Below are 72,089 nucleotides of genomic sequence, written 5' to 3' on the forward strand. Positions count from 1 at the left end.
AATTTTTCTCCAAGTGGTTTGTCAGTTGACATATGCCACAAGGAGGAAATTTCCCTTTCTTGTCTCCATCTTTGGATCTCCAATTGTTTCCCGAATTTTGGCCACCTTTTCCTTCATATTTATTTTTTGATCTGAAAGAAGAGGATTTATTTTTGTGTCTAGACTACAAAGCTCCCTCGGAATAAATTTCTGCTCGTCTGGAAATTCTTTCTTCATGAGCTTATAGAGTGCCTAGTACTTCGGTGACTGATGTCTGAGAAAGATCATTGGATTCGATAACTCTGATGACTGAATCAAATTTTTCAGTCAGTGTAATCAAGAGTTTTTGAATAACTCTTTAATCACTAATATCTTCTCCATAAGCTCGTAGCTGGTTCACAACTTCATTAACTCTTGACGAGTAGATTTTGATACCTTCGCCATCTTTCATTTTAAGGTTCTCGAAATCTCTCCGAAGAGTTTGGAGCTTGATGTTGCGAACTTTGGCAGTCTTTTAAAATTCATCTCTCAATATTTTCCAAACTTGTTTAGCCGTGGTGGCATTCATGATTCTTGGGAAAATTGAGTCTGCAACAGCATTGTGAATTTTTGCTAGTGCATCTGCATCCTTTCAGGTCAATTCCTTTTGCTGATCTGGAACCACCTTGGTGGTGCTGGCTGATTTTGGAGTTGGTTCTGCTTCTGCTGATGGAGAATTTTGTGGAATTCCTTGTTCTACAATATCCCACAAATTCGAAGCACGCAGTTGTTGAAACACCTTTCCACATGATTTTGATTTAACAAAATTATTTAAGTTAATCCCATGATTAAGACAATTAAATTTAAGTGCTTTGATTTAATTGTACTAATGTGTTTTTTCAATGTTGAGTATATCAATAAATGAGAACATGAATAAAAAGTAAGACAAAATGAAGTCAGCATGAGCCACAGAAGCTGAGTAGAACACAACTCAGCATCATAAAAGAAAAGTCTTCTTCAGAACAAACGCTTGAAGGCGAAGCCGACCAAAGAAGTTGAGTAGAATGTAACTCAGCCTTGACAAAGGAAATCTCCAAGGCAAAGCCGAACAATCAAGCTGAGTGTTTCGTTAGGACAACACCAATGATCCGTTGACTAGAAGACAAAGTCCGACAAAGGTCTGCACCAACTCAGAAGCCTCTGAATTACGCTAAGGAACCTTTTCGAGATGCATGGATCAACTGGCGTTTGGCAAGAAGACAAACCTGGCGCTAGAAGACGAAACCTGGCGCAAGAAGATGAAACTGGCAAGCCTGACGCCTGCTAAATTCAGACGACAGGATTGGCCTGCAAATCTGAATGCTGACCTATCAATGACGAAAGAAGACCGTTTGAATTCAACGGATATGTCCGAATTCAAATCATTGGAGCTTCAGAATTTGCTATAAAAGGACAAGTTCATCACTTGGATCCTTTGCCGAATTACAAAAGAGAAAAGATAAGCAAGATCTTCACTAAGTTAAAAGATCCAAAAGAGAAGCTGTCTGATTAAGAAAAAGCAAGTTCTTACACCCAATTCCAATCTCTGTGTAAAAGTCTAGAGTGAATTTGTATTCATCTAAAGTGTTCTTCATTTAGAGAGAACAATCTTGTATCAACTGTAAAGGTTAGAAGAGTGGTGCTGAGTACTCGGTTTTAGTACTCAGTGGTAGAGAAAATCTGAGTGTTCGGTTATAACGCTCAATAGGGTTGAGTAGACGAATAGAGGACGATACTTTTGCATACTCAATTGCTTTGTAAACGGTTTGTGCTTTACCTTTAAAGAGCTCAGTAGTGGATTGAAAAAGCCCGGAGGGATTCTGGGGACTGGACGTAGGCGGTGAGGCCGAACCAGGATAAGTCTGCTGAGTAATCTCTAACCCTTCTCTTGATATATATATATATATATATATATATATATATATATATATATATATATATATGTATGTGTTGCTTGCTTAAACTACTCAGTACATAATCTGTAAAAGCAGACCCTGAGTAATCAGAGTGCTGAGTTGGAAACTGACCCAAGTGTTATTTCCCAACTCATAAGTGAAACAGTTCTAGTCAGCTTCTGACTAAAGCTGTCTTACATCGCGCTCAGCCTTACTGACCTGAAACTGAGTGAAGTTATTTAAAGGATTAAATTTAGTCAGCATAATTAAGCGAAAAGGTTATATTAGTTCCTAACCCCCCTTGGAACTAATCCTATAATATTACACGGGACCAACAAGTGGTATCAGAGCAGGTTGCTCACTATTCAGGATAAAACTATCTTGAGCTGATCCCTATAAATAGCTGAGAACAACATTTGTTTCCTTCCAGGAAATCAAACAACACAGATACTCCCTGAGGGATTATCAATTAGTCGGCCTCCTCTGTTTTTCGGGTCAAACTATACATTTTGGAAAAACAGAATGAAAAACTTCATTCAGGCAACAAACAAGAGTGCATGGTTGGCAATAGTCAAAGGCCCGTTTGTTCCCTATGAAATTGTTGACAGAGTAAAATCTATCAAGAGTGAGTCTAAGTGGTCAGAGGATGACCTTAAAAAATTGCAAAATAATGCTTCGGCTATCAATATGTTTCATTGTGCGTTAGATGCTGCAAAGTACAACAAAATTTCAGGTTGTGAGTCAGCACAGGAAATCTGGAAGAAGCTGGAGGTGACCTATGAAGGAACAAGCAAGGTCAAGGAGTCCAAGGTGAATCAACACATGAGACTATACGAGCTGTTTGAGATGAATGAAAACGAAGACATCTCTAAGATGAACTCAAGGTTCACCAATATAATAAATGAGCTTAAAAGACTCGGCAAGAACTTCACAGAAGAAGAACAAGTGAAGAAAATCTTAAGAAGTCTCCCCAAGAGCTGGCAAGCTAAGAAGACAACTGTGGAAGAAGCTCAGGACCTGACCACGTACAAATATGATGAGCCGATTGGATCTCTGCTGACCCACGAGATCTCCCCGAAGAACTTTGAGGCTAAAGAGAAGTCTGAGGACAAGAAACAAAAAATCTCTTGTCATGAAAGCTGACTCGACGGAAGCTGACTCATCAGATGATGAGGAGATGGCAATGTTCACCAGAAAGATGAAGAAGCTGTTTAGAAAGAGTGACAAGAACAGCAAAAGGCCATTCAAAAGAAGCGATAAATACAAAGCCGAGTCCAGCGACAGCAGATACAAGAAGGACAACTCAAAGCCTGTCACTTGCTTCGAATGCCATCAAACTGGGCATATTAAATCAAGCTATCCCGCTCTGAAGCAAGAAAAGAAAGGAAGCAGAAAAGCAATGGTGGCAACATGGAGTGATAGTGATGAGTCAACCTCATCAGAAGCTGATGCCACGGAGTCAGCAAACATATGTTTCATGGCTGACAAATCTGTTGACCACTGCCGATCTGAGCAAGCTGACCTCTCAGATGGATCTGACCAAGAGGAACACTCTAATAAGGTAACATCTCTTCTTTTGCTCAGAAATGAAATGGTTAATGCCCTGAGTGATCTCTATACACTGACCAAAAAGTGCAATAAGAAAATACGAGCACTCAGCAGGCGATGTGATGAGATTGAAGAGGTCAAACTCAGTGACCTCCGACATCTACTCCAAGACAACACTAGGCAATATGAAAATCTAAAAATCATCCATCGGTTTGTCTCGGAAGTCCAATCAGATTCTAAGAAACTGAGAAATGACATCACTTTAATATAGAACCAGCTGAGTACATCGGTTAAGAAAAGGTTCTATCCAAATGCTAAGTATCAAGGTACTGGTCAGCACAGACAGTACACTCAGCATAACAGTCAGTATGACTGTTGTGGAAAAAGAGGACACACCATAAATGTGTGTTGGTATGCTCAGCACCATCGTGCTGACCAAAAGAGGAAATACCCTCAAAGGGTAGTTTTTTGTGACTATTGTGGTAAAGATGGCCACACCATAAATGTATGCCGTCACAAAATAAAATATGATGCATCACCTGTTCACGCTAACAAAAAAGGACCTAAAAAGAATTGGGTACCTAAAAATGACTAGTTTAAATTGTAGGTGAGCTTGAGGTGCACGGAGAATTCAAAGCTATGGTACATTGACAGCGCATGCTCGAGGCATATGACTGGTGATGAAACTCAGTTCATCACACTTGTGCGTAAACAAGGTGGAAGTGTAAGTTTCGGAGACAACAAAAAGGGTAAGATAGTAGGATCAGGTACTATTGGAGGAAATCCTACTATTGAGTCAGTCTCCCTAGTAAGAGGTCTCAAATATAACCTATTGAGCGTTGCTCAGCTGTGTGATAGCGGTAGAAAGGTTGTATTTGATGCCACTGAGTGTCGGATACTCGAGGGAAAAACAAATGATTTAATTTTAACTGCCCCTTGTGTTGACAATGTTTTCATGTTGAGTTTAGAAAAGAAGTTTTCGAAAAACATATGCTTAGTGTCAAAGGAAGATAATTCCTGGCTATGGCATAGGAGACTTGGTCATGTAAGCATGGACCTCCTTGCCAAATTAGCAAGAAAGCAATTAGTTGAGGGTTTGCCCAAACTTAGATTTGAGAAGGATCAATTATGCAATGCTTGTCAGCAAGGTAAACAAACCAAAAATTCTTTTCAAAGTAAAAATATTGTCTCAACCAAGCATCCATTGGAATTACTACACTTGGATCTTTTCGGACCAGTTGAGCCACTCAGCTTGGGTGGTAAGAGATTTTCCTTGGTCATTGTAGATGATTTCTCTCGGTATACTTGAGTCATCTTGTTGAGTAGCAAGGATGAAGCCTTCAAGATGTTTTCAACACTGATTAGAAAACTTGAAAATGACAAAGACTTAAAATTAGCTCACATCCATAGTGATAATGGCAGAGAATTCAAAAACCAACAGTTTGATGAATTCTGTGAAGTCAGCGACATTGACCATAATTTTTCTGCTCCTAGAACTCCTCAACAGAATGGGGTAATTGAGAGGAAGAACATAACCTTAGTTGAAATAGCTAGGACAGTGCTGAGTGAGAATAGGCTTCCAAAGTATTTCTAGGGTGAGGTTGTCAACACAGCATGCTATATACTCAATAGGGCTTTAGTTAGACATATACTTAAGAAAACACCCTATGAACTTTGGAAAGGACGAAAACCCAACATTGGATATTTTCGTGCCTTTGGTTGTAAATGTTTTATACTCAACACAAAAGACAACCTTGCTAAGTTTGACTCTAAAGCTGACGAAGCGATCTTTCTAGGGTACTCAACTAACAGTAAAGCATATAGGGTGTTCAATAAACGAACTCAGGTTCTAGAAGAGTCGGTACATATTGAGTTCGATGAAACTAACCCTGTAGGAAAGTCAAGTCAGTCTACCGAAGATGACCCATGTTCTGCTTTCACTGACCAAAATGGAGCCGCTGAGTCATTACCACACGGGCTGACCAAAGGTAAAAACGAACCTGAAATTACCTTTGCTATCCAATCTAAAACTGCAGAGATTGTTGAAACACCTACTCCTGAAAACTCAACACTACCCAAAGAGATCAAGATTCCAAGAGGACACTCAGAAAAGTCCATTCTTGATGCTGCTGAGAACACCCTGATGACCAGAAATCAACTCATAAGATATCTCAGTAATGTTGCGTTCGTCTCAGTCCATGAACCAAAGAATTTCACCGAAGCTGAGCATGACGAATTCTGGATCAATGCGATGAAGGAAGAGCTTGATCAATTCAAGAGAAATGAGGTATGGGATTTAGTGACAAAACCTAGGAATCAAAAGACCATAGGAACAAAGTGGGTATTTCGAAATAAGCTAGATGAACAAGGAAACGTAGTCAGGAACAAAGTGAGACTTGTAGCTCAAGGTTATAGTCAGCAGGAAGGCATAGATTATGGTGAAACCTTTGCACCCGTAGCTATATTAGAGGTAATAAGAATATTATGTGCATATGTTAGCTTCATGAACTTTAAGTTGTTCCAAATGGATGTTAAAAGTGCATTTCTTAATGGAGTAATAAACGAAGAGGTTTATGTTAGTCAACCTCCAGGGTTTGAAGATCCAAAATTTTCAAACCATGTTTATAAACTTAAAAAGGCCCTGTATGGCCTGAAATAAGCACCGCGTGCTTGGTATGAAAGGTTTACTAGTTTCCTGCTGACCAGGAACTATGTCAGAGGTAAAGCTGGCACAACCTTATTCATTAAGAAAAAGGGTAAAGATACCCTGTTGGCACAAATATACGTAGTTGATATTATCTTTGGTGCTACTAACGAATCTATGTGTAAGGAGTTTAGCAAACAGATGCAAACTGAGTTTGAAATGTCAATGATGGGAGAACTCAACTTCTTCCTTGGACTTCAAATCAAACAAGGTAAGAGCGGCATCTTCATTAGTCAGACCAAGTATGCCAAAGAAATATTGAAGAAATTTGATATGGAAGAATGTAAGCCCACATCTACCCCAATGGGTACTAACACTGTGCTATGTGCTGATGAGAAAGGTAAGTCAGTAGACAGTAAGTTATATCGAGGTATGATTGGCTCTCTACTTTATCTAACTGCTAGTAGGCCAGACATTCAGTACTCAGTATGTTACTGTGCGAGATATCAAGCTGACCCCAGGGAATCTCACTATATAGTTGTGAAAAGAATTTTTAGATATTTGCAGAGCTGAGTTAATGCAGAATTATGGTATCCAAACACAAATGACTTCACACTCATTGGATACACTGACGCTGACTATGGACGAGACAAGCTGGAGCGTAAAAGCACCTCAGGAGGATGTCACTTCCTTGGAAGCTGTCTAGTGTTTTGGTTCAGTAAGAAGCAATCGTCAGTGGCCCTGTCAACTACTGAAGCTGAGTACATTGTTGCTGGAAGCTGTGTGGCATAAGTCCAATGGATAAAGCAACAGCTGGAGGATTATGGAGTACAAACAAAAATAATCGAAGTCAAATGCGACAATAAGAGTGCCATTGACTTATCCAAAAATCCAATCCAACACAGCAGGATGAAGTATGTCAGCATTAGGCATCACTTCATCAGAGACCATGTGCTTAAGGGTGAGATCAAGCTGACCTATGTTCCAACAGATGAACAGCTTGCGGATATCTTCACGAAGCCCTTGGCTCGTGAGTAGTTTAACATACTAAGGGAAGCTATCGGTATGTCTAATCCTCTTTAATAAGTTTTCTACGCTAAATGAATGTTGAGTGATTATAATATGCCGAGTGATTATTGCTTAATAAGTAACTATCGTATGTTGAGCTAACATGAATGATATAAAATCACCTTATCGAAAAAGAAGAAGGAGAAAACTAAGGAAAGGACGTTCCTTCCGGTTTACAAAAACGTCAAAAGTCTTAAAGTCTTCCATTCCCGTTGGTTCTCCAAAGGATTCGTCGAAGCTGAGAAACCCTTCTGTGAGTGGATCTCTAAAAATGGCTAGACGGACCTCTTCTCTCTCCCTGGTACCACTTACCCACAGTTGGTAAGAGAATTTTACACAAATCTAAGGGTTGCTGACGATGATGTTGACCACTTGATCACCAAGGTCAAGAACAAAGACATCACCATTACTCCGTCCTATCTTGCAAAATTGCTAAAGTTGAAGACAAAAGGATCAGAACTCAGGTGCACGAACGACTACACGCGCATTGATTACCCTGTTGAGTTCTGTAAACCAAAGAACCATAAAGGCGAAATCACCAGTACTTGCATGGGTCAGCCTCAGAAAATGGCTCACTATATCCTAACCAACTTCCTATTCCCAAAGATCAACGCCTCCTCCTCAGCTTCCAATTTTGAGCAACGTTTTATCTGGCACATGCTGAACTATAAGCTGCTCAACATGCCCGTCTTTCTCATCGGTGCTTTCCAATGCAGTACCGGGACTCTCAGGATGGGTTCTCTCATCACAAAGATACTTCAAGATCACCAGGTCAGCCTGGTAGAGGAAATTGAGATTTCGAGTACAGAGATAACCTCGGCAGTGATGTTCGGCTTAGCCTACAACCAACCTATAAAACCTAAGAAATGAAAGGGGACAATGGTTGATGAAGAACCTGTTGAGGAAGATATGGAAGGGGATAATATGGTTGAAGGGGATAATATGGTTGAAGCAGCACAGGATGCGCTGACCAAGAAAGGGAAGAAAGTTGTGGTTGAAAAGGAACCTCCTGAGCGCACTAGGTATGACAAAAAGAGGAAAGATGACTAAACCTCATCCAAAGACATAAACACAGCTCCGAGGAAGCTCAGGATAATATCTAGTGTGAAGAAAGCTGCTCTTGCTGAGCAAGCTCAAGGGGAACCTAAGTCAGCCGAGAAATAGAAAAGGCAAGATGAGCCTGAGGAAGAAAGTGAGGAAACACCTGATCAGCCTCTAAAGAGGAAGAAAACATCTGGGTTGAAGCCACTAGATGCTAACCCACTTGACTTTGTGATTACAAAGGAATCACACTTCGTGAGGAGTCAAGAAATTGATCTGGAGAAGACTCCATGTGATCAGGAGGACGAACTGGGTGATACTGAGGGTCAGCCTCAAGCTGACAAGATGGGTTCTACTGAGCCAAGTAACATAGGTGTTGCTAAGCAATCTACTAAAAACCAAGCTGAGTCACTAGTGAAGGACAAGGTGGTGGAAGGCCTTGATGCTGACCTTGGCCTCAACTCTTCCTCTGAGTCCATTGACTCTATTGCAGCTGATCCCTCACTGCAAACCAATAAGGACAACACAAGAAAGCGGTTCAAATGCAAAGCTTTAAAACCCCCAGTCATAGATATATTGGATGAATCCCCGTTAAGAGATCCAATCACAGACTTGACCGAGCTTCAGTTCCAGTTCTTCACCACCATCGTTGAACCCTCTCTTGACCAAGTGAAGGAAAAACAAGCCTCTGTTTCTCAAGCTGAGGAACAAGCCGACCCAACAATCACTAAGGGTCCAATTTCTGCCGACACTTCTGCTCATCCTTCCACTGAGCAAGTGCTCGAAGTCCATGATGCTCAACCCAACGAGTTAGCAAAGGAAACTCCTCCTGCTCAAGCCAGCTCTGAGTTGCCTCAACCTCCAAATTCTACTTAGCCTCAGACTGACACTGAGCAGGTCAAAAACTCTACTGATCCACCTCTTCACACTTCTACTAAGCAGAATGAAAACCAGTCAACACCAGCTGCTGACCTGAACAACTACTGACCAAGCTGACACCTCCGTTTCTGGACAGCACCAAACACCCCCTCCATCTGGTGCTAACAACATTCCGGCCCCTGAGCCTAACATTGATGATTCCTACGCTTATCTGAATGCTTCTGAGTCTGGAAGGAAAATCATTAACTCAGCTCAAGCTCTACTTCAAGATATTCATCAGTCTCATACCGATGCTGCTGGGTCTGTTCCTGCTGAGCCAACCCAAATATCCTCTGTCACTCAACTTCTGACCGAAATTAAGGGTCTCAAAGATTTGATGAGTGTCATGACATCTTTTGTATCTCAACAGCCCAAGCAAGAGTCCATAGTGAAGCTGGCTGAACTCCAGCTGATGATGGTGAATCACATGAACGCCATCCAAGGTCAGCTTAATGCCTTATCAGCTGCGAACTCAACATCTGCAACCTCTGTTGAGGTCAATCATCTATTCTCCCAGCTGACCTCTGAACTGACTGGAGCCCATGACCTTATCTCCTCCTCTTCTTAATGCTCAATAGAATAGATTGGTGAAGCCATTCGCCTACTCAACTTAAGCAAAGAAGAGATGGACACTGACCAGGTCAAGACCAATGAGATTCTACAGTGCACTCAATCCACACTTGCGCATGTCCGGCACACAAATCTTCAACGTCAGTCCTATGACACTGCAATGCTCAGGATGTACCATCAATCCTATACCCGGATGACGGAATCAATTACTTGGATCGGGAAATCTCAAGAGTATTTACTCAGTATGCTCAGTGCCAACATAAAAATCCCCACTTCAAGTATGGCCGGTGGCATGCAGGTCTTTCAAGGTCTAAGAGAGAGTACGAGTCAAATGCAACTGTATTCCTCGAAACTGACTCGTGCTGTTCTTCAAGAGACTTTCTATCCTCCTCCTCCTTTTCATGATGCTGGCAAAACGGGGGAGAAAGATCAAACAAAGCAAGCTGCTGGAACTCAGCAGAAAATGAGGGAGTCAGCCACACAGCCAGCTGCCAGAACTCAGCAGAAGCCTGGTTCAACTTCTGTTGTCCCGAGCAATCCAAGTTGGCAACAAAGAACTGCCAAGGTCAAAGGCAAATCTAACCAAGTTCAAGTCAACATGAAGAAATAGATTAGCAATAGTCCTAATTTTTGACTTGTAACTTTATATATGGCATGTTCTATTTTGTTGAGCTGACTATCAATATATATGCATACTTTATCCAAAACTGACTATTTTTAAGCGATGCTTACTTGTGCTTATATATGTTGATCTGTCATAATTAACTATTCATTGAACAACAAATTAAAACTTGTAAACATAAGGAATATACAAGTAAATCATACTCAACATAAACTCTGATATCTATATTTGACACTGAGTAATAACTATATGTTTCAAGTAGTGACCTACTTCTGAAAACTGACCTTAGGCTCATCTGAATTAGATCTTGGAAGGTCTAGAATTGAACTAAGTCAGTAAAGGCATGTCTTAATTTTACTCGATTAGATCTTAGAAGGTTTAGAGTTGAATTAAGTCAATAGATGCAACCCTTACGAGGGAGTAATTTCAGAAGAATAAAAGGTAAAACAATCATGGGGAACTTCAATGCTGAGTTCCATAATTAAATACTTTTGCCAACATCAAAATGGGGGAGTTGGTTGAAACACCTTTCCACATGATTTTGATTTGCAAAATTATTTAAGTTAATCTCATGATTAAGACAATTAAATTTAAGTGCTTTGATTTAATTGTACTAATGTGTTTGTTCAATGTTGAGTATATTACTAAATAAGAAGAGGAATAAAAAGTAAGACAGAATGAAGTCAGCATGAGCCACAGAAGCTGAGTAGAACACAACTCAGCATCATAAAAGAAAAGTCTTCTTCAGAACAAACGCTTGAAGGCGAAGCCGACCAAAGAAGCTGAGTAGAACGTAACTCAGCCTCGACAAAGGAAATCTCCAAGGCAAAGCTGAACAATCAAGCTGAGTGTTTCATCAGGACAGCACCAATGATCCGTTGACTAGAAGACAAAGTCCGACAAAAGGTCTGCACCAATTCAGAAGCCTCGGAATTACGCTAAGGGGCCTTTTCGAGACGCATGGATCAACTGGCGTTTGGCAAGAAGACAAACCTGGCGCAAGAAGATGAAACTGGCAAGCCTGACGCCTGCTAAATTCAGACGACAGGATTGGCCTGCAAATCTGAATGCTAACCTATCAATGACGAAAGAAGACCGTTTGAATTCAACGGATATGTCCGAATTCAAATCATTGGAGCTTCAGAATTTGCTATAAAAGGACAAGTTCATCACTTGGATCCTTTGCCGAATTACAAAAGAGAAAAGACAAGCAAGATCTTCACTAAGTTAAAAGATCCAAAAGAGAAGCTGTCTGATTAAGAAAAAGCAAGTTCTTACACCCAATTCCAATCTCTGTGTAAAAGTCTAAAGTGAATTTGTATTCATCTAAAGTGTTCTTCATTTAGAGAGAACAATCTTGTATCAACTGTAAAGGTTAGAAGAGTGGTGCTGAGTACTCGGTTTTAGTACTCAGTGGTAGAGAAAATCTGAGTGTTCGGTTATAACGCTCAGTAGGGTTGAGTAGACGAATAGAGGACAGTACTCTTGCATACTCAATTGCTTTGTAAACGGTTTGTGCTCTACCTTTAAAGAGCTCAATAGTGGATTGAAAAAGCCTGGAGGGATTCTGGGGACTGGACGTAGGCGGTGAGGCCGAACCAGGATAAGTCTGCTGAGTAATCTCTAACCCTTCTCTTTATATATATATATATATATATATATATATATATATATATATATATATATATATATGTGTGTGTGTGTGTGTGTGTTGCTTGCTTAAACTACTCAGTACATAATCTGTAAAAGCCGACGCTGAGTAATCAGAGTGCTGAGTTGGAAACTGACCCAAGTGTTATTTCCCAACTCATAAGTGAAACAGTTCTAGTCAGCTTCTGACTAAAGCTGTCTTACATTGCGCTCAGCCTTGCTGACCTGAAACTGAGTGAAGTTATTTAAAGGATTAAATTTAGTCAGCATAATTAAGCGAAAAAGTTATATTAGTTCCTAACCTCCTCCCCCTTGGAACTAATCCTATAATATTACACGGGACCAACAATAGTATCGTTCTGAATTTGATGCTCCAAAAATCATAATTTTCACCGTTGAAAATTGGGACAACGAGTGTTGAGTTGGTGACTGCCATGGAGAGAAATAATAGTTTTGTTAGATTTGGTTATTAGGAGAAAAGGGATTTTTTTATTTAGCCGCTTGACCGACTAGGCTTTGATACCACTTGTTGGAGGTATTGCGACTAATTTAGCGGAAGCAATTAATTAATCAAAGTGCATAAAAATAAAAATGCTTGAATTAATAGAACTTTGGAAAGAAAGGAATTGAACTCAAATTTTATTATAATTTGATTTCATTGACAACATATCATACAAACCGAAAAACTATGCCTATTTATAGGCCTAAAATGAGAAACTAGTTTGGTTGAAAAAATAGTATGAAAACCTAATGTGAAAAATAGTATGAAAACCTCAACTTTAATGCTGCCACATTCAACTTACATAACTCTGTGACCAGCAGCCTGTGACTAGCAGTACTAATTAAGAAGCTTGTCCCTTTTTTTGTTTTTTTGTGACTCAAATATCATGAGGTCACATCATTACAGTTAAACCTCGATAAATGAATGTTCGATAAAGTAATAATCTCGTTTATATAATAAAATTTTTCGGTCCCGACTTGGGTCAATGGACTAAAGTAATAACCTCGCTAAATGCATTAAGTAATAAAAATATTTAAATCCTTAAGGCCCCAATGAACATATAAATTTAGGAATCTAGTAAGTAAGGAGAAGCTAAAACAGAGAGCTCAGTTATATAAAGGAAGAAAGATGCTGGAACACTCGACTATTGGTAAAAGTTTGCATAACTGATTTTCTTAAAGAAAGAAGTCCGCTCTCTATTATATAGTTTTCACCGTTGGTACCCACCTCAAAACTAATCCTAATTCCCCTAAGTAAATCTTTCAATCTTGAGACAATTCTCGCCTAACTCAGTCGACTTTTGAGCCTTTCACAAAGGGTATATATATATATATCAAAACCTTTTAATCAATCAACTAAAAGTCAATTCTTCTGAAAAAAAAATGTATCTATAGTTGATTGTTTTTTCTTTCCACCTAAACCAAAATGAACATCATCCTTAACTTTTTGTTGTGCAAACACAACTTCTGGTATACTTTGTTCATGTTGTAGCAAGTAGTTGTTTAAGGTGACTATTGCTTGAAAGACCTCTTTTGACGATACATTTGCGACAACGCAACTATCATCTGGCTTTGGATCATTTCCATCATCATTATTCATTACCACATACAATGTAATGCATTTTACAATGAAAAATTATCTATAAAATAATAAATATTGATTTATCGATAAACGAATAATTTATTTATTTATCGATAAATAAATAATCTCGCTTAATGAATATTTTTTTCCGGTCCCAAGGATATGCATTTATCGAGGTTTTACTGTATTTGTTTTCTAATTTTTAATATTTTTTTTGCAATTCATGATTTCATACGGTGCAGTTTTTTACTTTTTTACTTTTATTTTTTTAAAATAAATGATATTATTTGTTATGGACAACCATCATTTGAACATTATTTCTCTTTTTTTAATCAATGGTCGAATGGTGAGAAAGAAATGATTCTAGTGTATTGAGTGATATTCATGATGTGGCCCAATACGCTGATTTATTTTTTAAGAATAAAAAAAGTGTGTGATATGGATGGAGAATAAAAACCGATTTGAAATTATCGGTTAATTATTCGTACTATTAACCGATATGTTTGGACTGGTTTCGGTTTCACTTGTTAAAAAACTGATAGTTTCGTTTCGGTTACTTTAATTACCTAATGGACCAGTTAGCCGAATCGTGCTCAACCCAAGTTGTTGGCATGTTGTTGGGTTACAGTGGTCTCAAAGAGTCACGTCTGATTTTGCAGACTACTTTCTTCTTATATATGATCAGAATTAGATGGATTGGGTAGGTAGTGTCGTTATTCTTGTTTGGACCATATAGAAGCAAATGAGTAATATATATTTTTGGGATGGGTGAGTTTCTTCCATCATCAAGTGCGGTGCAAATGAGTCTAAGTTTTCAATACAACAACAACAAAGCCTTAGTCCCGAAATGGTTCGGAGTCGGCTAATATGAACCATTATATAAAATCGTGAAATCACGTCGTGTTAGCGACACAAATTCTCTCCCTCCACTCTATCTTATCCACTACCCTATTTTACTCAATCCTCAATATACTCATATCATTCTTGATCACCCTCTTCCAAGTTTGCTTAGGTCTTAGATTCTTCATTTTTTCAGTTGATCATCGTATTTGACTTTGGGGAGATGAGAGAAACCTAGTTTCGGGTTTCTGAAGTGCAACCTCGATATTATGATTTTTTCTTAAGCAGCCAAGAACAGATAGGGGTGGTGTTGCATCGAGAAAATGAGTCCTTTGTAGTTTCCACAAGTTCGTGTGGTGTGGGATCCAAAAGTTGCAGCAATAATGACATTAAAGAACAATATTCATTGGATTATAGAGCTTAATTATCATAATGTTATCTAAGAGATTGAGGTTAAAGTTATTGATAGTTCCTACTCCAACAAACAAGATATTTATGAGGTAGGGAGACTGATACAAGATTGTCGAGATCTTTTTTTTTTGGTAAGAAGATTGTCGAGATCTTATAATGGACTAAGATGTCTTTTTTTTTATCGAAGATTAGCAAAATGAGGTAGCTCATATTTTAGGGGTTAATTCTTTGTTTGGAGTAATTTTACATTGGATCTGGTTGGGAAATATTTTCCTAGAAGAGGTTGTTTCCTAGAGAGTTAAAAAATATAGTTTTTAAAATTTAAATACTCATTACGGCGCCATAGACGCCGTAATGAGCATGTTGACAGGAATCCCAAGGGATTTCTGTCAATGCCACTGCTCAAAATATATAATAAATTTTTTAAAATTTATTATATTATAAAAATGAAAATTATATATAAATCATTGAATTTTTGTTTTATAGAATTTTGATTAAAATTTAAATTTGATTTCGCTTGAAAACGTTAGGATTAAATTTGCATAATTTCATATGTTATGGCTAAATATGCACTTCGCTTGAAACGTTAAAGTTAAATATTTAGTGCATTACTAACGTATGAAATTGTGCAAATTTAACCCTAACGTTTCAAGCGAAGTGCAAATTTATCCCTAACGTATGAAATTGTACAAATTTAACGTTTCAAGCGTTAGTGCAGATTTAGCCATAACGTAAGAAATCCTGCTTCGATCCAAGAATTAAAGTTTCTCAAAATAATGTTTTACATTTTCTGGGATTTTTTGAGAATTTTCTGGGTACTTTCTGTTTTCTCACCGGAAAACGCCCATCTAATCGCCGGATTCCGTTGATTTGAGACTAAACCGTAAGGAATCTTACTTTGAGTCAATAATTAGAGTTTCTCAGAATGATGTTTTACATTTTCTGGAATTTTTTGGACATGTTTTTTCTTACAGAAAAACAAATCGCCGGATACTATTCACCGGATTTTTTTTTACCTAAGCTTCTGGGATCTTAAAATGACCATCTAATTAAGACGAGTCCAATGGTATAAAAGTTTTTGAAAAACGAAGTTGGAAAAGTCGGGAAAATGTATTTTAAAGAAAAGAAATAAAACAATTTTCTCTTTCCTTTTAATTACAAATTTGCCACATTTCCCTGATCAATTACAAAATTGGTCCTTGTCATAATGGTCTTGTTTGGGAATTAGTTGTTAGCTATTAGCTTATTACATTAGCTGCTAGCTTATTACATTAGCTGATTTGACTAGTTGTTTGTGTAGACCTCTTTGGTAAAAATTAGTTGATTGATAATAGCGGTTTGTGCAAAAAGACGAATAAGGGTATTTCTTTTTTAATTTTGGCGTAGGAGAAGAGGATGAGTCTATCTATTAAGGTTAAAGAAGTCCATTAATTTTAATATTGCAAAACGCTAATTGAAAAAGCTCATTTTAAGAGCTTTTTCTAAATTAGCGTTTTCATCCCAAAACTCTCTCCCAAACCTCTCTCCACCAAACACTCCAATCAGCAGTTTCAGTGGTCAAACCGCTAAAGTTGGTCAAAACCGCTCTTTTTATCCCAAAACGCTCTTTACCAAACAAGGCCCATAAGAAATGTGTCACACCTGATCTCTCCTCGGAGAGATCAGGTGTGACACATTCCTTATGGTGTGACAAGGCTTATTGTGTGACAACAGTGACTTTTTAGTAATTGTGTAAAAAACGGAGGGGTATATTTGTAATTTTACGCGCTTAGTATAAATAGTTGTTAAGTTAGGGGTATATTTGTAATCTCCTATATTTTTCTGGTTCTTTCTTCTCCGGTGATTCTCTGATATTTCTCTCCTTTTTCCAATAGCGCCGTTTCATTTCTGATCGTTTTTTTGTTGATTTTTTCGTTTGATTTCTTTGTTCCGGCTCTCATTTTGTGTTTTTGGGAAGATATCAGTGAGTTCCTGTATGTTTTCGTGTTTGTTTTCATCGTATTTCTGTTTGTTGTTTGTTCATTTCCGTTCATTTTTTTGTTGAATATTTTGTTCCACTTATGGCTCTGATTTCCTGTATTTTTTACTTTATCGGTAGGTTCGGCTCTCCTTTTGTGTATTTGTGAAGATATCGGTGAGTTCCTCTGTGTTTTCTTTGTTCATTTTAGATATTGTATTATGCATGTTCTTAGTTTTTTTGTTTATATGTTCTGTTTAGGTTTTGTATTTTGTTTTAGTTTTGTTTCTTATTTTTTAGGGTTTCAACGACATTTCATTTTGTTTTTTCATTCTTCCCGTCTATCATTTGTTAGTTTTCTGACTTGTATATGTGTTTTTTTCTTGTTTTTCAGTATATATCAGAATGTCTAAAGCTACTTCTAGTAGAAAAGATTGTTTGCGTGAGAATGTTATTGATCCTTCGTTGCTTGATGCTATAAATTCTGATTATATAGCAGATGATGACGACATGTACTATTTTTTTACTTATGTTTTCATGGAACAATATATGTTTTTGTTTTAAACAATATATGTATTCGTTTGGAACAATATATGTATTCATTTGGAACAATATTTTTGTATTCGTTATGAACAATATTTGTATTCGTATGGAACAATATATGTATTCGTTTGGAACAATATTTATATTCGTATGGAACAATATATAAATTCGTTTGGAACCATATATGTATTTTGTTGATTTTAGTATTATTGTTGATTTTGTTATTTGTTATGTTTCAAGGGTCTTTGAAAAGAATAGTGATGAAGGAAGTAAGAAAAAATTTGTGAAGAAATCTCATTCTTTGAAGAAAAAGTCATCAAATATTGATGTTGTTGTTGATGAAAGTTCTTCTGATGCTTTGAAGGACGTAGAAAGTTGTTCTGATGCAGATGAAAGTTCTTCTGATGCTCGTGATAATATGAATGATCCTGATTTTGTTATCAATGCGAGTACACCATCTGAAGAACAAGCAGAAGATGAATATGTTGTTTCTGGTAGTGATGGAAAGAAAAGAAATGTTGGAGTTAATTTGAAGGGAGATGGTTCTTGTAGGTTGAAGAGGAAGAAGGTTGAGGTTGTGAAAGTATATGGCGGTTCTAGATTGAAGAGGAAGAAGGTTGAGGTTGTGAAAGGAGATGGTGGTTCTAGATCTGGTTCTAATGCTGTGAACCGTAATTCTGAAAGAAGGATGGTGAAGAAGGACAGTCTTTATTCTGTTATGGAGGAAGATCTTTCTGGTGTAGGATTGAATCAGAGGGTTCGTCCAACAGCTTTTATTAAGTTTGTTAAAACTATGCTAGAGACACACAAAGCTACTATTAGGAATATAGGCTTTGGTGGTTTTTTGTGTCTGGATATTGGGAAGCTCAATGCATTGTTTTGTGCGAAGGTTGTGGCTTCTGTGGATCCTGACAGATGCTGTTTTATTCTTCCTGGAAATGACCGTATCGATTTGACTGAAGAAGATTTCCATTGTGTTTATGGGCTACCTTATGGAGGAAAGGAAATTCAAGAAGCGGATAATAACAGTGGGGATAGTTGGTGTAATTTTTTAAAGACATGGAGGAAGTCTTTTGGTCTAAAGAGTGGCAGTCCTAAGGATAAAGATGTGCTTGATAGGCTGTCAAATCTGTTGATGGTGGATGTTTGTGATGAGTTCATTTGGAACTTTATTGTTATTGTTGTCAATTCTTGCATTCGATCAACAAAGAATAGGGCGTTGTACAATAAGTTTTTATTCGGTTGCATGAATGTGACTGAAATTTTAAAGTTGGATTGGTGTCGTTTTAGTTTTAAGCATCTTATAGATTCTGTTCGTTCTTACCAGAACGATTCTAAGGCATATTTTTTCACAGGCCTTCTTCCATTTATAATGGTAATTGTTTTAATATGTTGGAACAGTTATTGGAATAATTTATGTTTTTATTTTGAACAATTTATGTATTTGCTTATAATTTGTTTTTCTCTTTTGTTTTATTGTAGATTTGTTATTTTGATCGTTTGCAACATGGTGTTGATTTGAGGCCACGTTCCTTTCCACTAACCTTTGTGTGGAACAATGTTCTAATCTCTGAAAGAATTAAGTTGGAAAAAGCCAGTGGTTTTGGCAAGGGAATTGTATTGAAGAGATTAGTGAAATCTGAGGCAGAGGTAGAATGTGAAGGCCCTAAGGTCGAAGGTAAGAAGAGAGAAGAAGAGAAGAAGAAACATGTAGAAGAAGGAGAAGAAGAAGATACTCAAGAAGGAGTTTCTGGCTATCCTAGTTACTTCATGGTATGCATCTGTGTTTTTCTTTTATATAGAAGATTCTGTTTTGTTTTGATAAATTAGTAAATAGTGTTTTTATAAATGCAGGAATTTACGGGCAGGTTTAAATCAGTGGCTAAGAAATTAGCTACTGCTATAACTGAGATGTTTATGTTGGTGGATGAAGTTGAAAATATGTTTGAGGAGAATGACTTACCTGTACGAATGAATACATTTATTGAGAACATTTTTATGAAGTACAGAGTGAGCAAGGAAGAGAGGATGAGCCAGCGTTCCGAGCGAATGCCAGGAAGTCAGCATTCGGGAAAATTATTTAAAGAATCTGATGAGGATAATGATTTTTTTAATCTTCCTGGTTTTTGGGAAGAATATAATGCTGTTAATGAAGAATACAACAAGCAGGTACAGAGGAAAAGAGCTGAAGGTTTAGAAAAAGAGAGAGGAGGAGCATAGAAGGAGAAGAAGAAGAAGAAGAAGAAGAAGAGAGGAGTAGTGAAGAAAGTTAGAGGGAAAGTAGAGTCATCTGAAGGACCGAGGTTGAAAATAAAGATGAATTCTGCTCCTCAATTTGAGTTGTTAAGCCAGTCCTTATCTGATGAAGCTGTTTCATCTGAAATGTAATTTATTATGTTTGAATAATTCCTATTTTTTGTTTTGGAACAACTCAATTAATATTTGTGGATTAATTGATGTTTTTTTTTGTTTGTAGGGCTGCTGATATAATTTGTGGGGCTGGTGCTTTAGTTTGTATAAATCAAGATCAAGGCGATGAGGTTGTTCATTGTACTAATGAAATTGTGTAAGTGATTATTTGTTGAACAAATGGTTCAGTTGTTTGGAACATTTCTTATATATGTGTGGAACAATGTATTTTTTGTTATATATTTGAGTTGTTTTATATTTTCACCAGTGATATCGATGATGCAATTGAGACAGAGATGTCTGATGATGATGATGATGATGATATAGACTTGGAGTCTTTGCCTGGAAATGTTCCAGATGAATTTGCAGATATGTGCAAATGGGCTAACAATTATTTATGTCATTGGAGGACAGTTTTTACCACGTTTGAAGATTACATTTTTGGACATGCGGTGAATGCAGTTATTTTGAGGAGGGATATTCGTGAATTGGCTGATCTAGCTGCAATATGGTGTGGCCCAATTCTTTATTACATGAGGTATTTTTTTTAATCTATAATTCCATGTTTGTATTAGTGATTATATATTTTTTTAATGACATGTTTACTGTATATGTTTTGTGTGTGTTTTGTACAGGCACCTCTATGATGTGATTTTGAATAATAATAGATTGGATACTGCCTTCTCCCTTGTTGATCCAAACAGAACTAATAATTTTGAAAGAGTTAATACGATAGGGGAGAAGATCAAGTTTTTGACAAAGAGATATGAACAGTGCGGCATCAAATGTTTATATCTGATACCGCGAAACAAACAGTATGCATTATTTATCTATACTGATGATTTATTTTATTTGGTTAATAATGTATTATAGTTTTACTAATGTGTTTGTTTTCTTCAGGCATCATTGGACTTTGATTGTTATTGATCTTGAGGGGAAACGTGTTTTTCTGTTGGATCCATTGAAATCTCGTTTGGGCGTGGAAAATGATGAATGGAGATTTGTTGTTGATGAGTATGTTTAATAATCAAATGTCTTTTTATAATGTATTTTATTTTTTTAATGCAATAGTTTGACATATATATGAATTTGTTTTGTAGATCTATTAAATCTTTTTATCATGAGAAGTTTTTGGTTCAATGGATTTGCCCTGTGGTACATCTTTAATTTGTATGTGTATTTGTATATTTTTGTTTTATTGTTTTTAAGTTGTTTATATTTTATTTTGCAGAATATTCCATCTCAGACAGATAACTCAAGCTGTGGTTATTATGTAATGAAGTATATGCATGATATAGTGTTTGAGAAAGTGTTGAAGATGGATAATATTGTAAGTGTTTATTCTTTGAACAATTGGTGTTTCTTCTTTGAACAATTGGTGTTTATTCTTGGAACAATTCGTTTTAATATATGACATGTTGAAGTTATAGTTTTGATGCATGATTTTAATTGTGATATGTTTTTTAGTGGGATAACATCCTAGGAGGTCAGGATACAGTATAGCTGCGATAAACGAATTACGCCGAGATTTGGGAGAAATTGTTTTGAAATATGGTATTGAAAATGAAAATGGTGGAGGAGGTCGTGTAAGGAGGACTGTTAAGGAATCTAAGTACCTTCATTCTCCATTTATTTCTCGGCATCCAAAGTTGATGGAGAACATGGATAGTCGTAAAATGAGGATTGTTGAATTTGCACTGAGTCCTGGTGTAAGCAGGTAAGAAGTTGAAGTTATGTTGTTATATGAATTTATATGTTATTTTGATATATACTGACAGTTTTTTTCCTTATTTTGAAGTGATATATTCTTCAGTGATGGACAAACCTTTATTGATAAACAGGAGATTTTATCACTGTCTGGCAATGATCATCTTGTCAATAATGTTGTGGATGCTTGGAGTTCAATTTTGAACACTGAAGAATTGAAGAAATATAATGGAAAACTGAAAAGATTTTTTTAGTACATATGCTTTTGTATGTTTCTTAACTTTGTAAGTTTGTTTTTTGTTTTCATCTTGCAAATAATTGTTGTGCTAACTGTTGTTTTGATTATTTTGTAGAATCTTCTGTTTTCTGGAGCTGGTAGATCAAAAGAACGTGATTTTAAGGAAAGGCTTTAGACTGAACTAGATTTTTTCAATTTTAAAAACTTGGCTGATGTTGAATTGGTAAGTTTTATGGTAGAACAACAGCAGTTGAATAGTATAAAATGTATTGAGATACTAATGTATTTTGGTGTTTATTAGGTGTTTTTCCCAGTTATTTGTCATGCACATTTTTATCTGATTATTGTCAACAATCTTTCAAAGACTGTTGCAATATTGGATAACAAAACACTCCCTCGGAACATCAGTCGTGTTGACAAGTATGGGGATTGCCCAGAACAAATGGTATGTTGTAACATGTTTTATTTCATGCTTTGGATTTTTTTTTGCATATGTGATAACATATTTTCTGATATGTTTTTTGTAGTTAAAATCCTATGCTGATTTTGTTTTAAAAAATGATGCTTCTTCATTCAAACAAATGTGTGCATACAAAGTGCATATCGTGAAGATGAAGTGGAGAAGCAACAGTAACCACAATGATTGTGGTATTTTTCTTTTGAAGCATATGGAAACATACATGGGTCAGAGTGTGAAAGAGTGAGATATTGGATTGACAAAGAATTCTAAAGTATATGTTGTAAATTCTTTATGTAACAGTTTGTATTATTATTATTCTATTTTCTTATATCATTTTTTTTTCTTTTTTTGCAGGGAAAAGATTTTAGAAAGCTTAGAATTCATTATTACTGGAGCATTCTATTGAATCCAATAAATCAGCTTATTGAAGAAATTGATAAGAAGGCAAAAGAATGAGTTGTTGGAGCTGGACTAAATTTAGAATAGCATATTTGTATCTTACATTTGTAAATATATTTTAGAATTTGTAAATATACTTTAGAATTTATATATATTATTTTATATTCAATTTGGAACAAACCTTACTTTTATTTTATATATTTGTATCTTACAGATGTCAATATTTTCAATATATAGCAAATACAATTCTCTCGGAACAAACCTTACATTCATTTGGAACAAATGATATAGTTACATGAAACAAGTGTTTCAATTTGATAGAATTCAGTCTATAGCCTTTGTCAATACTCACAACCACTTAATGGTACATTAAGTTGGAACAAATGATATAGTTATATTAAACAATTTGTACAATTTATGTATACCTTTGGAACAATATAAGAGCATATCCAATGGTTCATACTCACAACCCCTTTATATACACCATCCATTTAATAAACATGATATACTTTACAATTTATATATATTATTTTATATTCAATAAGCTTTTTGAAATTATATGTTTGTTTATTGTTAAAAGATGTCAATATTTTCAATATATAGCAGATATAATTCTCTCGGAACAAACCTTACATTTATTTGGAACAAATGGTACATTAATTTGGAACAAATGATATAGTTATATGGAACAAGTGGTACAATTTGGTAGAATTCAGTTGGGTAAATTTCATCGATGGTGTACAACCTTTGTCCCATTTCACACTTTGGTGTACAACCTTCAATTTGTCTCACTAATATGTACGAACTTATAGGTGACCTCTCACTTTAGTGTATGGCCGGTTAAAATGACCGGTCAACCCAAGTCAATGCGACACATCAGCATTTTTTATCCACTCATTAGTAAAAAGTGGGACCCACAAATTATAAAAAACTTTAATTTTATCCCTTTCTCTTTTTTGCCCCTATCTCTCCATCTTCTTCCCTCTATTTCTTTCTATCTCTTCAAATTTCTTTCTCTCACCAACCCCTCTCCCTCTCTCTATCTTCAAAGATTCAATGTTAGAATATATATGAATTTTATTTTGTTTTTCATTTTATCTGCACAATTTGCCTTTTTTTTCTCCACTTGTTTCTCCGTCTTTCTCAACTTGGCTTCCTATATTGCCTTATTGTTGTTCTCACATGGAAGAATAGATGAAAGCTTCTCTTGTGCCTTATTTTCTACTTTGGTTTTTTTGCTATCTTCCATAGGAATTTCTCTTTATTTTTTTCAATTCCATGAGAGCAACATCTCTATCAATTGATCCCCTTGAAGACCTTTTTGAATCAGGTTCTGCAACAAGAGATTTGGAATCGTCATGCTTCTCTTCTGGTGAGGTGGAACAGTTGACTTTTGATCTGCAAAATTAATTTACCCAACCTGTTTTGCTTTTTTGGGGGTGGGTCAATTAGATGATAATAATTAGGTAAATAATTAAAACTTAGTGCCAAGAAGAGACTGAAAAAAGAGGACGATTGAGCCAACCCAAGAAGAAACAATTGTTGATGATTTGAAGTTGATAACCTTCAGAAGGATAATAGAGTCTCAATAGAAGCTTAGCTTGAGAAAGTGCAAATGGACTTAAAGCAACATTAGTAAAACCTGCACTTCTCAACATCATTTCCCATGATTCAAGCCTTTCATGTCTTTCTCTTCTACCTTCTCCTTCTTCTGCTACTATCTCCACTATTTATTTCCCAAACCATATCTGCTCCACCGCCAATCTATCTCTGCTATTCGGTGGCAGTGTCGCCTCCAACGAATCGAATAGAGCTGTGTAGTAATCTAAAGCCTCCGTGAATCTTTGGAAGAAGAAAGGATGGTTATGATTCGCTTCTCTTTCTGCTACTGTCACAACTTTGGGGTTTAACATCTTGATTCTATGGAGAAACATCCGGAGATCTCTGGAATCATCTTTTAACAGACGGTGGAGGTAAAAGACACAGTTAACAGCAAGAGCTTCGTCGGGGAGTAGAGTAATGGCGGAGGGGAGATGAAGAGCTAGAGAGGATGGATCATTGTTGAGGAGAAGAAGTGGATGGAATTGAAATCTGAGCCCTAATGATTCAGCAAACTTCAGAAGACGGTCACCGGTTCGGTGAAGGATGTTTAGATCATGGCCGGTACCGGTGATTCTAAGCATTGGAGGAGAGTATAGTGAATTGTTGGAGCGATCCAGTATGCGAAGTTCATCTAAAGATCCTTTAACTATTATTGATGTTGATTCTCTGTTTTGTATGCATTTGTTTTTATTTATCAAATTAAGTTCGATTTAGTTTTTTCTGGGTATCGTTTATCCTGGATGAAAATGGGACTGAAGATATAGAGAGAAGTTAAAGAGAGAATTTGCAGAAAAAAGAATGGAGAGAGAGAAAGGAAAAAAATGAGAAATAATGTTTTTTATTTAGAAACAAGGGTATTTTTGTAATTATACTGTATGTGGGTCCCTTTTAATTAATGAGTAAGATAAAAAAATGATGAGGTGGCGCGTTGACTTTGGGTTGACCGGTCATTTCAACCGGCCATACACCAAAGTGATAGGTCACCTATAAGTTCGTATATATTAGTGAGACAAATTGAAGGTTGTACACCAAAGTGTGAAATGAGACAAAGGTTGTACACCATTGATGAAATTTACCCGAATTCAGTTTATAGCCTTTGCCAATACTCACAATCACTTAATGGTACATTAAGTTGAAACAAATGATATAGTTATATTAAACAATTTGTATAATTTATGTATACATTTGGAACAATATAAGAGCATATCCAATGGTTCATACTCACAACCACTTTATATACATCATCCATTTAATAAACATGATATACTTTACAATTTATATATATTATTTTATATTCAATAAGGTTTTTGAAATTATATTTTTTTTTATTGTTAACAGATGTCAAATTCATTTGGAGCAAATGATATAGTTATATGGAACAAATGGTACAATTTGGTAGAATTCAGTCTATAGACTTTGTTAATACTCACAATCACTTAATGATACATTTTTTTTATTTAAAGTTGTGCGCAATGCACTTATATTAAACAAAGGAAGATTACATTAGAGAGAAAGGAAAAAACCCTCAACCCACCCCACCCAGATATGATTCGAACCCATGACCTCTAGGGTCATAGGTAAGCTCTCAACCAACAGGCTAAGAGCTTCACCACACACTTAATGGTACATTAAGTTGCAAATAATGATATAGTTATATGAAACAATTTGTACAATTTATGTATACCTTTGAAACAATATAAGAGCATATCCAATGGTTCATACTTACAACCACTTTATATACATCATCCATTTAATAAACATGATTTTATTAAACAAATTGTCTTGGAACATAGTACTAATTATGTTGGAATGAGAAATGAGTTTAGATCACATTAAAGTAATTTAAAAAGAATGTAACTATTTCTAAATGAACAATTTAATATTTATTCCGGAACAACATATGTATTCGTTTTGAACAATATAGTTAAAGGAATGGAACAAATTCTGTATATCGTTGTAACAATGTAAGAGTATATCCAATGGATCAGTAAGTTTGCTTTTGAGGCTTCATCCTGTAAAATAGAAAATGAAATGATATAGTTACATTTGTTTCAGTAATAATGGATCAATAAGTAATCACTGTTTGTTTGAATATAAATAATACATTGTATATGTTTCATTAAAGTTGTAAATTGTTAATAAAATGAATGCAGATTTATTTCAAGTGTTTATAATTCATCCCCTTTGCAATAATAAATAAATGATGAAATAATTTCTGATTCTGATAATTTATTACTATTAAATTTCAATTAATATAGGAAATAATACCAATAGTTTGAGAGACTGATTAACAGATTTATTTTAGTTTGCATTTAATAAAAAATTTGATATACGTAATAATCTTAAGACTTCTGAGATTCCCAATATACATTTATTTTGAATGTAAGGGCGTGTTTCATTGCAGAAAAAGTAGAATTTGAAGAGACTCAATAAATTAAAGCTGTTGAGTTTCCCAATAGATAATCATTTGAATGAAAGAAAGCGTGTTTGACAGTAGGAAGTTGAAGAGACTAAATAAAATTCTATAAATAGTATCGTTATCTCTATTGTTCGTATTTTTTTTAGTAGAAGTAGAATTGAAGCAAAGATGCCAGGAAGCAGTTCGAGTTCTTTGAAGAGAAAGGTCTTCTTCTCCTGTTGAACAATCAGCACGTGAAGCAGAGAGTGAAATTCCTGATGAGCTATTTAAAGTTATTGAAGATATGGAGGAAACTTTTATGGAAGGGGATATTGACGACATCATAAAGAAGCTGAAGGGCCTCGAGGCTTTCATGTCTTTATTTTGTGACTCAATGATGTCTTTCATTGAGAAAGGAGAGGAGGAGAAATCAGAGTTGAAGGAGGAGCTGGAGGAAGTGAAAATGAATCTGAAGAACTAGATTCAGAAATATAACAATGATGTTTTAGGTCCTGATAATGATTTTCTTTAATTTTTTTTATTGTGAACAATTGTTTTGATTTTTATATTTGCATGTTTTTTATATTTATGTTTTTTTATTTAATGATATATTTTGTTATGTTTTTACTTATTTCTCCTAGAAGTTGCATATTTTTTACTACTATATATTATTGATGACCATATATTGTTAATGTAAACACATGGTGTTCGAAATTAAAACACGGGTTTTCGAAATGAAGTCAAATAAGAAAATATACTGCTAGAGGAAAGAAAGTTTAGACATAGGGAATTTACCTTATTTCTTTGCTTTTTCTGGACAGTTTCTAATGTCGTGGTGGCACAATTGATTACAACCTTTGCACATCCTTTGTTTTTTCCGTGTTTGTTCAATTGCTTTCTCTTTTTCTCCCTTCAATCTTTTTTCACTGTTTGTAACATGAATCCCAGTTCCTTTGTTTTTTGAAATTTTAGGTTCTTTGATTAGAACTTCAGATGGCCGACTTGTTCTAACCAACATCTCTATGTCTTGAATTTTAGTAAAATTGTTGATGTTCTTTCTTTTCTTTGCTTCCAAATCTGTCCTCAATGCTTGAATGTTTCTTGTGAGATTATTTAGGTCCTCTTCATCCCCTTCAGCTAAGCACACAGTCATGTGAATCTCATACCATAAGTTATTCAACATTATTTTCTTACCCATTGTTCTAGCACATTCTTCTATAACATTATTTTGCAATGTTATCTCTGGTAAGATTTTCCATCTGTTTAGGACATACTGCTCAGGAATTCTCTCCAGCATTCTATCTTTCCATACGAACACCATATGTCTATAGGGAATTCCTGCTCTATTGAACATCTTGCACGAACATGTTGTGTCACTGTTGTCTGTATTATAAACAACCTGATATGTTGTTGTTTTTTACCTTTTTCCCTTACAGTGATCATGCATTTGTCATTGTATCTCTGTATATCATCAACTCCACAATTAAAGGAAGCATCTAACACTTGTTTTTGAAATTCATAAAAGATTGTTCTTGTAAATACTTCTGATCCATGTTTTTCAATAGGAATTGGTGTTTGAGATATAGGCATTGAGTGTTTGGAATCATTGTCATTTTTACCTTGTGCATGTCTTTGTGCTTCCATTGCACCCTCAAACCGGAGGAGGAATTCTATGAGAGTTAAATGACTTTTTGTGAAAGAAGTGAATAAGTGATTTTCACTTTCTGGCCTTGATGTTGTTCTCATTAAGCCGGCTAGGAATGAGTCTCTGAAATAAGCAGAAATTCATGTTGATCTTATATCATACATGTGTTTCAGCCATCCATGTTCTTCTAAATTGAATTCCAAAATAATTCCCATCCATTTTTCCTCAAACTCTTTTGGTTCCAATTCTACACTCCACACGCAAGAATTTATCTTTGTGATAAAATCTGTTTCTTGCATTATTTGTCGTCCTGTATTAGTAACAAAAGAGTTTTAGAAGAAATTGAATCTATGTATATTGAACAACACATATATTCTGTAGGAACAATTTATGTACTATTATGGAACAACACATGTATTATTTGGGAACATGTTATTTATTGAATGGGATAATAGAAAATAAAGGGCATAGAATGATTTTTCATACCTATTTTGTCTGACATCTTCTTCATAATGTGCCACATGCAAAATCTGTGTTCTGTTTTTTTTAAACATTTTTTATTGCAACTATCATTGCTGGATCTTGGTCTGTTATCAAGCAAGTTGGCTCATTGTTGTCCATTGCTTTGAGAAGTGTTCTAAAAACCCACTCAAATGATGTAATATCTTCGTTAGCCACGAAACAATATGCAAATGTAATACATTTTTTGTGGTTGTCAACCCCAGTAAATGGTCCAAATATCATATTGTACCTGTTCAGTGTAGCATAAAAATAAGTTTTTTTTTTGTTTGAAGAACATGACATTTGTATTGGAACAACATAAGTTTTCTGGGGCAACACCAGTATATGAAGGGCAGAAACCAATAATTTTATGTAAAAGATTATTATGTAGTACCTGTTTGTGCTATATGTGGTGTCAAATGAGACCATATCATCATAAAAAGCATAGTTTTTGATACATACATGGTCTGCCCATAAAGCTCTACAGAGTCTGCCGTCTTGATCTACTTCAAATTCGAAAAATAATGCACTCCATAACTCCTTTTTTTCCTGAAAATTATCTACGAACATTTGTGCATCTGAATCCTTAATATAGGCTTTCAAGTCTCTCTGGAAGTTTTTAAAATCTATCTTCGATGCACCAATATTTTCATATCCTCCATAAAGTTCATTTGCTTGTCTATAAGTTTTCAGAGGACCAACATTCATCTATTCAACCAAATCGGTTTTTTTATTTTTAGATGAAATGAGCAAAATTATATAACTAATCAATTTAGTATTTACAATGCATAACTATTATGAAGTAGATGGTTTACCTTTGCATTATTAACTACCATCTTTTTGAGTAGAAGGTTCATGTTCCTGCCATCTTTTTGATATTGTACACATCCTAGAGTGTAAAGAATATGATTATGTTATTCTTTGAACTGTGTCACTTCATAGATTCCATTGTCAGAAAGTTTAATAATCATTTTAGCACTGCATCCTACACGACTGAGTGTCCTTTTTCTGGTTTTTACATCACTATATGTCGCTTTTTTCTGTGATATTTGTAACCTTCTTTATTGCATACAAAAAATTGTTCTTTTATAACACCTTGTTTTTTTCTTGATGTTGATACCCTACTATTAAATCCAGCAGCACATGCATATGATTTGTAGAATTCTTGAGTTTTATCATAATTCTCAAATATCATTCCAAGAGCAGATTTTAACTCATTTGAATAATTAGGCACCCATAATTTTGTTCCGTTAGGACTGAGTCTTGTAGTTACTTCTGGCGTGTAAGGTACAATTGCAGTAGAAGAGTAACTATGCGAAAGCAAATCTACAAAACAGGTAAGAGAATCGAGATTAGAACAAAGATGTACTTGAAACAAATGGTACATTATTTCGGAACAAACCATACATTTATTTGGAACAATTGGGTCATTCATTTGGAACAAATGATATAGTTACATGTCAACTCCGAAATCAGCTATTATTCAATAAACTTGCATTGTGTCACATTTTTATATCTTTAACCAAATATCCTAAAACTAATCATAGCTATTATTCAATGATATAGTTACATGTAACAAGTGGTACAATTTGTTAGAATTTAGACTACAGTTTTTGTGAATAATTAGTGTAAGAAATCTATTATCAAGACAGTGAATAAATTGTTAATGTAAACAAATGTCAATATTTTCAATATATAGCAGATATAACTCATTCGGAACAAACCATACATTTATTTGGAACAAATGGTACATTCATTTGGAACAAATGATATATTCAGTTTGAACAAATGATATAGTTACATTGAACAACTGGTACATTCAGTCTACAACCTTTGTGAATAATTAGTGTAAGAAATCTATTACTAATGTGAACAGATCTCAATATTTTCAATATATATCAGATAAATTTCGAGTTGCAGATATAAGCAAAATACCAGAAGATGATGCTGTTTTGTGTGTCATTTTGGACTGATTATGGTCTTCATATTCCATATTTTGGTGTTCGGATTCCATATTTCAGAGTGAATTATATGAATACAGATGAGAAATCGATCGATAATGTTGAGGATAAGAGAATCGATCAGTAATGTTGAGAGAAGAAAATCGATCGATAACTCAGAGGAGAAAAAAATCGATCAATAATGGTGAGGAGAAGAAAATCAGAGATTAATCTGAATACATATTACAAATCGATCGACAATGGTGAGTAGAAGAAAATCGATCAAGCATGGTGAAGAATGAACTTTGATTCGCGCGTTTTTTGTGTGATGAAGGCAGGAGAACGTAGTTGACGCGTGTTTTTTGAATTGAATTTTGTTGCCAAAACTACGTAGTTTTGTTATGTTACACAATAAGCTTCTTGTCGCACCGTAAGCCCTTGTCACACCGGATCTCACCCCTATATATATATATATATTCCATCATTTTGGAGGCCTTAGACATAAGTTTTATACTCTCTTTTAAAAAAACTAAAGTTTAATTTATTTATTTTATAGAACCAAGAAAAAAAAATAAAAAAAAAATTGGAACAATTTGTAGAGAACGAAACACTTAGCTAATTATTGTTAGGGTTACCTTTTTGCAAATGCAGTCTCGTGATTTAAAAACTTGCAAACAAAGATATGTGGTTTGTGCAGTTTGCAAACTCAGACGTTCCGTCAAAAATTGTTATCGTGACTATTTACATAAAATGAAACGTTTTGGAAAAATTAAAAAGTATGATTTGAAAATTACACAGTATATAAGGTTCGGTTTTACAAATTAACAAACCACACGTATTTTTTTGACTGGAAATTTAACTCACAAATCCTTTAATTTCAAACTGTACAAATCACAAATTTTTGTTTGCAATTTTTGAACCGCGTAATTGTGTTGCAAATCAGATAAACCATAAAGGATTTTTTTTTTGTACCCTACCTAGTGTTAAGAGAGAATTCATATAATGTGTGCTGTTATTATCTAGTTTCGATTTTATTTTAGTTGATTACATTCTTGTTTTCTATATAGGATTATATTAAATTCACATTATTAAATGACTTTACACAAACATCTTACAGTGATTAACCTATTATTGTTATAAACAACAACATATTTAAACTCTTGAGCTTTTAAAAAAATAAATTCATTTATTTAAGCCCATGATTTTTCAACTAGACACGTTACACAGCTTATCTTTAATTTACCCATTAAGCTCATCATTAACAACTTAACTAATAGAACCGTTTAGTAAAGAACTCAACATGTATAAAAATTAAATATCAAACTTAATCTTTAAAACCGTGAAGTTTTAAAGACTTAATGCCCGTTTGGTTCTATTTTTCGGAATTACTTTTTGTCTTTTAATTCTAAACAGGAAATAAAAAAGTATTTATTAAAATTTCGAAACAGTTGCTTTTAACAGAAAAATCAACTAACATTTGCTATGTATTAGCAACAGCAAACAATGAACCAAACAGGCCTTAATCATGCATTTTGCCTATAAGTATTCCACCTAATTGGGTAAATGCATCCAAACAGCAACCAAGTAATGTTGGATAAATGCATCTAATGAGTAGCTCTACTCTACAAGCATGTAACGGTGAACCGAACATGTCATAGATTCATGGCCTTTTAATCAATTGATGTGTAAACAACATATATTCATCTCAATCTATCCATAGCTTCAATTGCTCTACGGACATCTCATTTTCTTGACTTGTGCTACTTTGCATACTATTCTATTCAGACTGCTGCATTCACTAACATCATGATCACAGATATTACCTTTTTTCCCCTTCTATTAGGCTAATAGCCGAAGTATAATACAAAGTTTACTACAGCCATTTACAATGTTGGATGACCAAAACATTAATAATTGGGGACAGTGAAAACTCAAATGCACTGAAATAGCACCAAGAATCAACTTACTAAAGGCTTAGCCTTGCGGACATGGCCCATACTATTAACTAGATCTTTTCGGATGCAAACAGGGAAAGCATTGATGTCCTTTTGCATTTTCAGCCGCCATAGTACATATGGAAAACTTAGCTGATCTCGAGAGGTGAAGCGAACGACTTCATTCAACCAGAGGCACATAAATAGATTAGTCATGGGCGTATGCTCCCTCACTATGACAGAAGCTTCATTTAAAGCTGCAGAGATCAATTATTTGTTTATGAGAACTCCCAATTAATATGACCTAAGACAACACTAAAAGCTCTGTGACTCAGGTCAATGCAAATATAAATCTATCTTAATTCGTATTGAGTTAGGCTTTCCTAGAAACTGCCTCTTCTAATAGTCCAATTTCTCTTAACTAAAGTCAATAAACTGCTATATGCAATAGGAAGTTGCTAGCTACAAGAATATACATTTGATCATAGAAGCTTGGTGCAAAAGTGGTTTAAAGCTTAGTTATAACTATCTTCATGAGAGCTTTTACTGTCAATTCCCAGTTAAACATAATAATTTCAAATGAAAGAATAACTCACCCTTCTTTCCATCAAATCTCTTGTCTTCAGGCAGTCCATCCTGCCGATATTGATTCAACTGCATCTCGACTTCTTCTGGTGCAGCTTTGTGTTTCTTCACAACTGCTACAGCCTCCTCATACACATTGCTGCGAGCTCCATGTTGTGAGATAGCTAATACTGAACTTGAACGCCAAAGTAGAGCTTCCAGTACACCTAACGGATCTCTCCTAAATTGGGATTTTGAGTCTACCCATATAGAATACTTGGCATGGGGAAACAGTCGATGTGCCAACATCTGAAATTAGCGAGGGTGAATTAAAATCATGAAAAGAATGTAAAGATCACCAGAACAACACGAGGACAGAAATTTACATGCATGGAAGGAACAGCTTCAGAAAGAAGCACATTTTGTGGTGCCAGCTAACAGAAAGAACATCCATGGAACCATTCATGAAGACGGCTTACAAAAAAGAATATTTAAGTAGACAAGCATGACTTTGATGAATATGAGAATCATTAATGAATACTCCTACATAAAGTTAGGGTTATTTTTCAACTATTATATAATAGACTAAGACATGATGAATGTAGGGGTTACATCTATCGAGAATAAAATGAAGGAAAACCGACTAAGGTGGTTTGGCCATGTAAGATGAAGAGCGCTTGATGCGCTGGTTAGTAGAACTGAAGAGTGGCAAAGGGATGTAATGGTGAGGGGTAGGGGAAGACCTAAGCAAACTTGGAAGAGGGTGATTGAGAGTGATATGAGTTTATTGGGGAATGAGGAAAATATGGCAGTGGATAGGACGGAGTGGATGGAGAGAATTTATGTCGCTAACACGACTTGATTTCACGATTTTGTATGATGGTTCATGTTAGCCCACCCTGAATCATTTCGGGACTAAGGCTTTGTTGTTGTTGTTGTTGTTGTTGTTTAATACTTCAAAATTTCTCCAAATTTGTCTTTCCATGCTATTATCTATTTGAGGAAATAAAATGAAACTGTGCCTATTATTTAGTGCAATCATCATAGAAATTATGGGTATTAACCTCATAATCTAAACACATGAATCTCCTCCATACAAAACTAGTTTAACAAAGGAAAACATAGCAAAAAATAACTAACAAAGCAATATTCCATAGATTTAAATTAGATTTCTTCTACACATTATACCATTTCCATTCTCAAGGAATTGCAAGTTATAATTTGTAAGAAAGTTCACAGCATCAATAAACGTAAAAAGAGCGTCTTTCTTGAAGTTTTGACGTATATTCCAGAAACAACTCAAAAAGCATCAATGGTAAGAATGAAACCCAGAATTTCCCAATTACCAAAAGACAACTAAATATAAAAAGATATTAGATAAATCAAGGCACATATTTTTCTTTGCTAAAAATAATTACAGCATATAAGTTAATACCTTTGGGATTTTACCGTTTAACCTTTGGTCTGTAAAAGGAAGATCCTTCACAATCACAATGCGCCATTTCCCAATAAAACGGTTCTCACCAAATCCATGCACCTTCGATTCCTGGGCAGCTAGAGTGATGTCATCCCAAAATGCAACATAGCAAACCTACACCATTGTAGCCAAAATAATTTGAGCTTGCTCATGTCTAAAAAATGTAACAATTCAGCTCTTTAGAACCTAACCTTTTGCAGTGATGTCTCTGTCATTCCAATAGGTTGATACAGGTCATCTCCACCACCAAATGCACAAGTGGACACCACAGCTTTGCAGGTCAGCATGTAGCTTTTGTCCTCATCGGAAATCTTAAACCCTCCATTTTCACTGTAAAAGCCACAATGTATTTCAGCTTTTTCACTTACCTGAAAGCCACAATTTTCACAAAATATAAACAAGTGAAGGTTTTCACAAAAAGGTAAATGATGCAGAATATATCAAATTCATCCTAATATTGATGTCATAGTACATCATATCATCCTAAACCTGCCAAATAATTTGAAGATGCAGTTCATAACCTTAAAGCTTTTCGCTCTCTGGTCAAGGGTTTGTGCTCCAGTAAATAAGTTAAATCGTGTACCCTCTGTGCGAAGCTGAGAAAGGGTACCATTCCCTCCTCCATGTTGTATGTCTCCCTCTGATATGTAAACCACATTTTTAACAGGACTTCTGAATTTATCATGTATAGGAATATCCAAAGTTTGAAGCTCTTCAGGAGGTAGCAGCTTCAAGCAACCTGATACAATCCACATATGTGTTTCACACAATGAATATCTTTTAACATCCTCTAAATTTTGGATAATCAAAGGCAGAATACATTACTTCTAATATTAAAAGCCTAATGTAGATGACTGAATTTTAATCATTGCGTTTTTCATTTTATAAAACCCAAGTCCAAAACCAGCAACATGGTTCAGTTTTCCAAGCAAATCACTTTATTTAGAGGAATTAGTGCATACATGCTTGAAAAATTAATGAAAATCCATTTTCTGTTTCCCCCACTCCATCATACACTCCAAACTTGTGTGTAATCGTCATATCATCTTATTGATAACAACAGTTCAATCACCTGTCAAAACCTCAGCAAAATGCAGTAACCTCAATTAAAACAAATGAAATGATTTTGATTTTGTGTGGAAATTCAAATGGCAATTAACGACAACGCTTCATATAAATGAATAACCTCAATTCAAAACAAATTAAACAAACAAAAACATAAAAAGAAAATGTGAGTTGCAGCGAAGGGAAAGCACGCATTCTCCCGAAATATATTAAAAGAAAGCTGATGTAAGTAAACAATAAAGTATATTTTTCAGGAATTTCCAATAATAACTTACGAGGCGGATCAAGCCGATCCAAATTAGTGTCCACTTTTTTCTTCGATTCACTAACTCCATCATTGATTTTCAAATTCGGCGTAGGCGTCTTTGTCTCATTGTTCGCCAATTTCACACCTGAACTTGGTTTTCTAGCAATCCTTGAAGCTTCGAACACGAGCAGTCCAGCAGCGGGGAGAAAAATCAAAACCATCCAAAATCTGAAGAGAAACCTGAGAACATGGTGAACCAACTCGTTATTGGCTCGGCGACCCTGCTTTTTCTTACGCTTTCTATGCACTCGCACCCGCATCCGACCGGCTTCTTCTGGATCTTCGTCGGAGACAGAGATTGAAATGCTGTTGTTATTGAACATAGAAGATGACATTTCTAAATAAGTAGTCTGCAGATATGGAATTAAATAAATAGGTATGAAATGATACGAGGAGAAGTGAAAATTGGGGGTTAGGTTTTGGAGTTTGAGGAAGCACAGAGACTCAGTGTTTGGCGAGTTCGTTAATAGTAAGAGTGTGAAAGAGTTTCAGCTGCTGAGAAAACCACAACAGAAGGATCTACCATACCCGCTCTTTTTATCTTTTGTTTTAATTTCCTAAAAGTTATCTCGGATCCTATGTTTGGTAGGGAAATTAACAAGGGTGTACATTAATCATTTTATATCGTTATGGGTAAATTACATGCATGGCCACTTAACTTTATCTGTTTTAACATTATGATCATTGGACTTTAATTCTTAACGATACGATCATTAATACATTTTTCAATACCAGACAAATTTCGTTTTGAGATCATTTAAGTGTTGTTTGGTTAAGAGGGATAGAGTGAATTTTGAGAGAGAGAAAGCTACAAAAAAAAAAAACGATTTTGGAAAATAAGAAATGTGGTTTCATGGTAAATATCGTTCTGAACAACTTTAATTTTTGAATATTTTCATTTTGATGTCATTAACGGTCATTTTGATGAGTTAGTTAAAGTTGAGTAGCCACCGATGTTAAAATGTGTAAAGTTTAGTGATCATACCATTAAGAATTGAAGTTCAATGACTCTAATATTAAAATGAATAAAGTTCAATAGCCATTTATCCACATGTCCAAGGCCGGTAGGTCCTTGCATAAGATCAATCAATAAAGAGATGTATGTTATGCTCTCCTAGCTCACTGCAGGTTGCACAAATATTTGGAGTGTTGATCCCTTTTAGAAACAACTTCTCACGATTGAAATCGAAACAACTTCTCACGATTCGGGAGGAAATCGTTACAAGCTCGCCACATAAAATTCTTCACTTTAGGAGGAATGTTTAAACTCCAAATATACATCCAATCTCCAGAAATGGTTGTGGCATTGGAGCCAAACATCTGTTTAAAAGCAATATGATACCACAGATGTACTGTCAAATTAATGTGTCGCATTACCCATTGGAAGAGTCAAGCTATTGCTCACATTTTGTGCCATTATTATATTTATTTTAAAAAAGAAAAAGTTTTGCAAATTAACATTGAAAAACTTATTATATTTAGAAAATTAAAAAATTTAAATTTCTAACCATTTCTAACCATAGAATTTGCAGAAGTTTGAAAGAATGGAAAACTATTTTTAATCAAATAGGCAGCTATACAATAATTATTATGCTGGGATCTCACCAAGCCCTTGAAAACATAACAAAAAGAAGTAAAATAGAGCCATGTCCATCATTTATCTCTCAAGGCAATCACCTACAAGTTAAGTCATGCCAAGGGGCCGGGCCGGGCCAGGCCGGAACTAAGCTCTACATTTTGAAACCGTCTAATTCCTATTGTTACTATCTATGTAAACACCTACCATCGACAAAACTCCTAAAATTGCTGGATGGAGGTCTCTTATTTGTTGTATCAGTTTTAGCAACTTCTAAGCACGCCTCTTGACTTGTACGGAGCTATACTGTGAAATGTCCCTTTCAGGCACCCCAACAAATCATTCTCTATGCACTCATACCTGCATACACCCAACATTCAGTTATATCACACAGTTATAGTTATTCTAGATTGGGAAACATTCAAAAAGTTCAGCAGGAACTCACATATTTCGGCATAGATTGTCAGTGGAAACTGAGACCGCAATGATCCTCATTCTCAAATCTAAAACTTTTTCCTCATCGTATTGGTGGAATTTCTCTACAAGAAACGACGACAGCTTCTCAACATTTCCCTCAAACTGCTGCTGCTGGTTCTCAAATAAATTCTTTTTAAGCTCCTTTTCCTTGTCTGTCATTTCATCTTTCACCAAGTCATCACCAAACATGAAAAATGCAAACACATAGGTAGCTGAAAGAATGCGCCTCGATCTGAGAAGTATGTGTAATGCATTTCTTATCCAGCTGAAATCTTTAGATGCTGATTCCCTCGCTTCAAGTGCTAATATCTTTCCCTTTATGGTTTCCTCCATTTTAGATTCAAGCTTAAGAGAATCTAAATGTGCCCTGTATCGCTTATAGTAGTGCATGTACCGTTTCAGATCTCTCTCAGCACGCTTAGCTTTATTGATGTATTCTTCTTTGAATCGCCCACAACTGTGGTAAGCTATAGTGGTGTAAGTGTGATCTCTGCCAGTGGCACCACCACAGAGCCAACTGTACAAAGCCAGAAACCGGTAAGAGTTAAGAAAGTGGCATTTAAATAATTAGCAAGCAAAGTAACAAACAAGTAACTAAGAAGGATTTGATTAGATCTAGATCACCAACCAAGGTAGCATTTAAAAAACAAAGGACTTGATAAGTTATCTAAATCGCACCAAGTGAATAACCTGGTATACAATGCCAATGAATTCTTCTCAGATTTATCATCAAATAAGCAGGGGAATTCTTGCTAAGGTAAATCTAGGGCATAGTACATTTGCAGATCAATCCACTCCGAAACAGATTAGAACAAGGACAAAAGTAAAGTACCACAACGCAATCAACATGTAGATAAACTAAAGAGAGAAGGCAAAAGGCTAATAAAATTATAAACTTCAAATGTTGTGGCCTTTACAACTATAGTTAGCATTTGAAAGTCCAATTCTTAATCTGTGACAAGCAAGAAGGCCAAATTTTATCAGTTTAAAGAAGCATATAACTGTACCCAGGGTACAACCTGGAAGTTGGTTTTGAATTCGACTGGAATCTCAGACTCTTGGGTTTGAATCCCAATGGACTAAGGCCAGAGGATCCGATTGAAGATCGTAATGGATGTTACCAATCATGATTACTGGAAATTGTAAACACTGCCCCCTCACCTCCACAAAAGAAGAAAACAAACGTGCGAAAAGTAGAACAAAGGTGAAAAAAAAATCTTACCAAAATGCTTGTCCACATAGACAGCACACCAGGTTGCATCCTCCATTCTTTTCAACTGGTTTACGACATTTTGGGCAAGGCTTCGTATGGACTGTGATCCAATTATTTGTCTCTGATGCATCCTGACACTTCTTGGACCAGTGTTCCCACATTATACATGAACAAGGTGAGTGTGCTTCTGACAAGCAACTGAAGCAAAATTGTTTACCACATGCGCATACAACCTCAAAAGGTTCATCATCCTCAATTTGAATAGCATTTCCACAATGGGGAACACTAGGACACCACTTAACTCTTTTGTTGTCCTCGATATATGACTCTAAAAGAAATTGGTCAAATTTTTCTGCAAGATCAGGATTGCTTGCAGCAACTAAATTTCTGATTTTTGCATCATCGCAGATAGCATTGCAATTGGATTCCATGCACCTAATTCGCCTACTCTGGCCCTCATTTATCCTCACAATGAAATGTTGAGTCCAACCTAAACAAACAAAAAAAATTGAAAAATAAAGGTCATATCTTTTTCAGGTGTTAGAAAGATAAAAAAACACAATAAAACGCACACTTTAAAAATTAACAGATGGCAGCCTTAAGCCTAGCAAATAAGCTTCTATGAGGTCAAGGATTGTGAACTGAGCAGAAATGATACAAAATCTGGATTATCTATATCTGGCATAATGAAAAAGGTGATTAAACAAACTTATTCTTCTTCCTTAATCCCACTAATAGCTATTGGAAACTTTTTGCTACTAGTGTTATTACAATAAGCTATGTAATAAATATAAGATCAACTAAAATAACAAAATACCCAAAATAGTATCTGCATGAATGAGCTTTAAGTGCATGTTGTTACATCTATTGCAATCAATTAAAAGCACCAAACACATCTTGGCGACTTTCAGGCTATTCAACACCATTCTTATATTCTGTTGTTTTAAAAACGATCATCATGCAGGTTCTTAAAAGGAAAGAAAATAATTTATGCAAAATCTGGGTTTTGGCCAGCACCAAAAGAGTAGGAATTGAGTCAATGCTAACCAAAGAACTGTACTTACAGTTGTTGCAAAAGAAGTGACCGCAGTCCATGACAGTCACCTCACTGGCATATGCCTCATCGAAACAAATATTGCAATCGACCAAGGATGGTAACTGGGCTGTGACAAGGTCTTCCTGATATACTATCGCCACACCAGCTTCAGTATACAATTTATCTTTCCCATCCTCCACAAACAACTGAATCACTTTATTAACATCCCATCGATAATATATGAGCAAGGTCCGAGCCTGGTGCTCCTTCAATGATAATAACTCCATTACTCTATCAATGTGCTCCCACTGCAAAATTCAACATCTTCCCTCAGGTTAAGAAAAATTATCAGTAAGACAAAAAAGGTCTGGCTATATTTCTTGATATATACAAACAATTACCTGCTCAGCCAACAGAGATTCTTTCGTGATTACCTGCAAAAAGAGAGAAGATATAGATGAAGAAATTAAAAACTACTAAGAAACAAATTAGGAAACATTAATTCCAAATCTACAGATAAATCCACACTCTGATTGATTTTGCAGAATCAATAATTCAAACATTGTGCAAAATTACACCGATTTCACTGTCAAAATTAGAATATTCAGTAGTTTATAGCACCGCATTCTCAAACACCAATCGACCTAAGAAAATCAGCGCAATTAATGCTATTGTCCATATTTGATCAATGCGAAAACAAAACAAAAACTATACATAGAATTTAACTATTCAAGTCAAGGTCCAAAAATAACGATCCGCTGAAAGATTTCATTCTGAACTAACTAAAAAATTAAAAAAGAGAATTCAAAACTAACCCCTTACCTTAGTAGACGGACGAGTGGCTGCTTCCACTATTCCACTGTCGAGCTCAAAGCCACCCAAAGAATCCCTATCATCATCGTAATCTTCATAATAATCATCGTCGGTAGTTGCATAATCCTCCATTGAGCCGTGGTATAACTGTGGTTAAATTTACATATGAAAACAGAGATCAAATTTCAGATTAAGGGAAGGAGAAGAAAGAGGAGTCATCAAACCAAGGGAAGAGGAGGTTTTGCTTTGAGTGATGATCACGTCGGAATTTGCAGTATGAATTTAGAAAGAAATTACTGAGTTTCTTCATTAATTGTTGCTTAGGCGCGTCAAATCAACGAATGCGGATGCCATTATTCGAAACACCATATAGTTTTCACGGCGTGTTGATTTCTACTACTATACAGTTCCAAGAATTCTTACTGCTGCGATTCCTAGGTAGAAACCTAGTACGGATTGCGTTTTCCTGTTATATGTGGATTGCAGCCAAACAATTTATATCTTTTTGGGTTGCAAAACTATATAATAAAATAATACCTAGTGCTAATGCAATTTTCATGACTTATCATATGATTTTAAGGTAAAATATAATTTTCTCTTATTATAACTTTTAAAATTTATTTTATGAAAACAGATGCAAATGGAAGAAAAGCGGATGGTGATTAATTAAATTTTTAATAAAAAAATGAAAAAATCCATTTTAAAAGTTTTTTTCCTGATTGAGAATTAAGTTTTTTTCTCACTTTATTGAGGATTTTACGAGTCTCTTAACTTGGAACTGTCGTGGATTGGGTAACCCACGTACAGTAGGTTCTCTCAGATATTGTTCGTAATAACAAGACTGATATTGTGTTTCTTTCTGAGACTAGGATTGAACTTAATTAGTATACTGGATGCTATTATGAGGAAGTTGAGTTTTGGTGGTTGATTTAGCGTGAATAATGTTGGGTTTAGTTGTGGCTTGGACTTCCTATCTGGATAAAAATACAGTTGTTATTAACAATTCTTGTAGGAATTTCATCGATACCAATAACAATCTCTACTTTGATCAAGTTTGACGTTTCACTGATTTCTATGGCCACATAAGATGCTCTCGTTGTTCTGATCCATGAGACCTTCTTCGCTTTCTACCGCCTCTATACTTCCATGGGTTCACATGGCGACTTCAATGATTTGTTTACCCCAGATGATAGCGTGGTTCTCATCCTTATCCCTAATAGCTTTTTAGGGGGTTTAAATAGGTAGTGGAAGATAGTCATTTGGTTGATTTGGGTTCTACGGGTCACGGTATTCACTAATTTCAACTCTGATCGGTGTTATTTTTAGGTTGCTATTTTTGGAGTATTTGGTGTGCTATAAATAGTTTGGTGTGGAAGAATGTATTCCTACTTCTGTTCCTATATGTATGAGTTGTTCTTTGCTTAAGAAGTGACATGAGTTTCAAAATGGTAATCATGTTGGTTTTGTTCGTTTAGACCTCATAATCACACTGATGATCTTCTGGTTCGTTGGTCTTGTCCACCAGATTTGTTTTTGAAGCTTAATGTTGATGCATCCTTGATATTAGGGTCGAATAATTTTGGTGTTAGAGTTGTTCTTCATACATCGTTGAGGCTTTTTGTGGTGGTTTCTGTTGTGTGCTGCAAGGATCTCTTTTACCTAAAGAATGCAAGGCAATAAAGGCCCTTGGTTGGTTAAAGAGTAAAAGACTTAATAATGTTGTGCTTGAATTAGATGTAGTTGTGGTCATTGAACATCTTTAACAAAATTCTTTCTGACCAGTCTACAGAATCGTGTTAGATTATGACAAAAGTTTATGTTCTTTTTTTAATGGCGTTAGGATCCATTTTGTCAGTCTTTTTGGAAATAAGGTTGTTCATCTCTTAGCCTGGACAGCCTCTGTCAGGACCTAGTTCGACCTCATGTTTTTATTTCTGAAATTCGGGAAGACAGATGATGGACAACATTGTGATCGCTCAAGAGATGGTTCATTCGATGAAGGTCAAGAAGGGGAAGCGAGGAATTGTGGCTCTTAAGCTGGATCTGGAAAAAGCTTATGATCGGATTAACTAGAGCTTTCTTCTGGATAGTTTAGAGAAAGCTGGGATTCCAGACAAGTGGAGAAAATTGATTGAGGTTTGCATTTCTTCTCCTGTCTTTCAAGTTTTGATTAATGGAGATATGACTGAGGAGTTTACTCCTTCCTGGGGTATCCGTCAAGGGGATCCTATGAACCCGTTCTTATTTATGATCTCTATGAAAAGACTCATTCATCTTATCCAAGATGCGGTTAGCTCTGGGAGGCTTCATCCGGTTTCCATTAATAAATTCTGCCCCTCGATCACTCATCTGTTCTTTGCTGATGATGTGATGATCTCTGTGGAGGGAAGTGAAGAGCAAATTGGTGTGATTATGGATATCCTTACTAACTTTTGTTCTGCTTCCGGTCAAAAGCTTAACATCCAGAAGTCTAGGATGGTGTGCTAAAAAAACATGAACCAAAGTGTCTGTAAGAAATTGAGTGAGATTTCTGGTATCCCTCTGACAAAGGCTTTTGGTAATGATCTTGGGGTTCCTCTCCACAGTGATAGGGTGTCAAAGGCTTCTTTTAAAGAGATCTTGATAAAACCAATAAAAATTGTGCTAATTGGAAAGCTAATTCCCTTTCTCTAGCGGGTCGGCTTACATTGATCCAATCTGTGAACTGTGTTGCTCCTAATAATTTAATGCAAGCTTGTAAGTTGCCGGAACTTGTTCTCAATGGCCTTGATAAGATCAATCGTCGTTTCTTGTGGGGGAACTCGGAAGAAGGTAATAAAGTCCATCTGGTTCCTTGGAAGGAGGCCTGCCAACCTAAAAATAGGGGAGGGTTAAGGATTAGACAAGCCAGAGACAATAATAAAGTTCTTTTGATGAAACTTCTTTGGAGAATGTGGCAATCCTCGTCGGCTCTTTGGGTTCGGTTATTGTGTGGTAAATACAAAAAGGATAAGGTTTTTGGGGGGCCAAAAGAGAGAGCTCTTTGTTGTTCCTTCTTATGGAAAGGGATCAATGCAGTGTTCTCTGAGTTATGTTATGGGATTGGGTGGTCGGTGGGTAATGGCAGATCCATTAGTTTTTGGAATGACTCCTAGCTAGGGGGGGAGCCTTTATTAGAGGAGTGTACTTCGCTGCCGCCTCTGGAGATTCGGAATTGGAGTATTGCCGATGTGGTGGATTCAGAGGGAGATTGGATGTGGTCGAACTTTGAAGCCTACATTAATCTGGAGACGCTCCTGAAGATTCGAGGAGTTAAAGTGAGCAGTGAGGAGGATGATGGAGATAGGCATTGCTGGTCCCTTACAAATAATGGGACCTACTCTTGTAAATCTGCCTTCGAGGCTTTCTATATCAACTTAGATTCTCATACTTCCGTCTCTTGGAAGAGCATTTGGGCCTTGAAGGTTCCCTATCGTATTAGGAGTTTCCTGTGGCTTGGGGCTAAAAACAGGCTGCTCACGAATGTGGAAAGGAAAAGACGACATCTTGTGGAGGCTGATACCTGCAGTAGATGCAAAGCTTAGGCTGAAACTACCTGCCATACTCATAGAGATTGTGAGAAGAGCAAAAAAATGTGGAAGGAAATTATTCCGAGCCACTTGCTGACTAGTTTCTTTGACTATCCTGGGCAAGATTGGTTTATAGATGGAGTTAAAGGTTTGCTTTTGCCTGAGCTGGAGCATGGGGCTATTCTCTTTGCGGTTGTTTGTCACCAGCTTTGGTAGTGGAGGAACGCTGATATTTTTGGAGAAGGAGTTGTCATTCTTCCTAATTTACTTACTTTTTTCTCTAAAAAAATTAATACATTTATTAATAGCTTCAAGGAGGAGGGTTTAACGAACACTTGCCAAAGCAAGGCGGTTCACTTATTGAGTTGGAGCAAACCCCGGGAAGGGACTGTGAAGTTAAATACTGATGGGTCCTGTTTGTCGGATGGTAGGATTGCGGCTGGTGGGGTCTTGAGAGACGCTGGAGGTGTTTGGGTGTCTGGCTTTGCTCAGAACCTAGAAGTGGGTTCTTCCTTCTCTGCTGAGCTCTGGGGAATTTTTTTTGGGCTTAGGCTTGCTAAAAATTTGGGTTTAAAAAATCTTCTGGTGGAATCGGATAACCTTGAAGCAGTTAAAATCATCTCGGAAAATAAGGCCTTATGTTTGGGCAACCAAAATTTAGTTAAAGGGATCAAGAGGTTATGCTCTTCCTTCGATTCCATCAACTTTGAGCATATCTTTAGGGAGCAGAACAGGGTTGCTGGCCGCATTGCTTCTGAGGGACAGGCGAGGATGCTGGGAGTCACTACCTTCTCGTCTCCTCCGGATTTCCTTTATTCCTTGCTTTCTGAGGATCGGGTTGGGGTTAGCTTTCCCAGGCTAATCCCGGGTTAATGTTTTGGTTTTTTGTTTTTTTCTCTCCTTTGCCTACCAAAAAAATAAAAGAGTTAATAAAATAATAATATACAAATAGATATTTGATCTAATGATATTGGTAAAAAGAATCAATTTTTTTTTTTGAAGAGAAAAGAACCAAATTTTTAGTCAAATATTTTTTTTCAAAAAATTTTAGTCAAATTTATTCACATCATTTGGTTAATTTTCTTTGATTTTCACTTTAATATATTATAATGTAAATTTCATTAGTATGTCACAATATATCCCATTTACCATTGGATTTATTAAATCTGAGGGTAGAGCATCATAACATAATAACGTAACTGGTAGTATAATATTGTTACTGCATTTGGACAAAATACGTGGCTTTGAAGCATTGGCTAACTGGTGCTCCAATGTTACATATTCGCATATTGCGTATACGATTGCTTAGGGCTAAAATTACAAAACTAAAATTTATTGGCAAGATGTATATAAGACTCTTATATTATGATATTATCCCTATTCAACATCTGATTATTTAATTAAAAAAATAGATAGATTAATCAAGCAATTAATGGCATTGCCAAGAACAGAATTGTCAAAGGACAATGTTCAGAATTCAACTGCTAAAACCTATCAGATTCACAAATTGTCAACAAAGACAATACTCAAAATTCAACTGCACATACCTACCAGAATAACAAATTAGTCAAAAACGAAACCTGGATCAATGGCTAGCTCCCAAATATGGAGAATCATCAATAAAACAAGCCCCACAGAGATAATAATTCCTATTTTTCATTCAAATATTCAAAACATATCATGATTTGATTAAATACACTGCAACAGAACAAAAATGTATACAGAGAAAAGCTGGAAACTAGAGATACAAGTATGAACGAATCCAACATCAACGTTTTGAGAACTGTGGGGCCTTCCGAGCTTTCTTGAGGCCGACTTTCTTCCTTTCAACCACCCTGGAGTCTCTAGTCAATAGCCCCTCTTTTTTCAATGGTGATCTGTGATTTTGACTCACTTTTAGCAGCGCACGGGCAATCCCTAGTGAGATTGCTTGTGCCTGACCCGAGAGGCCTCCCCCGTGAGCTTTCACAAATACATCGTAGCTACTCTCGTACCCCAGCGTTACCAATGGAACTTTTACATATTGAATCCATAACGGATTACCTTGGAGATATTCCTACACAACATTGGAGACAAATGGATGAGAGAGAGCAAAGGGACTTCGAGTTCCTGTTCTAAAATCATACCAATCAAAATGAAACACGATCATGCCACATTCGGTATTTGGGGAAGCATTGTGGTATGAATTCCTAGTTTTATAATCATAGCAAGATGAATGAGCAATTTGATGCCTCAATGGACCATTTTAGACTGATGCTGATAGTCATTTTCATCGATCCAACGAACTAAGGTATCTACTTTATTCAACTTTGTCAACTGCTTTGGCTAATTTTGCTCGTTACTCTCAACTAAATTAACAACCAGATTTAGGAGTGCAAACAAAAAGAAGATTTTCCACTGCTTCGGGTAATTTTGCTTGTTACTCTCAACTAAAAAACCAAACAGATTTAGGAATACAAACCAAATTTTTTTGTTTGCTGCACGCAATGTATATGGTCATGAAAGGGACTTGGCTTTTGAGAGCTCATATGAAGTTGAACATAAATCCAAATGAAAATGAAACAGCAAGAAATAAGGTTGATGTTCCATGCTCAGTTTACAGCAGAAACAAATCTACATTTTGCTTTTGAAAGATCCCACTCCAATTTCCAAACAAATATTTCTGAAAAAATGAAAATACACAAACAATTTGTGTACATAGTACAGGATAATCATCCACAACTCAATATGATCACAATCAAGTATGAAAGTACCAAGAAAACATAATACTGAAAAGTAAGTTTGCAATAAAAAATTCACCAAAGATCACAACTCACAAGTGCTCAAACAGGTTTCAAAATTCATATGAAGGATACAAATCTCACAGAAAAACACGTTTAGTTCGAAGGTTCAGTTACACTTTACTGGTAGAGCCATTATAAATGATTTTGAATTGATTAGCATTTTAAATTAGATTCATGGATAGAAGAGCATCTCTTGATTGACGACATGTTTTACCAGAAAACTAATTAAGTTAAGGATTCAAAAGCTGCACTAGATAGTTCCTATTATGTGCTTAGAAGAATCCAAAATAGAGCGCAATTTTAAATGTAAGATCATAATAGACTACGGCCCAAAGATTATAGTACAGCAATGGAGAGTGCCCAAAGATTATAGTACAGCAATGGAGAGTCCAGGCGAGAACTCCCTTGTCCAAAAATAAAGCATATCCAAAACTCACATTTTAAAACGTGTACAATATAGGTTCATCTTATTTTACCATGTGTTAGAAATTTCATTATTAAATTAGGGTTGCCATGATTCGAACTCTCCACCTCTTGGTCCGACGGGCTCTAAAACCATGTCAAGTAACCATTAAAACCAAAACCTTAAGTTGATGGTTAAGGATCAATAATAACTTCTATTATAATCTTTGACATAGCACTGAGGCTTGAAGGGTGTAAAATACATGTCCATCTTTATTGAACTTATTTTTAATAAAATGAAGGTGTCAAAATTCGAACACTCTACCGCTTAGTCTATACCATATCAAGCAACCGATTCAACCAAAATAGCTTCAATATAATCTCTAACAGAAATGGCCTAAAGTTCCCCACTTTTAGGACAAGAATAACAGATTAAGAAGACTGAAAGTACCCCCACAAGCAAACGCATGAATCTTACATATACAGTTAAAACCATAATCCAGAGTAAAAGCTAGACTATTGCAGAACACAGAAAAACCTAAACTGGAAATTTTGCATACTCATGATATGTCATAGTAAGACATATTTTCTTAAGTGAAATCCCAATACGTAAAGAATATCACAGCTTGTTCCAATTCATTTCAGGTCTCAAAAGCAGCTTTCTATGTGCAATGTGCATATTTTGGCTACTTTCTCAAGCCATCCAATTGGAATACGCACTAACATTTCGACATGTGTAGGTTTATCAGTATCAGAGGCGAATTAATGAAGGAAAGATAGAATGAGTAGAAGGCAAACCTTAACATCGCGGTAATTGATGATAACTTGGCCAGTGCCTTCTTGAAGAACGACTCGAGCAATAGCGCATTTACGACGGCCAGTGCCCCATATAGGTTGGGCAGCGAACCCGCCAGGGAGCCTGGATTTCACTAATTTTTCGAGGTCGGCCGTCTCAGGTTCCGGGGGAGCGGCAACGGTGGCGGAGACGCGAAGAGTGGAAGGTTTGACGGAGAAGGAGAGAGAAAGAGATTTTGAAGGGCAGCATGAGAGAATTTTGGGTTTTTGAGAAACCTGAGAAGAAAATGAAAGAGAAGAAAAGGATGAGGAGAGTGAGGAAATTGAGATTGCCATTCGTTTTCTGATTCAATTGAATCCAATTTAGCAGTTTTCTTTGAGCTCTTCCTTTCTGGAAGAGGATGAGTTTCAGTGAGTGAAAGAGAAAAGAAGATAATGTTTAGCGAAAATTACTCCTTTGCCCTTTATTATATCCTTTATTCAAAATCCACTTGGGGCCTTTGGTATTCTATTGGGACAGAGATAGAGATAAATGTTGAGATAAGTATAAGGATAAATGGTTGGGATAAGGATAAAAATATGATAGTCGAGAATTATTATTCAATGTTTGGTATGTGAGATAGAGATTGAGATAAAATAATACATTTTACTATTTTAACCTTATTTAAACTACATAACATTAATTTGAGGGATAAGATGGACTTTTCCATCCTATTAAAATCGCAGGAGCTTATCCCACCTCCTTATACCACCCCTCTCCTGGGTATAGGATTTGAAGGATAAGAAGCTTATCCCTCATCCGTCTCACTCTTCTATCTCCCAAACAAATACGGGATAACTTATCTCGTGTTTTTTTTTATCTCTATCCCACCTCCTATATCACTTCTAACAAACACCCCGTTGAGATATAACTTTACATTTTAGGTCCCCCAATCGAATGTGTAGATGTATAATTCAATTCTGGTTCAGTGAATCTAAATTAGAAATAATTAATTTTAGGATTTAACAAAAAAAAAAAAAGAAACAATTAATTTTATTATTACTTTTAAATATAACTCATTCATCCTTCATTCTCTTCCCCTTCTCCTACATATTTGATAAATTACTTCCCTCCCCCTACTATTAATTTTTTTATCTATATTTAATTAGTATTAATACCATATTTTTTTTTATATTTAGTTGGTTATTAATACCATATATATATATATATAATCTAACATAATATTTTATTTTTTATTTTTATAAATTATACATAAACTAGTTATTAGTAAATTTAATACTTTAAGTTTTTTATAATTGTTAATACTGAATTATTATTGATTCAAAATGTGGAATGTATAATGCATTAAAAAATATTTATGACATCCAAAGTTTATATTAGGGTCCGTTTGTTTTATCTGCTGTTTGCTATTTCCTGTTACGGTTTGCTGTTTGTTATTTGAAAAGGCTGCTGTTCCAAAAAGCAGGGATTCCTTGCTTTTATAAAAAGCTACTTTTTGGCTACAAAAGGCAAACATGAGGTGTCTAACCAAACACCTTAAACTCTCATTTTCAAAGTGAAAACGCAAACATGAGGTCGAAAAGCAGCTACCAAACACCCCCTTAATTTTAATTTTCTTTTTTTTTTGGTAGAAACAGGAAAGAAAACAAACCAACACCGAGACAAAAGCTAACCTGGGATCAGCCTAGGAAAGCTAACCCCAACTCTGTCCTCTAAAAGGAGAGAAGAAAGATAGATAGGAGGATCAGAAAGGGTGAAAACACCTAACATCCCCTCGTGCCCAGCCGCCGCCAAGCGATCCGCAATTCGATTTTGTTCTCTGTAGATGTGGTTGAACTCTAAGGACTCAAAGGAGGAGCCAAGACTTCTTATTGCTTTGATAAGGTTCTGGCTACTAAGACAAAAAGCATGATTATTAGAGATCATACTAATAGCCTCCATATTATCAGACTCCACAGCAAGCCTTTTAATACCCAGATTTCTGGCAAGCTTGACTCCAGAAAGAATACCCCAAAGTTCCGCTGAAAAGGATGAGCCCAAACCCAGGTTATGGGTGAATCCAGAAAACCAGGCACCTCCCGCGTCCCTGAGCACGCCTCCAGCCGCGATCTTTCCATTGTTGAGACAGGAGCCATCCGTGTTCAACTTAACCACCCCATCCTTCGGCCTACACCACCCAACGAGTTGAACCTCTTTATTCTGGGTAGAATTGGCAAGGGGGTCCCCTTTGAAGCTCCCCGTAATGGTAAGGAGATTTTTAGAGAAGAACTCGGGTAAGTTCTGAATAAAAACAGTCTTCTCACCAAAGATCTCCTCGTTTCTCCACTTGCAAAGGTGGTGGCAGATAATAGCAAATAAAATGTCTCTCTGTTCCATGCTAGCCATTAACCTACCTTTAACCCTATTGGAGAACCAGTCATTCTCAGGGTAGGCAAAGAAGGAGGGGAGAATGTGGTGCGGAAGAACTTTCTGCCAAACCTCCTTACTCTTAGGGCAGTCCCTAAGGGCATGGCACAAAGATTCAACTTGGCCTCTGCATCTACTGCAAGCACCTGAATCCGCCAAGTGACGTCTATGTCTATCCGAATTAGTCAGCAACCTGTCCTTGACTCCAAGCCACAGGAAGCTCCTCATTCGGTAAGGGATTTTCAGAGCCCAAATGGATTTCCAAGTGTCCGAAAGAGGGTCGGATCTGTCAAGAGTAAAAGCTTCAAAGGTAGACTTGCAAGAGTAAGCTCCATTTTTTGTCAGGGCCCAGCAATGCCTATCCTTGTCCTCCTCAAGGTTACTAATCTTCACTCCCCTGATTCTAAGGAGAGAATCAAGGCTCAAGAAGGAATCAAACATAGACCAAATCCAGTCCCCATCAGAGTCCACCACATCGGCAATCCTCCAGTTGCGGAAATTGCTAGGCGGGGGAGAGCAGCAAACCTCTATAAGAGGTTTATCTCCGATCCAGGTGTCATACCAGAAGCTTATGGACTTACCATTACCCACCTCCAGGCCAACCCCCGTGCAGAACTCAGCAAACACAGCACTGAGCCCTTTCCAAAGGAAAGAACGATTGCCAATCCTCTCTTTAGGGCCCCCAAAGATTTTGTCCTTTCTATACTTGCCACAACGCAATCGAACCCAAAGAGAAGAAGGGTTCTGCCACATTCTCCAGAGGAGCTTCATCAACAAGACCTTATTGTTATCTTTAGCTTGTCTGATGCCAAGACCCCCTGCTTTTAGGCTGGCAGACCTCCTTCCAAGGGACTAGGTGAATCTTCCTACCCTCTCTAGACTCACCCCAAAGAAAATGCCGGTTGATTTTATCAAGCTCATTGAGAACCGGCTCAGGCAACTTACATGCTTGCATGATATGATTGGGAGCTGCGCAGTTGACAGACTGAATTAAGGTTAGACGGCCAGCCAAGGAAAGAGAATTGGCCTTCCAACTAGCACACAACCCATTAGTTTTGTCCAGAGTCTCCTTAAAGGAGGCTTTGGAAACTCTGTCACTATGAAGGGGGATCCCAAGATACTTTCCCAAGGATTGGGTAAGAGGGATACCCGAAAGATCGCTAAGCTTATTACAGAGGCTTCTATCCATGTTCTTAGAGCAAAGCATCCGGGACTTGTGGACATTGATCTTCTGGCCAGAAGCAACGCAAAAGCACTCCAGGATATTCATGACCACACCAATTTGCTCCTCATTCCCTTCCACAAAGATCATCACATCGTCAGCGAAGAACAAATGGGAAATAGGAGGGCAAAATCTGTTAATGGACACAGGATGGAGACTCCCCTTATTCACAGCTTCTTGAATTAGGTGAGTCAGCATTTCCATTGCTATCACAAAAAGGAAAGGGCTCATAGGATCTCCTTGACGGATACCCCTAGAAGGAGAAAACTCATCAGACATATCTCCATTGATCAGAACCTGGAAAACAGGAGAAGACACGCAACCTTCAATCAAACTCCTCCAGTTCTCAGGAATACCAGCTTTACTTAAGCTATCCAAAAGAAAGCTCCAGTTTAAACGATCATAAGCTTTCTCCAGATCAAGCTTGAGAGCCACAATCCCTTTCTTACCCTTCCTCATTTTCATGGAATGGACTATCTCCTGGACAATTACCACATTGTCCATCATTTGCCTACCAGGAACAAATCTACCTTGATTTTGGCTAATAATCTCAGGAAGGATCCGCCGGATCCTATTCGCCACAATCTTAGTGATAGCTTTGTATAAAACATTACATAGGCTGATCGGCCTCATTTGTAAAAAGGAGGAGGGCTTTTCAACCTTAGGGATCAGAACCAGGAGGGTCTTATTCACCAGGCTAATCTCATTGGAACCGCTGAAGATTCCAAAGATAAAATTATAGACACCTTCCTTCACCGAGTCCCAGTGTTTATGGTAGAAACTAGCAGGGATACCATCGATCCCTAGAGCTTTAGTAGCTCCAATGCTGGTGAAGGCAAGATCAATTTCTTTCCGGTCGATAGGATGAAAGGCATCAACAATTACCTCCTCCTCCAGCCTAGGAAAGGTGATCCCAGAGTGGGCTTTGTCCAGATCCACAACTTCCTCTTTAAAGAGGTTTTTATAGAACTCAAGAGCAAGGCGACGAATATCTTCTTCCTCATAAATCCAGTCACCATTAGAATCTTTAATAGCATCGATCTGGTTCCTTTGTCTTCTAATAATAGTAGAAAGGTGGAAGAATCTGGTGTTCCGGTCACCATCCTTAATCCAAGCCTTCCTAGATTTCTGGAACCAAAGGAGCTCTTCCTGTCTAAGGACCGCTTCCAACTCGTTCTAGAGAGATCTAAGATGACAATTCATACTGTGGTCAAAACGGATCTCCAAACAGCGTTGAATGCCTTCCGTCCTCCTTAAGAGTTTATTTTTCCTTCAGATAATATGGCCAAAGATGTTTTTATTCCATCCCACCACATTTCTTCTAAACTCCTCAGCAGTAAGGAGAACATTAGAATGGGGTTGCCAATTATCCTTAACAAAGTTCCTGAACTCAGGATGGGTGTCCCAAGCAACAAGGTACCTAAACGGTCTATTCCCTTTGGGCCGATGACCTTTAACCAGCTTAACGAGAATAGGACTATGGTCCGAGTGGCGAAAAGGGAGGTTCAGCACGTTTACCTCAGGAAATCTATAGATCGCCGCTACATTCGCATACACTTTATCCAACCGAACAAACACGTTGTTCCTTTTCTAGGTGAACTTGTGGCCAGCCGCACCAAGGTCCGATAGCCCGCAAAGATCCATATTCTGCTTATGGTTAAGGCACCGGTTGATATAATGATTGCCCCCCCTTTCTGATCACTCATCCGGGCAATATCATTAAAGTCACCAGCGACCAACCAAGGATCCATCATATTCGTACTAATAGAGAACAGGATCTCCCAAAGCCTCTTCCGGTTAGTCAGGATCAGATCGGCATAGACAAAGGACACAAAGAAAGGTTTGTTGCCAGGATAACACACCTTGCTATGAATGAATTGGTTATCAATAGTAATAATATCAATACTTACACGACCTGGCTTCCAAAAAAGCCAGATCCCCCCTGCTCGACCAGTCGCCTCCGACCTGACACACTTCCAATTCTTAAACTTTTTAACCACCTCATCTGCTTTAGAACCACTAACCTTGGTTTCAAGAAGAGCAAAACAAGAAGGGTTAAATTGCTTAATAAGATCATTAACATGGATGCGGGTTGCCTTGCTAGCCGCACCTCTAACATTCCAAACAAAGAAGTCCATCAGAAGGAAGACAACTGATCACAGGCACACACCCTAGAGCAGGTATTTATTCGGGGCTCCTGAGAGCCTAGAAGAGGTACCAGCCGACCCTCTTTTATCCCAAGAATCCAAAGAACCAAGGTTCTTTTTAAGGTTAGCCTTAGGTTTCTTCAAAAGAGACTTATTAACTCCTATAGACTTCCCAATTAGGGGGTCTACAAGGGGATTTAATTTTAATTTTCTAATAATTATTATTAATACTTATTTAGTAATTTATATTAAAAAAATAAAAACAAAAAAGTGAGCCACTTGACTCTCATATGAAAAAAGAAAGAAAAGAGAAAACGAGAAAGGAGGTATATTCCGAAAATAAAATAAAAAGTTAACCGTTATTATAATGAGATTAATAAAATGGTAAATCCTTAATTTTTATTTTTGAACGCGCTCGATCTACCAACGGTTCATAATAATTCTGATATCCATTTCATTGAACACGTAGAGGGTGTTTGTAATTTAAATTTTCACTTTTTTGATTCGACATTATTTTTTATTTATAATTTAAAAAACACACCAAAATAGTCTTTAGTTTCAAAATTGACATTATTTTGGTCTATTACCTTATTTATTTATTCAATGTTCTTTTATTACAATAAAATCGTAATCGTAAAAAGTACTTTTTAGGGATAATGTGTAAAAATACCTCTAAAATTTACAGGTAGAAGCAATTTTACTTATAATGTTTTAAATGGTGCAATTTTATCTCTAACATTGGCAGCTAAGAGCAATTTTACCCCTAACGTCGAATTTGATCAATTTTAGAAATAATTCATCAGACTGTCTTCTCGATAATGAATTTTGTCATCCACACTTCTAATGTGAGTTATTTTATCACACATTAGTGACAAATCATAAATATATGATTAGACGTAAAAAAATCAAAATATACTATATATTTTACGAGTTGGACAAAAAAAAATTCAAAATGTTTCACCGAACTAATAAATATTAACCTCCAATTCTATTACAGAAAATATGATTTTTTTTTAAATGAACTGATATGCAATTAACGTAGAATAATAAACAAAATATATATATTTTATAATAATATATAAAATTAACTAAATATTAGAAATAAAATTATTTTTATTAAGGATAAAATTGCACCATATATTACGAATAAAATTTCTCTATTAGTAATAGTATTTAGCATAAACGATCCATTGTCGTCCAGTCCGGTTTAGGATATCTGGCCTTCACCCAGGCGACCCGGGTTCAAATCCGGGCAATGGTTGTCTCCTACGTCAGAGAGCGATAGAGAGAGTCCACAGTGGACAGTGATCTCAACTTTGTCCTCCTTTCGCAATCACCAGTCTTCCCCACTCTCTCTCTCTCTATATTCCATCACCTTCTTCCTCTCGTCAGGTAACAAAAAAATCTTTTATGAATCATACCTTTTTTGATCTTATTATATTTATTAGATCTGATGATTCCTTTTCTTACCTACTCCCCTTCATAACCTAAACATCTTGGAATCTGTCCTTTCTTCCTTACCCTACCAATGGTTGGCTGTATTTTGTATGTGTAAATTCTCCTTCATAATTCCCTAAATTGAGGGTTTCTATTGAAATAATGTTGAATTGCTAATGTCCCTTGAAAGTTGCTTAATTATAATATTGATTTGACGTGAGCTCTTAATTCCTGGAATTTGGAGTTTAAGGTTACAATAAATTGATAATAATCTCTCTTTCTTTGGTGAATTAGAATTTGAGCCAAATTATCAATTGAAGCAATCTCTTGGTGGTTCGGCAATCCTCACGATAAAAGCTTGCGCCTGATGGAAATATGGTAAGCAAACCTAACCTTCTATACGTGGTTCCTTGCTTTTTGTGTGTGTTCTTAGGCTTTGCTAATGCTAGTGCCAGTTCCCCTTATTTTCACAGTATATGTTGATTGTTCGTTTCCGAATGTTCTCATAGGGAGCCAACTCTTTTGTTTTGATAAATGTTGTGCCGTTTGAATTTTTGTCTGCAATGATGATGACAATTGACATGCTCAATGAATTCGACTTTTTATGCATCTATCCTTGGTACTAGATTGATAAAGCGTATTTGAGGAATTTCTTCTTGTTGATGTGCGGTTGTAATTCATTTCTGTATTTTGGATAGCATGGTCTTTTGTGGTCGAGGAAGACCTGCATGAGACAGTGAGAAAGTTTTTGAGAGGTTTCATTTCTCCTTTAAGAATTCTGTTTATTCCACCGGCATCTGCATTGATGCTGCTTTAACAGTGAAAGTATGAGCGTTGAGGAAAAGGGGAGGCAAATATGCCTCATGAAGAGTGGTATAGATTCTACTAGTCCTTTTAGAAATCCGGTTGTTATCTTGGCTCAATATTCAGCTCCATCTATTCTCTTGTTCTTTCCCAACTTTGCAATTCTTTATGTTGAAAATTGGGCTGCTTTTCTTGGAGTATGTATATGCTACTCTTCCTTACAGAATATCCAATCTACTGGAGCTTATCAGTTATCCCTATAGCAGTCATCTTCATTCTTATGAAAGAATATGTTTAAAAGATTACCTATGAGGTCTCAAGAGGAACCGGCTCTCTCAAAAATATGATTCAACTATCTTTTCTACAATATAACATTTCTTCCATATTGTATTTTGTTAATCTAAAGTTAGCTGACCAAGAAAAGTTATTTATTCTGACATGCATTCAGGGATATACTTGTACCTCTATGAATTAACAGATTTAACATTACCAGAACTGTAAAAATCTGACTTGGAAAGGATGACTTTTATCATAAGTTTAGTTAACAACATGGACGGAGTTCTCTCTGATTGACATCTTCCTGTTTCCTTATCATTTTATGACTGTATCTAATTCTGTGGTGGATGTTTCTTTAGTTTATCCTGTCATTGGTTTTTTTACCTTTTTCTATTTTACATCCCAGCACTGTGGAGGCGCTAACATGACCTTTTTTTTGTTATGGAACTATTTCCTTATTGTTAAACCGATGAAGGGGCTGAAAAATTAAGGATAGTCTTTTCACTGATGTGAATGTTGTTATTATGAAGTTTGGATGATGTCCTTTTTCTTCCTCATTTCTCCGTAAATGCTTACTAGTCAGAAATAACTGACTGGCCTCTGTTTATTTCTGTTGCTGGTGTTTGGTTTGAATTTTTGTTCAAGCATACAGTTGACGAACTTGGTTTCCTTCATCTGTTTATGTGATATCTGAATCTTCTTTTCCCCATGAATTTTTCAGAGGCAAAGAGAACCACCAAAAGTCCCTTGCATTGAGACAGTGCAAGACAGAATCAGCAGCTTGCCTGGGCATGTTGTAGACCAAATTTTGTCACATTTGTCAATTAAAGATGCAGTAAGAACCAGTGCTTTGTCAAGGAAATGGAGGTACAGATGGTCAAAAGTTCCAAACCTCGTGTTTGATAGTCACTGTCTCTCAGTTCACTCACAAGATCAAACAGTTCTCAGGAATAAGCTTGTGAACGTTGTTGATCATGTGCTTTTACTTCATAATGCTCCAATACATAAATTCAAACTTTCGCACCGAGATCTTCTAGGAGTAACTGACATTGATCGATGGATTCTTCATTTATCTAGAAGTTCTGTGAAAGAATTCGTACTTGAAATATGGAAGGGGCAGCGTTACAAAGTTCCTACTTCTTTGTTCTCGTTTGAGCATTTGAGTCATTTGGAACTATTTAACTGTTTGCTGAAACCTCCTCTAACATTCAAAGGCTTTCGGAATTTGAAGAGCCTTGACCTTCAGCATATTACCATCACTCAGAATGTGTTTGAGAATTTAATTATCAGCTGCCCACTTCTGGAGAGGTTGACTTTGATGAACTTTGATGGTTTTGCTCACCTCAACATCAATGCCCCAAATCTTCAATTTTTTTGACATCGGAGGTGTTTATGATGATGTTAATTTTGAAAACACCTTTCAATTAACTTTAGTTTCTATTGGCTTGTATGTGAATGTAACAAATAACCGCAATTTGGCCTATGGGAGTTCTAGCAAATTACTGAGGTTCTTCGCTAATCTGCCTCATATTCGAAGACTCGAGATTCAGAGTTACTTTCTCAAGGTAATGGTTCTAATAATATCCTTCACAGAGGTTTGTTTTGAAATGTGCAAATATACACTCATCGGAAATATATATATATATATAATAATGCTGATACTGACATGGTGTATTTGATCTGCTAGACAAAGATATTTGTAAAACATACATGTTTTGAATGCCACTTTGTTATATGTATTTGAGATGTAGATCCATACCGTGATTCTTTTTCTTTTATTTGCTCCAGTATTTGTGTATTGGCAATACACCCAGCAGATTGCCAAAACCATGCATCGATCTGAATTACCTTTCTATACGCATAAATTTCAATGATATGGATGAGAATTCAGCTGCCTTGTGCCTTTTAAGAAGTTCCCCAAATGTGCAAGAGTTGGAGATACTGGTAAGCTTCTTTTTATCTTGTTATGTACATTACTGTGATTTTTCTGGTGGACTAGTAATTCAAACATTTCCTTCACGTTTCGCCAATTTTATGGCTAGTATTCATTTTTGTAACTGCAACTTATGAAGGAATTTGCAACTTCCTGACTTCATGTAGGCACGTCCGGAGGATCATGCTAATACAAAAGCAGTAACGAATCTTTGGGAAGATAATCAGTGGAACAATTTATTCAGCCAACTAAGAATAGCAAAAATTGTTGCCATCAATGGTTCCAAGTCGGAACTTGATTTCATTGAGTTTCTGCTTTCAAACTCTCCTGTGCTGGAGAGAATGACTGTTAAGCCAGGTTGTGATGATGGAGGATGGGAGTTGCTAAAAGAGTTGCTGCGTTTCCGGCGTGCCTCGGTTCATGCAGAAATCATCTATCTTGATCCTTAGTATCTGTTGTGTTGTTTTGCAGCCATTAAACAAACTACAGCATGTAAATAATTACTAAATTGGTATGAAATTTTGTCATCTTCTACCTGTTACTATATTACCAATAATTTGCCTTTTATGATGAATAAGCTGAATCCATGAAATGTTGTTAAGTGTTTCTGTGAGCTAAAATGTTGGTTGTGTTTTACTTTGACGGTATAAGTTTGTTGACATGAATTTAGTCTTCAGAAAAAAGAAAATGCAGATGATGTCATCATGTACAGAAATAAATAAGAAGAGGCATTATATAAAGACTAAAAATTATTCATATGCATTAGTAATAGTTTATTCAACAAGAATCAGAGGACTATTTTTCTAGAATAAATAATAGAAACTTATATCTTAAAGCACTATTTTTCTGCTCACCAACCCTTCTACTTGTGGTAGAAGCCTAGCTGAAAGTTTAGGTGCGTTCCAACTTTCCAATTGCATGTTTGCTAAAAACATTCCCATGAATCTGACGACAAATCTGATGTTGGTGACGAAGCTGATATTTTATCAGATTCTTAATCTTTTTTTTTTTTTGTCATGTTAATCTCTACTTATCAAATTATTTAATTATAAACATTTGATCCAGTTATTTTGACTTTTAAAATAGAACAAACGGGGCGTTTGGTATTCTATTGGGATAGAGATAGGGATAAAGGTTGGGATAGGGATAAGGATAAATGGTTGGGAAAAGGATAAAAATATGTTGTCGAGAATTATTATTCAATGTTTGGTACGTGGGATATGGATAGGGATAAAATAATACATTTTACTATTTTAACCATATTTAAACTACATAACATTAATTTGAGGGATAAGATGGACTTTTCCATCCTATTAAAATCGCAGGAGCTTATCCCACCTCCTTATACCACCCCCTCCTGGGTATAGGATTTGAGGGATAAATCCCTCGTCCGTCTCACTCTTCTATCTCCCAAACAAACACGGGATAACTTATCTCGTATTTTTTTATCCCTATCCCACCTCCTATATCCCTTCTAACAAACACCCCGAAAGAGAACAAACATTTAGACTAACTAACTGTCATTCATGAAAGTTTCTTGAGTCTCTTCCTGGTGCGAGTTTTGTTAGTCTCTTCCTAGTAAGAGTGTTTTTGCTAATTGTTATTTGAAAGTCTTAACAGAGTCGTGTATGACAAACCTCTCCCTCATGGAAATTGAACAAGGTAATCCATTGGATTTCACCTCAGCGCAAGTAAGGGCTTATGATCGTAATAAAGGGTTACCCCTAGTTGGGAAATTCTTGTCTACCCGGCCGATTAGTTTCTAGGCTACGAAAATCAAGCTAGCAGATCTATGACAACCAAGAAGGAGCATTCCTATCACTGAGTTGGATTCCAATCTGTTTGTGTTCAAGTTCTTTCATGTTTTTTTTTTTTATCATGATCATGTTCTAGAGAAGGCTTGTGGTCTTTGATAATCATCTTTTGGTTTTGAATGAATGGAAATTGGATAGTGCGCCGAAAATCAATTTCGCTTGTCTTTGCTGATTTTTGGATCCAGGTGTATGATCTTCCATCGGGTTCTATGTCCGAAACAATTGATAATCAAATTGGTAACTATAATGACTAGTTATTGGAATATGATTGTACCCATAATGTTGGACTTAACATACAGTCAATGAGAATCAAAGTACATATTGATGTAAGACTCCATCTGAAACATGTGAAGAAGGTTAAGCAGTCACAATCAAAATGGTCTTTCAATTCATTTAAATATGAGCGTCTGAGCAATTCCTATTATTATTGTGGCTTATTGGGTCATACATAGCGTTTATGCGAGTTGAATTTTAGTGTTCCGGCAAGAGAACTAAGAAAAGAGTGGGAAGACTGGCTGAAAGCTCTAGTGAGTGGCGACCAACGAGGTTTGAAGTGGCTTTGTGAACCAGACAACATTGGTAGTGGCGGTGAAGTCGGAGGTGGCAGCGACGGTGTAGTATTTCAAAACCCTAATTTTTCTCTTTGTAGTTATGGTAATGTTGCATGTCACGTATTTCGAGGCATGAATAAAGGAAGTTCAAATATTCCCTTTATCTTAAGAATCTGGTAATACTACGGCTGCTCATCGCTTTCGCTTCGAGATGGTATGGTTGAAGGAGGTTGAATTCTCTAAACTCGTGAAGCATCGGTGATTGAAAGGGCAAAATTTGTTAGTGGTGCCGAAGCTCTCAACCTGTTTATACTCGATGGAACTATGAGGAAAAATTATGTCTCGTTTTGCGTAGAAGATTAATCAATGTACTCGGCTACTAGCCATTTTACAAGATAAAGAGGATACTGCTTATGCAAATTGTTTATTTACAGCAAAATAGAATCTTAACTACTAGGTGGAGGTTAAGAAGATCTATTGGTGTCAGAGGACGAAGAAATTTTGGATTTCTAAAGGTGATTCTAATACTAAGTTTTTTCATGCATGTGTGAATATTTGGAAAAAGGTAAACCGTAATATTGATATGTTTATTAATGAGAGGGGTGGTGAGGTTACTGATTTTAATGGTATCAACGGTGTTGTTAAAGATTATTATTTTTATCAATGTTTTTCATGTTTCTAAAGTCAATTGTTATAATACGTTGAAGTTTTTTCTTATTTTATATCGAATGCTATGAACGAGGGCTTTGTGGTTCCATTTATATTAGAAGAGTTCAGGATTGCAGTTTTTCAAATGCATTCGGATAAGTCTCCCGGCTTAAATGGTTTAAACCCGAGTTTTCTCAGTATTTCTGGAGTTTGATTAGGCATGAGATTTTTTAAGCGTGTATTGATTGGTTGGCCTGGAAGAAATTCCCTCTTAATCTGAACAATACTATTATTATTTTTATTCCTAAGTGTGATGTTCTGACTCGTTTGATTGAGTTACAGCCCATTTCATGTTGTAACGTCCTTTACATAATTATCGCGAAGGTTCTAGCTAATAGGTTGAAGGTTTGTCTTCCTGCTCTTATCTTTGATAGCCAGTCTTCCTTTGTACCTGAAAGGTCTCTGATTAATAATGTTCTTGTCACTTTCGAGTCTTTACATTAGATGAAAAGAAAATCTTTGGGCAAGAAGGGGGAGGTGGCATTTAAAATTGATATCAATAAAGCCAATGACAAGGTGGATTAGGGTTTCCTAAAGATTGTGATGATTTGTATGGGTTTTAGTGATTGTTGGGTTGACTAGATCATGCTCTATATTTCGAATGTTTCTTATTCTACCTCTATAAATGGTTCACTTGTTGGCCCTTTCTCTCCGGGTAGAGGCTTAAGGCAGGGAGACCCATTCTCGCCTTATCTTTTTTTTTATATGTGTGGAGGTCCTCTCAAAGCTTATTCAGAAGGTTGAGGTGGATGTGAAGATCCAAGGTTGTCGTGTCTGTAGGGGTGCTCCTATTGTTTCACACCTTCTATTTACTGATGATAATCTTATGTTCTTTGGTGCTCTAATGTTTCATCAGCTACACACAACTCTATTTTCTCGCTTCTTTAGGTCCATTCGACTCTTGACACTAGGCGTTAACTAGGCTTGCGATCTCTCTTTGGCATGTCTAAATGTGTTATTTTTTTAGTTTCTTAAAGATCATTCGAGGAAGAGGTTTAATAGTTTGAGTATGTAGTTTCTTTCTAGTGCTGATAAGGATGTGCTTTTAAAGTCTATTGCTCGGACTTTTCCAATCTTTTGCATGAGTGTGTTGCTTCTGCCTAAATTAGTATTTGAAGATTTGGGAAAGATGATGAGCTCTTTTTGGTGGGTGTAAGAAGGAGAATTCTAAGCAGAATATTCACTGATGTGTTAGGACTCGACTATGTGATAAGAAAGGTAAGGGGATCTCAAGTTTTAAGACTTGTATGCTTATAATATTTCGTTGACTGAAAATCAAGGGTGGAAGTTTATTAATCAACCTCAGGCTTTGGTTAGTAGGACTTTCAAAGTTAAATACTATTCTAAGGATACTTTCATTTCCTCTAAATTGAGCACTAATCCTAGTAATTTTTGGAGGAGCATGTGGGGTTTTATTGGCTTGGTTGACTTCATTGATGTGTGGAGGGATCCTTAGATGATTTGGGATAGCAATTTTGTTGTTACCTCTACTTGTATTTCGGGTATGAAAAATGCAAAAGTGGCTGAATTTTTTTTATGGATGGTGCTCAGATTTGGGATTGGGTAAGGTGCATGATTGTTTCTCTCGAGCGGAGGCTAAGCTTATTTGTAATATGGTTATTCCTTGAAATCAGGAGAAAATTTATTATATGCCCGGTATACTACTAGGATAGATGATGTGGTATGCCTAGCCCAATCAAATTAAAACAACAGTCAAAAGGCCTTTTATTCATGTAAAAGAAAGTGCAGTTAATTAGAAAAATAACTATTCTTGTCCCGCCTCTTTACGTCCATAGGAAACTTAATCATTAATCTATTAACACCAACCGCCTCTCTCAATTAGTACTCCAATAATTAATTGCTATTCTTCCTTTATTGGTATTTGTCTGCCATAAGAGAAAATTTATTATGTGCCCGGCATACCACTAGGATAGATGATGTGGTATGCCTGGCCCAATCAAATTAAAACAGCTGTCAAAAGGCATTTTATTATTCATGTAAAAGAAAGTGCAATTAATTAGAAAAATAACTATTCTTGTCCCGCCTTTTTACGTCCATAGGAAACCTAATCATTAATCTATTAACACCATCCGCCTCTCTCAATTAGTACTCCAATAATTAATTGCTATTCTTCCTTTATTGGCATTTGTTTGCCATAAGAGAAAATTTATTATGTGCCCGACATACCACTAGGATAGATGATGTGGTATGCCTGGCCCAATCAAATTAAAACAGCGGTCAAAAGGTCTTTTATTATTCATGTAAAAGAAAGTGCAGTTAATTAGAAAAATAACTCTTCTTGTCCCGTCTCTTTACGTGCATAGGAAATCTAATCATTAATCTATTAACACCAGCCGCTTCTTTCAATTAGTACTCCAATAATTAATTGCTATTCTTCCTTTATTGGCATTTGTCTGCCATAATTATACAGGAATCAAGTGTAAGTTCCTTCAACATTGAACTTTTCAATATTATTATATCAATTTTTCTTTTTCTTTTGCTATTCTTTATTTTGTTATTTTTGTTCATGTTCGATTTTTGGTGTTTTTTTTTAATTTTTTTATAAAATTTAAACCCAATTTACTAAATAGCTTTAGAAATTGATTAAATATATCATGATTATTGATTATTTATATATTAATTGTATATTGCAGACTAATCATATACATTAGACATGGTTATTCAATATTCTATATTATATATTCTGTTGAAATAATAATTGTTATGATGGTTTGTAAATTATTATTTTTTTATGAAACTCCATAATATATATTGATTTTGATCCGACTCCTTAATACGATTTTTTATACATTCTAAAATTATATGTTTTTCTATTCATTCATTATAGGAGACATGGAAGAATCAATTGAAACTACAATAAATTTAAGTGAGGAAAATCAGGTTAATAAAGTGGATAATCTTATTGTTCAAAAAAAAAAGTGGATAATCTTATGGGAACTACCGTAAATGGAGAAAAAGAAGCATACAATTTGCATAACAGTTATGCAATACGAATTGGATTTAGTATTAGAAAATCTAGAAAAAGACATGGTGCTGATGGAAACATACGACATAGAGAATATTGTTGCTCAAAAGAAGGTAAAATGTATGATAAAGACTTTTCAACAAAGCAACGCCATATTATGCTCCCATTTGATAACACAGAGGTCAACAATTGTAGCAGGAGGACCCTTTCTCGCAGCGTCGAACGCGAACTCTCCGTGGATCCAAACATAATGGGGATCTATTTTCTAATAATTAATCTCTAATATTTGATTAAAGCCTTTTGACAGTTGTTTTAATTTGATTGGGCCAAACATATCACATCATCTATCCTAGTGGTATGCCGGGCACATGATAAATTTTCTCATTCTCTGTGACATGAGTTCTAATTCTATTGTGATTGGTGGGTGCCCTTCTCCATAGGATCTTAAGCTTCCCCCAAAAGTGTTGATGTTTATGTGGAAGATAGAAAATAATTGTATTCCAACTCATTGTAGGCTCTTTGATAAACATGTGGATGTTCCTTAACGTCTAAAATATTACGTTAAGGTGTAAAAATACCCCTAACGTTTTGGGCAAAGAGCAATTTTACCCTTAACGTCTAAAATGGTAAAATTTTACCCCTAACGTTGGAAACCAAGAGCAATTTTACCCCTAACATTAATAAATTTGGTCAATTTGAGAAATAATTCATCAAATTGTCTTCTCGGTCATGAATCTTGTCATCTACACTTCATATGTGTGTCATTTTATCAGTAACAAACCACAAACATACGTTGGGATGTGAAAAAAAATAAAAAAATACACTGTCTTTATGTACGAATTAGACAAAAAAATTCAAAAAATTCACCGGATTTATAAATATTAATCTCAAATTCTATTATTAAATTATAAAAAGCATGAATCCTTTTTTAGAACGAATTGTTATGCAATTGATGCAGAATAAGGAACAAAAACATTTGTGTTTTATAATAGTATCTGAAATTGACCCAATTTATCAACGTTAGGGGGGTAAAATTGCTCTTGGTTTCCAACGTTAGGGGTAAAATTGCACCATTTTAGACGTTAAGGGTAAAATTGCTCCTGACCCAAAACGTTAGGGGTATTTTTGCACCTTAACCTATAAATATTTGGCTCTTAATGATTTAAGAGTGACTAATACATATCATCTTCAACAATACTACTTATATTCACTCATTATTTATTAATAAAATTAGGTCTAATGCCCCTCCAGCCCCCTTATTTTGTTCAAATTGGTCATTTTACCCTCTCCCAACTTATCGAATGTCCTATTTACCCCATTAACTCCATAAAAGTTGTATTTCTCACCCCCTCAACTTGTCCATTTACCTCCCCAAACTCATAGAATGTCCTGTTTACCCCCTTAACTCCATAAAAGTTGTATTTCTCACCCCCTTAACTTGTCCATTTACCTCCCCAAACTCATAGAATGTCATGTTTACCCCCTTAACTCCACAAAAGTGATATTTCTCACCCCTTACAATCCGTTATCGATGCCTAAATTGATACATTTTTTTAAACGTTAAACCTAGGGATGTAAACGGGGCGGGGCGGAGATTGGAGTTCCCATCCCCGTTCCCCGACTAAATGGGGAATCCCCATATCCGCCCCGCGAAATGATGCGGCGTTTACGTAGAGCTGTCAAATGACGAAATGTATATTATGATAAGTGCGTTACAACTACGGATGTGATCTTCCTAAATGCTCTATCTCTACTAGACGCCACTACTTAGGGGCAAGTGTACCCCGTCGTATCAAGTAATAATCCGGTTAAGACCGGGTATCGAATCCACAAGATTTATAACTACAAGTATTAAACGACTCGGTTTTATATGTTATCTAAGCGGTGAATACTTTGAGTTGAATCGGGGAGCAACTACAAACTACTCCTAACTACGGGTGAGACAATTTTATATAACAAAAACTCTTACGAAATGATGCGGATGGTGATAAGTTATAAATATGACAAACAATGACTCCCAATATATATACGGTTAATGATTTACTCTTGCAATGACGACTACGTGTAGTGTGACCGACCCGTGAAGTACTTAGACTACGTGGTTCCTAGTCAAGGTGTGTCTAATGCTCGGGATCAGAAATTAGGGCCCGTAAGTTCCGTGGTTTATCAATTCCTACGGTTTCCGGAGCGTCACTTCCGGTAAGGCAACACTTATATGAATCCCTAAAGATAGCCCGAATGGCGTCGGAAATCGCGTTCTCCTACACAATAATCAATTAAGAGTATCAAAACAAGCAATAAACATCAACACATATATAGAAAAAGAGATTATGAATCATAAATTATAAATATGGAGAATGTAAATATGAAATACAACCAAGCCTAGTACATAGGAAGAGTACAAGCTAATTAGCAAGTGAAAAGGGAAGAATCCACCCTCGAAACTAGCTAACCGGACTCAAGGCCGTCTCTTAGGACTTGGAGGTGGAGCTTTCGAGCTTGGTGAATGGAGATGAAATGGAACTTTGACGGAATGTCGGAATCAACGAACAAGCCCTCAAGGTGAAAGAGTTTTGCTATGTAAAATAAAATCTCAAACTATATAACAAGAACTTAAACTATAGTAACAATTGTATATCAAAAGCTTTTTTTTCAAATGAGTGCTAGTCACTCCTATTTATACACATCAAGCTAGGTAGAATTGTAATTTCACAAGATACAAGCATGGAGGAACATGATTTTCTGCAGATTTCCCATGACACGCCTCGCGTATGGTGGTGTACGCCCCGCGTATTTGCCCATTCCGTTAGAAATCTCCTGCATGTGGACCAAATCCAGATCTTGTTGTCTCAACCACGCCCCGCGTGGACTGGGATGCGCCTCGCGTGGTTGAGTTTCTAAGATTTTATTGCTTGAATTGGGTCTTTTACGCCACGCGTAGCTGAAGCACGCCTCGCGTAAATAAGTCCCTGAGTCTTTTAGGTTGAAGAACTTCCTTACACGCCCCGCGTGTAAGGTGGGACGCCCCGCGTAGGAGCAGTTGACTCTGGGAGACCATGTAGTCTGACTTTCAGGATTAGGCTTATCATTTCTGACATATGTCACACGCCTCGCATGGTGGTTGATACGCCCCACGTATAGGTGAGTAGATCCCACGTGGTGCCTGTGGATTGAACAATTATTTCTGACCAAGTGTTCCATGCCCCGCGTGAAGGGTGATACACCCCGCGTATGTCGATGGATTTTCGCTCCTTGCTCGTACCTAAAATACAATTCTCGAGAGCCGAGTTAGCTTGACGTTTTATTTTCTAAATTAATCAAAAATAAGGAAAATTAACCGAAAGTACGGAATTTATTTTTATTTCGTTATTTTATTAAAACATTCTATTTTTGCAATTAAACTTATTTATTTCATCTAAAATTAAACCGTAAATCACGCTAAAAGATAGGGACGAAACGCCCATATCAAACCTCCTCGAACTTTAAAGTTTTACTTGTCCTCAAGTAAAAGAAATCGAAAGACAAGTGATTGAGATTATTAAGAAACAAACCGTCGGTTGGTTTTACCAAGTGCGTGATTCCGAAACTAAAGTTTTATGCAAAGTTTTCGGCAAGTACCTACGCAAACAAATGAGTGACCAAAACTTGTTTGAAACCTCCATGATCAAATTTAATAGGCAATATTAACGGGGGTCGATTATCTTTTGAGAACCCGATAGTACCTCACCAAGGGATTTCACTCTTACGCTCAAATTTTGGTGGGTCGGTGTTTTTGCACTCTCCTTTGCACTTACTCGAAGTCACTTTGAGTTTGCATTTTCATCCGGTTTTTCCTCCTATATTATGGTCTAGGCAATATTAAAAATGAACCCGGAGGGGGTTGTAATGTGGGTGGCTTTTTAGTGGTTAATTTTTGGAAACTCGAGTTTAAACACCATTTTGATGATCGCACCGTGCTTTTATTTTGGCCTTAGTAAGTTCGTAAAGTATAACTCGAAATTGCTCGGGTGGAGCTTGAGAATGCCTTTTGTTCTTTATTGTGTTTTTCTTTTTCTTTTTGTTTTGAGAGCGGCACAAAAACGATTTCGAAAGCTTATGGTGCTTACTTATCAAGGCCTTGGCTTATTTCAGGTGCGATTTGATTTTGTTGGTATTTAACCAAGAGGAAAAAGGGTTAAATGTTAAAAGGGGATTAACAAAAAAAGTCGGTTAATAGGCTCGAGGGGGTTTCCTAGAGTTTAATGAAAACGAGAAAAATAAGTTAAGAAAAGAATTAGACTAAGTGGGTTCGTTTTATCATCTATTGCCATTTTAACCAAAATAAGTGTACTTAACCCGGTATTAGGTGCAAACTCTATGAATCGAGTGAAGTCAAAGCTCTCGAAAAATTGTGAAAGAAATAGAGTTCTCGCACGAACTCTTTTAGGCTCAAAAATATCTCACAAAAGTTCGGGTTAAATTGTGTACGTTCAAGTTCTCGTCAAATTTTCAACTATCCCGTTTTTATTGCCTTTTTAAATTTCATTATAGAGATAACCTTTGGGTTAGGACTCAATGCTTTTGTTTAGTACAATCCTAGGCTTTGCATAAATTCTATAACTTCAGAATTAAGACTAAAATTTCTTACTAAAACCGATCCTTTGTGTCAACGTCTTTTCATTTAGGAACAAATAACAGAACTTTTAATTAATTTTCGAGGGAGGTAGTATGTCGGAAAAATTTTAAGAATCAATAAATTAGTTTAATTATTTTGTTGTTTATTTGATTTTTATTTTTGTTTTTGTTAGTGCAAGACAAACGGTGAGTGCGGGGTTGCACGATCCTCCGCGTTATTAAAATGACGTCTATTCCAAGGACGTCGCAAAAGAAAAGAAAAACAAAAACAAAAATAAAGATGGAATTTAAAAAGGACCCTTGAAGGTCAGGTCCTACGCGTGGCGTGCCCAGGCGGCGCCCCGCGTAGGAGGTGCGTTTTAAGCCGATTTTGGCCAGAGACTCAGATACGCGGGGCGCACTAAGAAGGGCGCCCCACGTGTTCCGAGCTCTGGGCCAGTTATACGGGTAAAACGGTGGGCACACGGGGCGTAAAATGGGGCACGCCCTGCGTGAAGTTTATTAATTGATGCGTAAACAGAGAAAAATGAACACGAAAAGAGAAAATAAACAAAACGAAACATAAAGGAAAATCATAAATATATTAAAATAAAATAAGAAAGTACAATAGAAACACAAAAAGATAACAAAAATAACAAAAGAAACACATAAAACAAAACGAACTAAGAAAACATGAAAAGAGAAGACACAAAACAAAGAAAAACATAAAACAAAGAAAAATAAACTAGGATGGAGGTGGAGGAGGATTGCCGTGGATGTTAAAATGTGTGAAGAAGGTGTTGGCGAAAGCATCGAAGCTGGCCCTATCCGCTTGCCTTTGAGCCTCGGAGGCGTCGAAGCGCGAGTCGAAGTGGGCCCGATCACGTCATTGGTTGTCCTCCAAAATATCCAACCGGGCGTAGATGGAGTTGAAGTCGTGGTTGGGGGTGGACTAAAGTTGAGGCCCATGTCCTCGTCCTCGTCCTCATCGTCTTGGGGTTGGGCTGCCCCCGAACTCTCACTCGGGCCGGAGGTAGGGCGCTTGAGTGATTGGAAGGCATTTTTGTCCAAGGGTCACAGCTCCAAGCTGGGAAGGCGGTCAAGGGCAGCTTCGCCAAGAGCGGAGGTGGCGAAGATGGTGATGAGATGGCCCAACCCGATTTTGCCACATTTCCGGGTGGGCATGTGGTGGAGTTGGACGGCCACGAGGTAGGAAAGGTCGTAGGTGAGGCCGTTTGCACAGCAATAGAGGGCCAAAAGCTCGTGCTTATTGACCTTGGTGGACTCGGACTTCCCCGAGAAGTAGAAGGAGATGAAGCGGTGGAGAAGTTGGAGGAGTGGATCGCGGATGCGGGCCGGGCGGAGGTTGGAGATATCGTAATCGTCGGACCCGGTGATGGAGGTCCAAAAATCACGAGGGGAGACACCCTCGGGCCAATGCGCTATGCCCTCCTCCATTTGATGTGTGAAATGGTGGCGGAGCCATTGTGTGTCAATAGAGAAAGGTTGGTTGTGAAGGCGAAAGTTGAAGAGGGCGGCTCCGGGAACCCCGTTGGACTCGAGGGTGGTGTAGAACTCCACGACCAATGAAGAATAAACATGGTGGCGTGCCCGATAGTGATCGAGCCAATTTAGAGCGTGGAGGCGGTCCTCAAAAGCACCTCCCAAGCCGAAACGATCAAAGGTGCTGCGGTTGATGTATGGAAGTTCCATTATGTGGGCAGCGAAGAGTGTTTGGTAGGATTGGGCTTCTTCTTCGGTGAGAAGATGGAAAGGAGCCCGGTATTGGTGGGTGAGTGGCAGTGTTTCCTCTCGTTCAGGAGGTGGTGGTGATTGGCGTAGTTGGGTACGAGAGGTACGGGCCCGAGTGGACCGCGGGGGGCGCATGTCGGCAACATGTTTGCGTCTTGCCATGGTGTTAGTGAGGGATTGAGAGAGAGTGTTAGGAAGAGTGTGGGAAGTTAGGGTGAGTTGTGAGGAAGAAGAAAAAAAAGGGGAGTATTTATAGGGGAGGAGTTGGGAATCCAAGTAAAACTCGGATTCCCAGAGGGGTACGCGAGGCGTGAAGAGGCCACACCACGCGTATCCCACCTCCTGCCCATTATTTGATGCAAAAACGGCACGGTACGCGGGGCGTGCAGGGAAGCACGCCTCGCGTATCACACCTCCTGGCCGTAAATTGGTGGGAGAAAGGTGAGGACGCGGGGCGTAAATGGGGGTACGCCCTGCGTGGAGGACGGAAGTGGAAGCATTATTTTTCGGTTTTTAAGGGGTTTTTTCAATTTTTATGGGTTTAATTTGGTGGTTTATGGTTTTATTAATGAGTATTTAATGGTTTTATTGTAATTGAGGTGGTGGTTAAGGTGAAATTAATGTGGAGGGAAGGTGAATAATTTTTGAATTTGAAAGGGTATGATGTGATTGGAGGTGAGAGGAGGTGGAGTGTGGAAGTGGGAAAGATATATGGGGAAGAGGGAAGAGTGATGGGAGAGGTGGAAGATGAAAAGGTTGCCATGGGGAGTTGCAATTCGCAACTCCCTAAGGATACGCGAGGCGTGCTGTTAGGCATGAAATTGACTACGGTTAACTGGATAAGTTTAAGGGATTTGGGCGTTATTTATGCTCTATGGCAAAGA

At 36.6% G+C, this 72,089-nt stretch overlaps 3 protein-coding genes and 1 pseudogene across 3 annotated transcripts; 1 reads left to right on the plus strand and 3 right to left on the minus strand.

Moving 5' to 3' along the window:
- Positions 1-32,379: 32,379 nt before the first annotated feature.
- LOC136200949 (probable hexosyltransferase MUCI70) lies at positions 32,380-36,498 on the minus strand. The gene is made up of 6 exons (XM_065991453.1): positions 35,901-36,498; positions 35,082-35,299; positions 34,752-34,928; positions 34,519-34,674; positions 33,116-33,392; positions 32,380-32,776 (listed from the first exon to the last, which is right to left on the minus strand). The coding sequence occupies exons 1-6, from the start codon at positions 36,265-36,267 to the stop codon at positions 32,544-32,546; spliced, it is 1,428 nt and encodes a 475-aa protein (XP_065847525.1). The 5' UTR covers positions 36,268-36,498; the 3' UTR covers positions 32,380-32,543.
- Positions 36,499-37,386: 888 nt separating this feature from the next.
- LOC136200695 (probable E3 ubiquitin-protein ligase ARI2) lies at positions 37,387-41,547 on the minus strand. Its single transcript, XM_065991116.1, has 7 exons — positions 41,272-41,547; positions 41,057-41,194; positions 40,636-40,668; positions 40,263-40,542; positions 39,208-39,688; positions 37,954-38,502; positions 37,387-37,868 (listed from the first exon to the last, which is right to left on the minus strand). Exons 2-7 carry the CDS (start codon positions 41,177-41,179, stop codon positions 37,772-37,774), a joined length of 1,563 nt encoding a protein of 520 aa, XP_065847188.1. The 5' UTR covers positions 41,180-41,194; positions 41,272-41,547; the 3' UTR covers positions 37,387-37,771.
- Positions 41,548-46,233: 4,686 nt separating this feature from the next.
- On the minus strand, positions 46,234-49,010 carry LOC136201245 (small ribosomal subunit protein uS9c). The gene is made up of 2 exons (XM_065991871.1): positions 48,579-49,010; positions 46,234-46,651 (listed from the first exon to the last, which is right to left on the minus strand). Exons 1-2 carry the CDS (start codon positions 48,909-48,911, stop codon positions 46,364-46,366), a joined length of 621 nt encoding a protein of 206 aa, XP_065847943.1. The 5' UTR covers positions 48,912-49,010; the 3' UTR covers positions 46,234-46,363.
- A 6,893-nt stretch (positions 49,011-55,903) lies between these two features.
- LOC136234833 (F-box/FBD/LRR-repeat protein At1g13570-like) lies at positions 55,904-59,396 on the plus strand (annotated as a pseudogene).
- Positions 59,397-72,089: the final 12,693 nt, after the last annotated feature.

The sequence above is a fragment of the Euphorbia lathyris genome, chromosome 7, assembly GCF_963576675.1.
Source record: "Euphorbia lathyris chromosome 7, ddEupLath1.1, whole genome shotgun sequence".
NCBI classification, from domain to species: domain Eukaryota; kingdom Viridiplantae; phylum Streptophyta; class Magnoliopsida; order Malpighiales; family Euphorbiaceae; genus Euphorbia; species Euphorbia lathyris.

Bases quoted from the DNA above. Each gene is read 5' to 3' on its own strand.
- LOC136200695 (XM_065991116.1), bottom strand. From the start codon at position 41,179: ATGGAGGATTATGCAACTACCGACGATGATTATTATGAAGATTACGAT. The intron at 40,543-40,635 runs GTAATTGTTTGT...TGAATTTTGCAG, and splicing joins AATCTCTGTTGGCTGAGCAG to TGGGAGCACATTGATAGAGT. The intron at 37,869-37,953 runs GTGAGTTCCTGC...GGGTGTATGCAG, and splicing joins GACAATCTATGCCGAAATAT to GTATGAGTGCATAGAGAATG.
- LOC136201245 (XM_065991871.1), bottom strand. From the start codon at position 48,911: ATGGCAATCTCAATTTCCTCACTCTCCTCATCCTTTTCTTCTCTTTCA. The intron at 46,652-48,578 runs GTTTGCCTTCTA...AATGTTGTGTAG, and splicing joins TCAATTACCGCGATGTTAAG to GAATATCTCCAAGGTAATCC.
- LOC136200949 (XM_065991453.1), bottom strand. From the start codon at position 36,267: ATGTCATCTTCTATGTTCAATAACAACAGCATTTCAATCTCTGTCTCC. The intron at 34,929-35,081 runs GTTATGAACTGC...TGTGGCTTTCAG, and splicing joins AGAGAGCGAAAAGCTTTAAG to GTAAGTGAAAAAGCTGAAAT. The intron at 34,675-34,751 runs GTTAGGTTCTAA...ACAATGGTGTAG, and splicing joins CAGAGACATCACTGCAAAAG to GTTTGCTATGTTGCATTTTG.